The sequence below is a fragment of the Netta rufina genome (genome assembly GCF_964035555.1).
Source record: "Netta rufina genome assembly, chromosome: 24".
Lineage (NCBI taxonomy): Eukaryota > Metazoa > Chordata > Aves > Anseriformes > Anatidae > Netta > Netta rufina.
In genome coordinates this window covers 1,486,534-1,547,481 of record NC_140148.1, presented here as the reverse complement: position 1 = coordinate 1,547,481, position 60,948 = coordinate 1,486,534, and the positions used below count along the sequence as shown (strand labels likewise).

At 47.4% G+C, this 60,948-nt stretch overlaps 2 protein-coding genes across 6 annotated transcripts; one reads left to right on the top strand and one right to left on the bottom strand.

The window, feature by feature from the left end:
• The first annotated feature begins 5,625 nt into the window (after positions 1 to 5,625).
• SPOP (speckle type BTB/POZ protein) lies at positions 5,626 to 33,002 on the top strand. 5 transcript variants are annotated; one of them, XM_084301056.1, is made up of 10 exons: positions 5,626 to 5,713; positions 19,839 to 19,981; positions 20,346 to 20,467; positions 22,018 to 22,169; positions 22,275 to 22,402; positions 25,896 to 26,073; positions 26,704 to 26,759; positions 27,195 to 27,317; positions 30,918 to 31,060; positions 31,733 to 33,002. In XM_084301056.1, exons 2-10 carry the CDS (start codon positions 19,904 to 19,906, stop codon positions 31,875 to 31,877), a joined length of 1,125 nt encoding a protein of 374 aa, XP_084157182.1. In that variant the 5' UTR covers positions 5,626 to 5,713; positions 19,839 to 19,903; the 3' UTR covers positions 31,878 to 33,002. The 5 variants fall into 5 exon arrangements, with proteins under 5 accessions (XP_084157182.1, XP_084157179.1, XP_084157180.1 ...); XM_084301053.1 differs by lacking the exon at positions 5,626 to 5,713 and adding an exon at positions 5,756 to 5,839; XM_084301054.1 differs by lacking the exon at positions 5,626 to 5,713 and adding an exon at positions 5,947 to 6,036.
• A 15,804-nt stretch (positions 33,003 to 48,806) lies between these two features.
• NXPH3 (neurexophilin 3) lies at positions 48,807 to 50,872 on the bottom strand (the record flags this gene model as incomplete). The annotated part of the gene is made up of 2 exons (XM_084301352.1): positions 48,807 to 49,538; positions 50,816 to 50,872. The coding sequence occupies 2 exons, from the start codon at positions 50,870 to 50,872 to the stop codon at positions 48,807 to 48,809; spliced, it is 789 nt and encodes a 262-aa protein (XP_084157478.1).
• Between the last annotated feature and the right edge of the window lie 10,076 nt (positions 50,873 to 60,948).

Genomic DNA, 60,948 nt, shown 5'->3' with positions numbered 1-60,948 from the left:
GTGGTCTCCTTAGGAAATCAGGTTAAGGATAATGTGATCGTACAGTTAAAGACTAAAGTGTGCAGATGCATATGGGAGAAGCAAGATATAACAGAGAGAAAGTTACTTTTGTTTTTTGTGGCTTCTGAATGCTTGGTTTTGAAGCAACTTTTCTAGAAAAAATAATTCTATGTAGTAACTGTAATTTCTAATGAAATTAAACCATCCGAATCCACTTTGCTGCCATTTTGGTTGCAGTAACTTAATGGCATAACAGTCATTGCAGGACTTTGATAATGAGAAGGTGTACGTAAAGAACTGATTAGCTCTTCATCAAGCTGTTCGGCTCTGTAAGAATGTTCTAGACGACCATTGTTTAAGACACAATACTTGGTAGAATTTGTGGATAGTGACAATTAATAATAACCTTTATCACTGTGGTTGAAAACAAAAATGTAGAAAGCTCTCCTCTCTTTTACTAGCATAAAAAGTAAATAAAACAAGATGGCTTCAGGATTCATAAGTAGCTAGCTAAGTAATTGAAAAAATCTTAATTTGTGTAATCCTTAAAAATCCTAGCTTTTCCATACCTGTTATTTCCTGCAAGGTCCAGACTGCAAACGCACTTTTAGATTTTTCCTTTACTCCATCACTTCTCTTCATTGTTGCTTACTTTTTTTTTTTTTAGCTGATTCATTTCTCTTTCTTTCTCTTTTCTTTTTTTCCCAGCGATTTGAGTCCTTTATGCTCATTCATACTCTCATACTCTGTTATATGGAGCGAATCTTATCCTTGATTTTGAAGTCTTTTGTTCGATTATCTCTCTGTACCTGCAGAAGGGGAAAGCAGCCGTGATAAAAACTTTAAACTCTGTTCCATTGCATTCCCACCTCTCTGCTAAGGAAGATTGCTGTGATAATATTGAAGATTAATTTTTGTTTGTGGAGAAAAGCTGGTTTGAATAAATTGAAGGACTTTTGACAATGTTCTGAGGTCCTCCACTCTGCAGGTGCTAGCAGAGTTAACAGCGTCTTAGAGAAAGGAAAATAATTTCACAGACCATTAGGGCTGGTGGGAAGCAGCAGGATCAGGTTTTAATGAATACAGGATCAAAAGCATCTTAAAGCAAAACAGCACTGAAAACAAGAGCAGGCTCATCAGGGAAGACAGGAGATGCTTCTAACGAGAAACAAAGGACCAACTCAAAGACATTTGGGAGTCACTTTCTCACAATAGTGCATTTTAAAGTATAATTTCCTCTTCTAAAAAATTAACTTTGATACTTTTCCAATACGTGTAAAAATAGTACTACGAACAGATTCCCTGCAATTAAAATCTCCCAAGTCAGAATTTTTCCAAAGGAGGTCAAGACTTGTTAAACAATGTTTGTCTTCTCACAAATAAAACTCGTTCTGAATCACAGCAACAATGCTTAACTTAAGCTACTTTGCAGTATTTTTACGTCAGGAAAGCAAATTCTGACAAATACGTAACCAGATACTGGAGGGTTCTGACCTCTCAGGTCAGAAAGGGTGGTGCCTGAAGAATTTTGGTACCTGTTACATTATACGTTGGTTGCAAAAGGAATGTTTTCAGTCATCGTTTTTAATCTGGATGCCTAAAAAGTCACCTTGTTTCTCTACTCTTCTGCATCTCTGCTTTGAAACTGGAAGCAACCAGTTTCTAAAGTCGTCCTGGTTCCCAATGTTGTCATTTTTTATTATTACTTTAATAATTTTATTTTAGTATGAAGAAGCCGCTCAACTTCTCTACACTGTTAAAATTTTTTAAAGGACAGGTAATATTCAACTTGATTTTCTTATTCCATGCAATACTGAGGAGTTAGTTAATTTGTAAAACAGTTTGAAAAATGTCTTAATTAATATTTGACTTAAAGGAAAGGTTGGAATATCGGACTCTATCTAGCTCAGTACTTGCTATTCTGTTGCAAATTAAATTTTGAGGAAAAGGGATGCAGAAGAAAAAGCTCACCAGTTTCCTCTCCCTGGAGAATCCACAGACTGACTTGGTTCAAAGCAGCCTGTGTCTCAGAAGCTTTTCCTTTCATCACAAACCATATCAGCACTTACTGTTCTCTAGTGTGTTCTGCTAGTGCCAAAGCTTAGACTCCTTTGACAAGATAAATAATAATGTTGGCTTTGTACGGGGCTAGGTGAGAGCATGACATTTTCAAGAGGCTCGAGGAGATACCCTAGCAGAAGGCAGACTGGAGGGATAAAACCTATTTGATTTTCAAATGGCTAATATTATTTCACAATGAAACCATAGGAAGTCTGCAATACCGGGATTTTTTGTCTTAAATTTTAAACAAACAAACAAACAACACATTCTCAAGCCAAGAAATGATTCCACTACTGCTTGTGAATACGCCACAGCATTCCTTTTGCATTGCATACAGAAAATGTTTTTTATGGATTTCTCGTTGACATGAGGAGAGGTGAATCAAATAACTTGCAATATTTGTTTGACTGTTGCATATATAAAAGCCTCATTAAGTCTCCCCAATGATTGGAGACGGATTTTGTTTAGAATGATTTTGTTTGTTTTTGCAACAAAGACAGCGAAAACAGGAAATAATTAAATAACTGTTTTCATACTCTCCTGATCATCAGAAGCCTATATGAGATTTTAATTAGTGCTGCGTTTTCAATAACTCTGTAGCCGTACGTGTTGCAGATTCTTTCCTGGATAACAGGGAGATAATTATGAGAATCCTGTTTTTCAGTCTCTCACTAAAGGGATGGCTGATACATTTAATCATGGTGTGGAAATGCTGGCAGCTTTCTCTGAGTTCAGCCTCTCTCTAATTACATTTTTAGATTTTTTAGTAAATTGAAAGGGAAAACGTAGGAACAAAATAATTAAAACCAAAGGGGAAGTGAATATTAAAAAGCAGGAGCTATTTAAAATTCTTGCACACAACTCTTTTACGGACATCAGTTTAATCAGCTTTGCATAAAAATCAAACTTACATTTACACAAAAGTAACACTTGCAAACCTATATGTGCATTAGTATTTGCTGGTTCATTTTTGTGCAGAAAAAACAACCTGTCCTGCTTCAGTCAGGTGATACCAGGAATTATAACCCCAGTGAACGCATTTGAGGATTTGGTACTCTCACATGCACGTTGGTGTTGGAACACACCAGCGCACTCCCATGTGAATTTTCAAGGTGCAAGCACCTAGGAACTGTCCGGTAATTTTAATACAGAATTGGATTAAAGATAGACAATAGGGTTTGTGAAGTGTAAGTGACAGTATTTCACTTGGTATCTGCCACTGAGGAGGACAGAACTGACCCTAGATAACTTTTTCACATGGAGGAGGTGAGATTACACCTTCATTTTCATAGATATTTATCTCAAGTTATTTATCTAAATATCACCCAATTTAATTTTCCACTTCCTGGGAACAAGAGAACTTTGGTCAGAAGGATGTCATCAGCTGCAAAGGAGGCTGACCTCCCTCCTGCCATGTGACGCATGGACAGTCTTGAATTAATCGAGACATTTCTGTTTATTCTAAAAACAAACAACACCAACAACAAGCGGTATGAAAACTCCTCAACCTAAGCACTCTCATGCAGCGGGGGGTGAGGAGGATCTTTTGTTTCTCTAAAACTGGTCCTTTAAATTTCCTTCTGCATTTCAGCTATAGACTATAGAAGAATAAGTACATGAGTAAAAATGCAGAGTTTATGTTGGGAATCGGAAAGCCAGAGAAAAAGGAAAGGGTACAAAAATAAATTTCTAGGAGAAATGTGTATCCAGAATAGGAGTGGTACGACCATTTCTCTACTTCCCACGAGGCAGTTTTATAGCATTTCTTCATTACAATGCAGCATTACCTGCTGTTTTTTCACCATGGGCAGCAGTTTGTGAAATGAAGGAACAAAGCAGGGTCCAAAAATCAGTCATGACTTGGATAAGATGCTTGCCAAGAAAACCCAGGACACTGCAGAAAGTGTTAGCAATGAGAAGGGCAATATTGTCCGAGTCAGTAGTGGACAAAGGTAGAAGTCGAGTAAATAGGACCGGTTGTGCTATGAGAAGCTCCATTTTTCATCTGAGAATGAGGTCAGGAATAAAACGAGTGTGCATTTTTAGTTTAAGTAGTCATGATATGTATTATGCATTGTAAAATTAACTACAATGCCTTTCCAATTTCATTCACAGCTTTCACATCAGTTGTTACCCCATAAAAAGCCACTGAGTCTCTGACAAAGGACTGCTATTCTACGGTGCAGGATAAGCTTAGGAGAGTGAAAACATATTCGGAGTGGGAATATATTCATTACAAACTACAATTTCACAATCTGGTGTTGAATGCCTCAGAAGTTGTAATAGGCTACTATCAGTATGTAGGACAGGTAACACAGAACATGGTTTACCTTTGCTAAATCCACCAACATATATAGATATAGGTATGTATGTCTCCTACCCTCCTTTAAATTTACCTCCTACTGCATTGTTGGTAGCATTCTGTATTCCAGCTCAGCTCTATAGTGTCTTATAAATAGCTGGGTAACTTGGTTATAGGGGTGTTTATTTGTGCAGCTGGATTAATTCACTCCAACACGAGACAAACTCAGACAGGAAAGAAAGGCTATCTCGGGATAAACCTGTATAGGTGTTTAATTAAGGACTACTAGCACTGAGAATTGTGCCTCCTCTGGTTGCAAACCATTACAAATGAGAACAAGGGAAGGCACGTGTATAGAAGAGAAAAGGTTTACCAGTAATTTGGGCTGGAAGGAACTTCGGGAGGTCATCTGGTCCAGCCTCCTGTCCGAGCAGGGTCATCGGCGTGATCTGCCAAGGCTGCTCAGGGCTTTATCCAAACAGGCTTTGAAAACTGCCAAGGATGGAGACTACGAAGCCTCTCTAGGCAACCTGTCTGAATGCTTGACTCTCACCATGGTGAAAGCTCAATTTATAACAAGCCTTGGTCTCTCGTTTTGACTTTTGTTTCGCATCCCTCCTGCCACATATCACTGTGAAATGCCTGACTCAATTTCCTTCATAACCTCCTTGTAGGTACTCCTTTAAGCTTTGTATTAAAACCCCTTAATGGCGGCTATAAGACAGACTTGCTTTATAATCCCTTTTGCTTTTAAAAAGGTTTAAATAAAGGCTTTGCCTTGAGAAACCAATCTTCCCCAAACCTTGGCAAGAAATTCTCACTGCACGCAGTGGGGGAAAGCCTCTCTTTAAAAGCCCTGCTGCCCCAAGTGTTGTGGTGGTTTATGACCCTATGTTAGACGAATGATGAGAACTATTTGTGCATTTTCACTTCACGACACCAAGCCCACCCCTCAGAAGCACGAGGAAGGCAGGGCAAATGAAGAGGGGCAGATGAAGGCAGGCATCGCCACAGCTGCAAAAAGAACGGATACTAAACTAATAAAACCTAACGGAGCTCTAAACAGCCCTCAGACCCTAAAAAAAAACACTAAAAAATACCCCAGAGGAGGCTGAGGGAATGGCGGCTGCACGCACCGCCTCAGCTCGACGCCCTTCCCGCCTTTTTCCCCGCCCCCCTCCTCGCACCCCGCTCCCCCCCCCCCCGCCCCCTCACAAAAAACCTCGCGTGGCGCATGCGCGGTGCGGCCGCCGCTCGGCGGCTGCGGGGCGCTGTGGTGGGGGAGCGCGCGGCCGCGTGAGGGTTGGGCGGTGCGAGGAGGCCGCCCGGGGCCAGCGGGACCCTTCGCAGGTGAGGTGGGAGGGACCGTGCGGGGCCAGGAGCGGCAGGAAGCGGGGCGAGGACTGGAAACGAGGCCGCAGGGACCGGGGGGAAGGCGACGCCGTCCCCTCACGACCGCCGTCACCCGCTGTGGAGGTGTGTGTGTGAGGCGGCTCCCTCCCGGCCCTGCCGCCTGAGAGACCGGCACGAGCCAGCCCCCCCCCCTCGCTCCCCTCCTCCGCCGGCTGTTTAAATGGCACTGCGACAGGAGCGGCGCCTTGCCAAATAGTGAGATCCGTAAGCCCTAAGGGACTCCGAGGGCCACTGCGCATGCTCCGGAGCGCTGCCAGAAAGTGAGCCACCCGGCAGGCGGAGAGGGGAGGGGGGGAGGCAGCGCCTCGCGCGCGCATGCGCAGCGGAGAGGCGAGGGCGTGGCGGCGGGGCGCGCACGCGCGTCGCCAGGCGTGCTGGCGGAGGGCGCGTGCGCAGCAGGAAGCCGGGGGGCGGGGAGGTCTCGTGCCGGGTGCCGTGCGCGTGCGCGGCGGCGGCGGCGAGCGAGGAGCCGGGGGAGGCGGCGTGAGGCGGGCGGTGCGCATGCGCGGCCGGGGCTGGGGGGCGCCGGGAACGGGCGTTCTGGTGCGCGGCGCATGCGCAGTAGCGTGCTGCGGGGACCTGCGGAATAGTGAGCCGCGGCGTGCGGGCGGGGGGGGGGGAGCGGCGGAGGAAGACATGCTGCCAAATAGTGAGCCGCGGCCGCTGGGCTTCTCCTAAGGAAGGGGGGGGGGGGGGGGGGAGGCACGGTCCGGGGGGCGCCATCCCCAGCAGCCGCACCTGCCCTGGGCCCCGGCCGCTCGGCCTTCCCCCGCGGCGGAGCCGGCCTTCGTGGGGCCTCAAAGGTGCTCGGAGGGCCGGGAGGTAAGGGCTGGGGGGGGCAGGGAGGGCCTGGGGGGGTGAGGGAGGGCCTGAGGGGGGGGGTAGGGGGCGGCAGGGCCTGAGGGGGGCGAAGTGAGGGGGGTGCTGAGGGGGGTAGGGGCCGTGTGAGGGGGGCGGAGTGGCAGCAGGGCCGGGCTGGGGCTGCCAGGGCTGGGTTTGGCCTCGGAGCGCTCGAGGCAGGCTGCTGAACCGGGAGGGAGCCCCCCCCCCGGCGGCTGGGGTCGGGCCCCGTGTGCCTCCCGGCCCCTGGGGGTGGGTAAAGGAAGCGGTGCGGCACCAGGTAGGGTGGGAAGGGGGTGGGAAGCCGCCCCCTCATCCCCTCCCGTGTGTGGTGAACGTGACTCGGAAACGGTGGGCCGGTGTTCGCACCGGGCGCTGTGCTGCTGAGACGGGTGGATTAATGTTTTATCCTGGTAATGCCCCTAGTCTGTGCGAAGCTGCGCGTGGAATTGGTTGTGGAGAAGTGATTTGGAGGGGGAAATGTGGAATACGGTGTTACTTGTCGTTTTTTTTCTGTAACTCACCAGTATTAGACGTGTTTACGTTTTTGTAATTTTGAGCATCGTCGTGACATACGGAAAAGAACCCTTTTTTGTGGCGTTTTTGGCCCCTTTGCAGTTCCGAGTGGCTGTGCCTGGAGTGGCTTGGTGTGTAGCCCTGTAAAATTCGGAAGAATTTCACTGTTGTTTATGCTTTGGGAAACAGAACTCTATGGTTATGACAAAAACTGAAATTAGTTAAGTAAAACGTACAACTGTCTTCCTTCTTCCTCAGTGACTTTCTCTAAACAGAGGCCCAAAACGATACGGTTTCATTACGTCACTCGTTTCGTTGTGACCTGAATTACAAAGCCATTTTTTTTCTTAATGGCACTCTGTTGTGGATGTGTATCAAGATCAGGCCAACGTGATAGCAGAAGTGCATCCCGAGCTGTCATCCTGTCACTTTATCAGTAGAGGACAGTAACACAAAACTGTCCTGCTATCGGATCATAGAAACTGCCATCAAGCCTGATATCCTGATTAAAAAAAATCTCGAGTATCCTTGCCACTGTTGTAACTGTGCTTCCTCCCCAAAACCTTCTGGCTTTGCATGCAGGTGCAGATCATGAGCAGTGTTACAATGGCAATAGTTTTGGTTTGCCACGTGGTCTCAAGGAGCCCACGTTCGCAGGTCACAGTGCAGTGGTTCAAAAGGAATTTTATTTGTAATTGATATTCCTGTTCATTGATGCTTTAACACGAAGAAGGTACGAGCGCCGTCCCTCACGTTAGGTTTATTAGACCTGATAAGTGTTAAAAATAATTCCCTTCACCAGTCCTCTCCCGGTTTGTTTCCTTTGAGCCAGCTTGACCGGTGGGGTGGGTGTTGGGTTTATTTCTGAGCTCTGGCCAGACCTAGTGCTAGGTATTTACTGTGAAGTGAGTTTGTTGCCCTGTGTGATTTCTTCTAGATACCAATCCACTTTACAATAAGAGGGACTTACCAGCGTTATTCTTGGCACAGCCTTCTGGTCAGTGTTTTACCCGTGTGACTCGCTATTCCGCTGCCTAGGCTGACGCTGTGGACCCGTAAACTTGAAGCTGCCTGCTTCTTTTCTGCCTGGACGTTATTTCTGCAAAATCCAGCATAAAGCAGGCAAAGATATTTATTTCTTGTATGATCACGAGCTGTCGCTGTTTTATCAGCTACGTTCGTAGTTTCATATTTGGAGATATCTGCTGTAATTTTGTAAAATCCAAGCTCTCCTCCCAGTTTTGGCTCAGTTCTCTGCACAATTGGAGTATTATGTAAGATCTTGCTGTACAGCTCCGATCTCTGACTGCTGGCGTTTCCTACTCAGCACGCAGAGGAAATAAAACAAAAATGTGTTTAAAAAAAAAAAATCTTTATAGACAGAATTTTTAAGGTGTTACTTCTTGATTCTCAGATGATAGGCTGCTACCATGTTCTCTCCTGCACTGTGTACTTGAGAGACCTCTTAAATAAAGCATGTGTCCCAAGTTCTAGGAGCGCATGACAGTACAGGAAACCAACACAAGATTAAAATATTCATATGTTGTTTAAAATACTTCCCCCGAGGAGGCAAAGAAGCTGTTGTTTTTAAGAAACTATATTCAGAGATTAGAACTTACTTTCTTGGTTTCCTGTTGTCAAACGTCCCTTCACTGAACTCTGTGTTTTGGAAGGAAGGAGCTGAGCGATTCTGGAATTCTCTTCCTCTTTGCTGCTCTGCGTAGCTGAGTTTTTAAGAAAATACCTAGCACGTGTCAGATGTCATTTGTTTATTTTTATATTTTGTTTTTCCTCTACGTCTTTAGGACAAAAAAGATGCAGAACCACTGACTGTATAGCAAATGTCCGGAAAAGACTTGGGAGTTCATTTTTATCCTGTGAGTAAATTCTTTGGCTACAGGCAGGAGTGGCAGCGTTGTGTTCCGTGAGGCGGAGCTGGTCTTACAGCTCCGTGGATCTTGAGACATCGGTGGAGTTTCTAAAGTCAGGACCATGGGAGGGCTTAAACGCTCTAAATTCAGAACTGGAAGATACTTTTTGGCCGTTGATGTAGTGGCACAAGGCAGTAGGGTGGTGCTAACTTCAGGTACACCGCTACAGAACGTAATGTTAACGTTTTTGTGTCAGGATAACAGGTTCAGCTTTTTGGGGCCTCTTTCAGAGGTTTTATTCAATAGGTTACACGGTGTGGGGGTGGACTTAAAGTGGCTTTTGCTGGAACTGTGGCATGTGTGCTGTGAATTTTAACGTGTGCCTGATGGAAGGCTTAGGCAGCAGATCGTATAAAGTAATTTTGATGCCTCTAAAAAATCGAACCAACATCTGATAAGAATCATTTCCTAGCAAAGGAGAACGGCCTTCTTTACATCCTGAAGTGTCTTACATATTTGAACTTGGAAACACGCTGGTTTTTAACCACTTGTAATACTACAGAATCACAGAAGTACTTTGATATTGCTTGGAAGGTTTCGAACTCTGTACGTTTATGGTGATTAAATGTTGAGAAACGTTTCGTGTTGCAGGACGTGTGAATTTATTTAGGGTGTGTAGTTGGATGCTGGCACACTTACATTGGTGACTGATAGTTGAAGTTCCAGCGCATTGCTGCTCTTTCTTTGCAGTTATTGTGTCACCTTTCCCATTAATAAAGCTGGGATGCTTTTTGATATCAGATGTATGGGTGATGTCTATGCAGCATCAATCAGAAAAGACTGATGGAACCTGTCTTCAGATGTCAGGCAGAACTTAAAGAATTTCACTCTTTTAACTTTGAATATGCAGGAATGGTATTTGTAGAAGTTCTTAATATGATTTATTGGACTCAAACAGTGATGTAGAGCTGTTGAGTTTTTTTTCCTCCTTTCCATGAGGGCTAATCCCCATGCTTAGGTTTGGGAGATAGCTGTTTATTGACTGTATAAGGTGTGAATATCTCTGTCAGAGCTGTGTCAAGAACTGAGAGTTCAGCAGAACTGCCTGGGAAGAGGAAATGGTCTAGAAAAAGTTACTGATCTTAGAGCCAACCAAGAAGTTGAAGTTTGCTTACAGCACTTGATCAGGTGCAGAATTAATTCAGCTTGAGAATGTGTGTTTTTAAGTCTGGTTCTGTTTACTGTTCCGCGCTCGTTGTTTGCTCATTGCTGCAGACGTTTGTTCAACAAACCATAAATCAGATCATAATTGTGTAAAGCAATTTCTCCCTCATAGCAGCGGTTTATTTTAGTGGGGGACTTCACAAGATTAAGTTTCATTTCTTCAGCTTAGGCTTTAAAGCTAGCCAGGCTGTGCTTCTGTCTTCTTCTCTTAAGAAGCAATCCTTTTTAATTTTTATTTTTGGTCTAAAGCAGAGGATTTGCTTCTGTGTCTGAAAGAAGGGCTCGGATGACAGCCATGGTTTTAGACACATGCTTACAGCCATGAGACAGGAGAGCAGGTGGAGACAGATACACTAAGTCGTCTGGAGCTGCTGTATAGCAATGCAGAGAAGCTGCCTGGCTGCCTCCCAAGTGTTGCTGCATAAAGAGGCTAGAACAGACGCTGACTGCATTGATGTAAAAAGTTTTCAGTTAACTTGGCTAGAATCGTGCTTACAGATTAACTATTTTGTCTGTTGGAGAACGTTGCCACATTTATTTATTTTTAAACCCTGGAGAATCTATTATCATACGGTGAAAACATCACACAATGCCTTCCTCAGAGGCAGAGAAGGCAGGCTACTGCAGGCGGGGTATCCTGCCCTTATAAATCTCTCTTTGTAATTTCAAAATCATGTAAATGCTCAGCTGTGCCGGTGCCTTCATTTCCTCAGTTGCTTTTTTGTGGAAGTGTCCGACCTCAACGTTTGTGCTTAAAAACCACACGTATCAGTTTGATGAATTTCTTAGAAGCACTTGTGGCCGGTAAATGAAACTCAGGGAACAATCTTTCGCTGCTGCGTTTGAGGTGCAGACGGTTTTCTTCAGGCTTCCTGTTAGCCTGTGATTTTATGGATGCATCTTCCTCGAGAGGAAAATATTGTTTGTATAGGTGGTTGAGTCCGGAGTGGGGAAAACTGCCGTCGTGCTGAATTCTGCCTCCCAGCCTTCTGCTGCTCAGCAAGTAGGAGTACGGTGAAATGACCACAGTTTAAACTTTATATAACATAATTTCAATCAGGGAGCACGAGCACACGCCTTACAGAGGGTTATATTCAGATGTATCCTGGAAACCTCCTGCGACTTCTTTGTTTGAGGTGGGTGCCAACCTTGCCAAACCTGAAAAGAGAGAAAAGTCCTGCAGCTTCTTAGTAGCGATGATTTTTAACTTCTCTGTTTTAGATCTGGTTCTTGGCTAGCAGAGAACTGATATTTCTCTTCAGGTAATGTTGCTTAGTAGCTTATTGAGCTTTACTGTTGATAGCAATAATAGTAGGAAGACTTCTTACCGTGTTTGTTACCAGGATGGAAAGTGAAGCAGGAAGAAATCAAAAGCAACAGTCACTGTGGTTTCTTCTTTGAGGCTGGATTTTAAACAGTTGATGGAGCGTAAAAGGGGAAATAAATTTATGTATCTTCTGGGAATTTATTTTTGTGTACTTTTATATTCCCGTTTTGTTTTTTTTTAAAGATTCAGTAAATAGCCTATGCCAACAGCAGCCTAGAATGGATGCCTAAAATAAAAAGTCAGCAAATCAGCTCCCTGCGCCCAAGATACTTCCCTGGGGAGTTTTCACTTATCACACGAGTTACAGCATTAAAGCCAGCAGCAGTGAAAGGAATGCACCTTGCTGCCCTGTTTGCAGTGTCACTAATATAAACAGAAATCCAGGAATGCCTCTGGCCTTTTTTCCTCTTTACTGAAAACAAACTAAATGCAGAATTCTCTGAGCTACCAGAATTTGTCTTTGCTCTTTGTCTTACTAATTAGATAATCTTGGTCTGGACTCGTAAGGATATTCAAATAGGGGTGTAGGCGAGTGCCATGATTGTGTTATTTTCGGAGCGTGATTTACGGGAAGATGGGATTGTTTTGATGTTAATGCGAGTTAGATTATTAAAATTGCGCCAGCAAAACCACGGTGCCTTATTGAAGTAGGTGCGATGCGTTTGATGGAAAACACAGCTGCTGATCCTTGAGGAAAGTAAAGCTGGGTTGTGTCTGGAAGTTGGTTGGGATTTCATTCCCATCTCCTTCCTCTCCTCCTTCCTTCTCACGATGATGCCTGATGAGGTTACGGAAAAATTTAAACGAAGTAAAGAAAGAAAAGGAAGGACTCTTCCTGCCTATACAAACAGAGTCAGAGGAGCATTCCCTGATAGAACAGGCAAACGGGAGAACTTGAAATTGCATTTATTACCTGTTAATAGTATGTTTTGGAGAAGCTTCTGTTGGAACGAAGTACGCTGCTGCCTTCTTCTCACGTGTCTCTAACAAGCTGGGTTTACATGCTGATTTCTAAGGGTGCTTTTATTTGGCAATCAAATAATCTCTACATTTAGCAGGTTGAAGTAATTCTGATAACCATCCCGGAGTCCTGCTGCTGTTACAAGTAGGTGAAAGCATCCAGTAGGTTGACATCTCGTTTTTGCCATGCCTTGTAATCTCTCTATTTATTACTTGAAAGCTTAATTTCCAGAATAATAACAGCAGAAACGGTATTTCAGCTCAAGTTGGGTTTGATAAGCTCTTAAAAATATTAATGCAAGATGGCAAGTGGAGAATGTGCTGTGGGAGCTACCAGATGTTTGTGGCGCTGAAAAGTTGATATAAATAAAAGGCTCCAGAGGGGATTATGGTCTTGGTGGTTTGCAGGGGATCAGATCTGCAATCCCATTTGAGTGCTGCAGCAGTGTTTGGCGTCCCCAGTCTCAGCAGTCGATTGACAAATTCGGTCCCGCTTAATTTTCTGCTTTTGCTTGTTCTCTGATTAGGCGTCGTACCACTTAGGCATTTTTCTTTCAGTTATTTTCAACTCCTCAGGATTCTGCTGGGATTTTAGAGGTGTGAGGTATTTCTAACAGCGTGTCACTCGTACAAGAGAAGAACAACCTACAGAGGGGAGAAAAACCATGCTGCTGCCAGCCTGTTCTCAGAATGAGAGGCTTCCCAGGGATCTTAGGGAGTGTGCTGGGAAAGAGTAGTTTTCCTGAGCAGCTTTATCTTTTAATGTGGAAGGTGAATTTGGATGATGTGGAAGTGCAAATGTTGTACTCTTAAGAAACCAACCAACCATACCAACAAAAACCAACTGTTAAATTGGCAACTGAGTTACTTGACAAGTGACAGGTAACAATTTACAAGTAGAAGCCAAAGCTGTAAAATACTTTGTACAATTTGCCCATGAGGGAGAATCTAAAATAAAGAGTTCATGGGCCATAACAAGTCCTTTTGAAAACAATCGGATTTCTTATTGAAGAAAAGTGTGCTCAGGCCAGTTGTTCCTCCAAGTCCTAAGTTCAAATAATGTTTTTCCTTGCAAGAGGAGAGAAATGAGGTAGAATGGATCAGCAGGAGGGAAAAGAGAAGAGGTGAAGAGCAGAATTTCAGGAAGTAGTAAGATTTATTCCTTTTTAATGTAGGCATGGTCTAAACTAAAAAAAAAAAAAATGTGTGAGGAAGGTTAACATCAGAGGAAAATAGTTGTGATTTAAGATTTAAGCTGCACATATCTTGGGACATACCTCAAAAGGATTAAAAATGGAAATAAAAAGAGTGAAAGATGGGGCGGACATCTACTGAAAACAGGAGCGATGACTTAAACACAATAGTGCTCGAAAATCCCTCCCAAAAGTTTGATTTTGCTTTTAAGAATTTGTTTACTTTTCCTATTTGTTAGCATGGACGTGATTGTAAGATACGTTGGGTGACTTACGGTTAGGGTTAGGTGGCGTTTGAGGGGATAAAGATTTCTGCATCTGGTCAAACGACAGCGTGAAGCAGTCTTAGAAGAACATCTAAAATACAACTTGCTTTAATGCCTGAAGATCAGAAATTTTCAGCGGAGGATTTGTTTATAAAAGGAGAAGGTTATTTGGAGAACCTTTGGCTGCTTTGTACCGCCAGCTTCCTCTGTCTTTCCTTTACTTTTAGCTCTTTGTGATTTATCTGGAGGTATTTGGAAGGAGAAGGGGTGGTAGATGGTCTTCAGCTAAATAATGCTGGGTTTTCTTTCCTTTCTTATGAAATGTGTGTAAAAATTGTTATTCTCCTTACAATGTTGACATTTCACTGGCAGTGTTCCCCTGTTTCGTTTCCTCTTTCCTTCCTATCCCGTAAGAGTTTCGTAGACATTGTCATTTCTGTAGATGACAGCATTTTTTCCTTTTCCTCCCTTGTTTTGCAACAGGAGAATTGGTTTAAGGGGGGAAAAAATGGAAAGAATGGACAAGATCCCTTATTGTTGGAATCTTTCTTGAAGTGGAATTTTAGGAACTAAATTTAGGAACTGGGTTGACCTGCCAATGTTCAGTGCATTGTGAGCATTTTATTAATTGCGTTGAAAATATTGTTTCCTAGATAACTCTTTACATTTTCATTATGTCGTATCCACCAGCCCACCACCTCCAAAAAAAGCTGGGAGGAGGCTAATTCTGGGTGTTCTGACTTACGATGAATTATCTGGAATAAAGCGAATTAAGGTGTGTGTGTCTGCATCAGATCCTCAGTTAAAATCTTCCTTTTATGCAGCCTCCAGAGGGCCCTGTTGTGACCTGGGGACTTTGGCCTTCTCTTATGGGCCTGGCAGCTTCAGGTGGAATAAAAGGGAGTGAGATGAATGAGATGTGAGGGCTGTGTTTTAAATAACACAAGGTGCCCATCGAAACTCTGGGTGTCGCTTTGAGTCTTGATGGCACTTACCAGGGTCGATAGCATCTTTTAATCTGGAGAGCACAGAAAATAGAGGACACGGTGCACGTCCTGCTGGCTTTCCAGTGGAATGCACCAACCACCGTATGGGCAGGAGTTATTCTTCCCTCAAGCTCAGTTATGGTTAAACCTCTGCGTCTCCTCCTCACGTTTGTCCTTTCCAGCTTGCTTCTTTTTTTCCAGGCGGCGATTGGCTTCTTGTTCTTGAAGAATTACTCACCTTACTTTGTTCCGGAAGGATAAGCCTCTCGCTTTTGTAAACCAGCTTCCTTTCAAACGTAGATTCTTGATACGGGTCACTTTCATCTTTGGAAAGCGTTCATTTCTAATCTAATCTATTTTTATTACTGCAGGTCGTTTGCTACGACGGTGCAGTTTCTTCTACAGCAGCACGTTAATAATTAGGGGATTTTGTGCAACCTCTGGAGCTCGCTGGGCCTGCCTTCAGCCTGCGTTTGGAACGAGGCGAGATTTCCTGCCACAGGCGAGGTAATGGTTGCAATCAGTATCGCCTGGCAGCCGGGGTGAAAGCTTTGCTGAGCCCATCATCGCTTCCTTCTCTGGTATTCCAAGCAGGAAAAGTGGCGTGATGTCCTCTTTAGCATATACATTAAAATCTGAAAACTTACTCATCACGGTTAGGTAGGATTGCATACCCATTTGCTTCTTCACTTAACTTGCCTTTTTTTTTTTCTTCTTTATGGCAGCAGACTCAGGCCTTCCATTGTCACTTTCAAGGCTGTGAAGAATGCGGGAAGATAATGGCCTTTTCCTGTGCTTCCATTTCTCATCCCCCTTGTTTTATTGCTCCTCTTATCTTTGTCCCTCTCCTTTTCTCTGCATATCGTGCTGTTCTTGGGTAGTCTTTGCTCTGTGCTTGGGCGCTCTTCGATACCGTCGCTTGTCCAAGAAGTAACCACCCCAGCTTTTGAAACACGTAGTTGAAGCACGTTCATTTCACAGATGTCAGTAAACTCACTTCCAGTGAATAATGCTCGCAGAAGATGAATATACTTGAAATTTTCTATTGTAAACAACTGGTTTCTTAAAAGGTAGTTCGTTTATCATGAGAGGAAGTAGAAATCAATGGGCTGTTCAGCACAATTGAGTCATTCTGAGGCCTGTTCTAGAACAATTGCTTGAGCTGATGCTCCCCACCTCTCTCAGACCAAGTCTTTGCTGCTCACAGAACACTTCAGAGGGTTGATTCCCACAGTGGGTGGAGTTTTGAGCTGAGATGTCTTGGTACGGCTGCTATGCCAGGAGGTAATTGTTAGGACAGGGTAGCAAGGGAACATTTCCTGTGCTTCAAAAAAGGCTGATCTGACTCCGATTCCTAGAGAAATTTTCTTCATCTGGAAGTGGTTGTGAGTGAGGTGAGAATTATTCTTATTTTTTTAACTGTAATCTTACATATGTCCAGAGACAAGTGCTCTTTGTTGCTTATATCCAAGAAAGTCGGAGACTTGGATCTTGTACATGGGCTTTTTGGGATCCGTAAGATAACATTTTGTCTTTTCATTTCCTGTGCCTTGGTATCTATGCTTGTACCTTCACACTTGTCCCTGCCTTTTCTGGCCAGAACAAATTTTGATATCTATACTATTTATAAAATGTCTTCAAAATCTGCCTGCAGCGCTTTGGAATTCACTCCTAGTTCAGAGATGCCAGCGCTGTTCCTAAAGATGTGTGAACTGGTAAAATATTAAGTGCTCGTGAGCAAATAAACACCAGGGGGACCCTGCTGATTTCAGAAACTTAATCTATGGAGCACGATAAATCAGCCGTGGTACTTAAAATGTGTTTAATATTGGTCCGTACCAGGAGAGCCCCTCGGTGCTTGAGGGTGGAGCAGCACATGGCAGTTGTAAGGATGTGTTTCAGTGGATTTCTGTGTGTTTGGGAAGCAAGGCAAGTGGCAAAACCTCCCTTGTATTTATTTTTTTTAACAAATATTTACCAAAAAAAAAACTAATGAATATTACATTTTTATTACTATTTTCTGTAGCATTAGAAGTGTTCATGCTCTCATTTAATACAGGTAAGACAGTTGGTTGCCATATTGAGCAAGGACTATGATACAGTTTAGCATCTTTTTTCTTAACTGTATTTAATTGCCTCACAAAGCATCTGCAGAAAGCTTTGATGTACTAAACTCTGAAAGTATTTTCCAAATAGTAGAAAATCTCTAAAATCTAGAACCTGTGTCCCCTTTGGGCCCTTTTAAAAGGGTAACGAATGACGTGCTGGCATGCAGCAATTCTATTAGCATGCTGTCACAACTTTTATTACCATCTGCCTATCCAAGCCATCTGGGAGGAAAGGATATAAGATAGGAAAGTGACAGTTACTCAAAGGAAATTAAATAGGCCCGTGGATCTCTAGCTCATGCGTTTTTGTAGCCTTCAGAGCACAGGAGCTTTCTCAAACTTCCTTCCATAAGGAAGGTGGAGGTGATGTTTAGATGCGTCTGACAGAGAAACTCCAGCTGAAACACAGAAAGTAAAAGTTGGGATTTTTCTTTAAAAAGTTTCGAAGTCTGTAGACTTCCCCAGTTATGTGATCAGTGGTCGTGGACTTTTGGTGTTTGCTTCTGGAAGACCATGGGATTTTGGGGTCCTACGAGCCCTGCAGACCGGGAAGTCATGGAAATTCAGTGTCTCCTTGGGAATTCAGGGTCTGCTCTCCAGCCAGGAAAGCTCTCAGCTTCTCAGGGTGTTAAAACAGCCCTTGGTGAATGAATGTGCTGTTATGACATAAAAATACGTTGTTGTCTCCTCTTTCCCTCCTCGTTAATCCCTCATTTTTGTAAAGGGAGGTGTTAGCACTGAATTTACCGCGTCCTGGGGAAGGAGCCACTGGAATCTTTGAACTCTGCAATCTCCTTTCGTGTCATTTTACCAGAAAGCTGGGTAAAATTTTACCTTCAGCTGTCTGGTAAACTGAAGTCTTCCTGCAGAAAACTGCCTGTTGTTGATAAATGCCTTGTGTGGGAGCACACGGGAGGGTAAATCCCAAAGTTGAAGAGTGGTTCCTCTCCTAGGCCTTGTCACTTCACTCGGAAGCCAGCCCAGGAGAGCAGCATTGTGACCTCACAGCGTCACCGGGGGGATGCTGAGCAGGCGTTGCAGTTGGCTCACCGACTGTTCTTCGGGGCGTCTCGCAGCGAGGAGCTGTGCCCAAAATCCCTGGGAAGAGGAGAACCAAATAGGATTTTAGCTCTGGGATTTCATTCTGAGCACTCTTTTGACCAGGTATATCAGGAGATGCATCCCTGGAACTATGTTTTTACAAAAAAATCCGTATCGCGTCTTACTCTGGAGTTCTCTGTACTTGTTGTGCTTTCTTCTCATCAAACCTTCCTACTTGTCACTTTTCTTAGGCTTAGCATCTTGTTGCTCTGTGTGCAAAGTTGCTGTCAGTGAGCTTAGGAAGCTTTGTCCTCTCCCTGGCTGCTTGTTCTCTGGAGATCAAGTTTTGATCACGTTTTGTGCCTGGGTGTTTTGGGAAACCTGTGCTACGTAACAGTCAGGAGATTAAATGTATGATGTAGATTAAAAATAGCAGCGAACAGAGCAATAAAACAGCCCGGCTGGACTTGAGCAGTGCTGCTGTGAGCCCTAAAGAGAAAGAAAAAGCTTGGGTCTCTCCTGCCAATAGACTAAAACCAGCAAAAAGGCATCGTTTCCCCAGCCACGATCAGGATGAGGTAGGGTTCGTTGGGGTTTTTTTTGCTACTTGTGCTGGAATGACAACTTTTATCCACCCCCCAAACACACGTGGCTGGGGACAGTGAAGAAATTATGCCCTTGGAGACAAGACTGATTGTTGCACATGGAAGGGCAGTTTAGCTAAGTGTTCAGAACTAATGTCTGCTAATTTTGGCTTAATTTGAGTGACACAGAGCGATTTAATTGAGTTTCATTGGAGGAATGGTGGTAATTTTAAGTTTAATGTAATAAAACCTGCAGCAAGTACCTAAAGTGAATATTGATGTCCCTTTCTTTTTTAAAGTGCTGAGTTGTTTAACCCCGTTCCTCATTGCACACGCGCAGCACAGACTGCAAACGCAGGAAGGTTGTGAAGCGTGCAGTCGGGTGGGCACTCGGTTTTACGGCAGCGTGGGTCTTCAGGAGTTGGTTGTTTGGCCCTGAGCTTCGTTCCAGGAGATGAATTTCCATTGCTTAAGTAGGCATCTCTGCAGGGTTAAGTATTTCTCAGCTGCTAAAAGCCAGTATCTCTTTTTCAGTGATTACATGGACTCATTTGTGCTTTTTTAAAGGCAATTAAACTTTAGGGGGAAAAAAAAAACACAACACGCTCGTTTTATGACTAGATAATACCTGTGTGCCAGGATTGCCAGCTGCTTTCTGAAGGTGAATATGACTCAAAACCCAAGTAAACAGCTGTAAACTGAAGTGGAGACTGGTGGGAGCCTTGCTTGAGAGAGGTCTGGTCTCTGATGATGTGAGAGTCTCCAAATGAAAGTGGGGAGCAGTAGTGAGCTCAAGCGGGGGCCTGAGGGTGAAGCAGTAAATCCCAAATCAAGCGGGGGGTCTGCTGCTTAAGTCATGAACTCCTTGAAGGAGTTTATATGCCGGGTTTCTTCCCATAAAGAGCTGGCATATTGAAAGAATAAGTGGAGGTGGTATATTCCCTCCTCAGAAAACATATGGTAACACTTCAAACCGCTGAAATGGAACAACATATTTTGAAGGTGTTGTGGGGAGGGAGAAAGCATAGAAAGCACGATTGCCTTAACTTGTGTGCCACGGGTTTTAACGGCGCTCCTGAAGTTTTCTCTCTTGTCCTTAGCTTTGGTTTTGTTTGTTTTTCTTCGTCTCTTTATGGGGACTTCCAGGGTGAAGATCTAGTATAACTTTCTTCCACTGAGTTGTGAAATTCTGTTTAATCTTCAAACTGGCGATGTCAAGGGTGCCGAGTCCTCCTCCTCCGGCAGAAATGTCGAGTGGACCTGTAGCAGAGAGCTGGTGCTACACTCAGGTAAGCCCGCGCTGCGTGGGGATGCTCCAAGGTAACCACCCCATTAGAACCTGTGGCAAGAAATGGATTCCAAACAAATTTAGGTTCCAGATTTTCAGAGGGCGTCAGACTTGCTAGCAATGAGCATTCACTGAGGCAACTGCAGAATGTTGCTCTCTGCCCTTGTTGGACCATGGCGGTGTTGGAGGAGCTGCAGTGGTCCAGCCACCTCTGCCAGCCGTGTCCAAACTCTGTTGTCCTGTGCCTGCAATTTATTCGTGACACGAGTGACTCAGTAAAACTTGAAGAATTTCAATTTTTGTCTTTTAAGATGATTTGCATGAATGCAAATGACCCTAAACTGCCTATTATCTTCTCTTTTAAGATTAAAGTGGTGAAGTTTTCCTACATGTGGACCATAAACAACTTCAGCTTCTGCCGAGAGGAAATGGGTGAGGTCATCAAAAGCTCAACCTTTTCATCTGGAGCCAATGATAAACTCAAATGGTAAGTAAGAAGCACAGAAGTGAGGTTCGCCCTGCTTGTACAGCTGTGTGAAGGAGCTTGGGGCTCTGTAACAAGGATATTTTGCTGTCCTTCTCTGTGCTGCATAGAAATGCTTGCTTCCTTGGATGCACAACGTTCACACAGGGAGAAAGTACTGTTGCTTTAGCATAATGTTTGGACCCAGAACAAATGTGAGGATGTGGCCATTAGAAATGTTCTCTGCTAATGGAAAACAGCAGAAGTAGTAGTGGAAGGTAGAGCTGGAAGGGAGACCGTATCCTGCCTTGAAACAGAGGCATGGCATGGAACATTATTAATCTGTCTTATTTTTTTTCTGTCATAAATAACTGATGTTTATCTTAGTAAGCTCTTAGAAGCCAGTGAGAGTTTACAGCCAGGGTATTCAAGCTCCACTTCTGCCTTCCAGCTTCAACCCCTAATACTCCAGGTTGTTAAAAAGATCATTTTTGCCTGCACTCTAAATTTTCTTTCCTGCAATTTTAGACTATTGCTACTGTATTACCTTTCTCTTCATAGCAGCTTTTTATATATTCAGAGACTTCCATAGTTATTTCCATCATCCCTGTCCCTGCGTTTTTAGTTTCTGCTTTTTAAAGATGACTTTTTTTATTTTTTATTTTTTTTTACCCTTTTCTGGTCCTTCACAACCTTTCTCATCTTCCCTGAGGAAGTGTTTTGGCGTTTTTTCTTTAAACCTCCTTAGTCTCGATTGCAGCAAGTTAGCCACTAAATTATTTAATTTAGGGATGTGTATGTGCGATATAATTTGTGTTCCCTTCCTTCGGGTGGCAGACCTGTGCTTTCGTTGGACTGCTTCTTGTTATTAAATTACTTACCTTTATAACCTTTGCTAGTCAGATCTCATTCTCATGCCTTGGTCTTCGTGATTTTTGTCCCTGTGTGTTTGAGCTATTAGTCATTCAGCATGGTTTTTGCTGCTTGTTACACGATGTGTCAAGTTTCCGGTCATGGAAGTGCTTATGAGTTACCTTTTTCTTGCACTTATGCTACTTTTCCTTCACCCAGGAGTAGTTTTCTCTTTTTTGCCCTAGTATTAAGCTTTTGAGAAGCTTTCAGCCTTCCAGAAATCCGTGTTTTGCCTTTGAGCTGTTTCCTGTGGAACTTTACCTCTCGTTTCTCTAATATTTTTCAATTCTTTGAATCCACTGCCTCTATTCTGCTGCTTCTTTCGCTTCCCTTCTGTGAAGGTTGTCACGCATGGTGCTTTTCAATATTCAAAACTACACCCCCTTGGATACCCCTTCTGCACCATGGTTTTTGAACTGGTTTGCCCATATTACTGCTTATGGGTCATTACCTTTCTTGAAGATGTAGCATGAGGCTGACTGTAATGCACAGTTCCAGTCTCTTTAGCTATCTGTTTTTTTTCCTTGTGGTTCAGCGGTTGTTAAGCAGAACTTGTTTGCTGTACTTTTTAGTGTGAAAATGCTACTGCCCTTTCTTTGAAAGCTCTGAATGACCTTCCAAAAACTGTTCCTGACATCTCATTCAGATGCCTGCTTCTACAGGTGTTTACGCGTGAACCCTAAAGGCTTGGATGAAGAGAGTAAAGATTATCTATCCCTCTATCTGCTGCTGGTGAGCTGTCCAAAAAGTGAAGTTCGAGCAAAGTTCAAATTCTCCATCCTGAATGCTAAAGGAGAAGAAACAAAAGCAATGGGTGTGTAAAAACGCTTTCTATCTGTAGGGGTCAGTTGTTTGTCTTTTGCTGTTTGATCAAGCAAGTCATTCAGCTGTTGTTTGAAGCACCGTGTCTTTCTTTCAGAGAGCCAGCGAGCGTATCGATTTGTACAAGGCAAGGACTGGGGATTCAAAAAATTTATTAGAAGAGACTTTCTTCTGGATGAAGCCAATGGACTTCTTCCAGATGACAAACTCACTCTCTTCTGTGAGGTAAGTCTTCCTGTGCAGCTGAAAGAATAGCAGTTCCATTAGCTTCAGGTAGATGTGACCTTATTTCTCATCATTGCTTTTAAGGAGTCAGAGGTGTCAGGAGAAATAGTGGCTGTTTATGTAGCACTTAGATTTTATCTGTGTGCGTGCGTGCCTCTGTGTGCGGTGGCTCTTTCTGCGTGTGATTCATTCTATTTCACTTCCATTTATTTTTTGCTACTTTATATTTGTCTCTTACCTGTGATGGTGGTAGGAATTAAGCATGTTTGATTATCATTTCAGTTCTGATTTAATATTACCAACCATCTGTTTGTACTCCGTAATTTGAAATTCACTTGGGATGAGAACCAGTGCTAGCTCTGTAGTGAAAACTGTCATGCCTGTTACTTCCCTACTGAGTAAAAAAGGCTACTTCTGTCTTTTGAGTGTTTCTGTACATCTAACAGAAACAAAAAGGTAAGATAAACGAATTCTGCAGTAACCATAGGTTTTGTTTGTTGTGTTGTTTTTCTGCAACTGCTTACAAAATTCTTACTTCACTAATACTAATTTCAGATGAAGATGCAGACAGTAATTTCTAAAGCTAGATGTTTAAGTCTAGGAAACTTAATGGGCAAATATAATCTCTAATTTAGTGTCTCCAGAGCCTCTGTTGTCTATTTCTATCATTTTGTTAACTGCAAAATAACTCTTCATAGCTGTGATTTTTGCTAGAATACAGGTAGAAAAAGTTGTCCTCTCTTCAGGTCTCCCGCACTATGTTTTTGTGGGAGTTATCTTTTCTTTTGCTGCATTTTCTTCCAGGATTAAAAGGGATGCTTCAGTCCAAGTTTGACAGCTGTTTGGTTGTGATGTTGGATTTCGGGTTTTGTAGCTTGGTCTGGCCATCATAAACATTCCCGTCCATAAATTAGCCAACATCTCCTGAAGGATTTGTGCTCAATCATTGCTTAAACCACTGCTGTCATGGAGGGAGCCCTTCCTTCAACACTTCTAGCAATGTGGGGGAAGAAGAGAGCGATGTCTTGGGTGACACCTCCATATGTCTGGCAATTACTCTTTCCTTCATAATAAATGAGCCAGAGAACTCAAGAATTGTGGAGTAAAACTCAAAAAAATGATGTCAGAGAAGGGAATTTGCGATTTGTGATGTAGGGAAAGCTGAGATCCACCAGTAGGCTTAGCAACCAGTACCAAGGCAATCAGTCCACTTTTTACTGAAATACTCCCTTCAAAAGCATCTGTTCAATGTTTTTCTTTCTGCTGGATGAAAACTTGCTGCTGGCTTCACCTGCCCTTGCTAGCTTCTGTTTTCTCTTTCAGTTTGTTCCACAGTCTATTATATAAGAAACCTGAAGTTTATAGTTCTGTTAAGGGAAGAAAGTTACGCTGCATGGAAACAGTTTGGAGAGAACTTTCAACAGCTTGCCTTTTTTTTTTTTCCCTTCCTTCCCTGAGCTTATAAGTCTCCTAGCATGTAAACAGGTGTGCCGTATGCTCTCCTAACACTTCCCTGCTGGTCACAGGTGCCAAGTGATACTGCTCACATCTGTACTTTCAACAAGCATGTTTTGTATGTAGAAACCCCCTAAAGAGTTAGCAATACTTGATGTTGAGACACTTGTTATGTGGAGATACCTTGGGGTTTTCTGTAGACCAAAAGGTTGCTGAGTGTCTCTGCTGTGCCTTCTCATTGCTTTATTAAACTTAAAAGAAAAAAGCCTTTTGCTCTCTGCTCATGGCCAGCGCTGAACTTGGATATTATCTCCCTGAAAATGCTATTAAGGCAGAGAATGATGATTCTTGTCAAGCATTTCAAATCTGACCTCGTTTACTTGTCAGTTTGGGGATTCTTCAGCCTCTGTTTTGCAGATGGGGTTGATTGTTCCTATCCCAACTGGATTATTTTTTGCTGTTTAAATTATATTCCAACATCATAGGTAAATGCATTATGGCAAATCTCCAAAAAGAACAGTGTTCCCAAAGTTACGGCAGTAGTTCCCTTCTGAGCTAGGTAGTGTTTAGTTCCCTTGCTAAGATGTTGAAAATAGCTTAAGCAAAACTTTAACTATTTTGACATCTGAGGCTGGTTACCGCTGTGAGTCTACCAGTCTGAACTCATTACGTGAAAAAACATGTTTTATATTTTTTTAATGTGAGTAACTGAATTTCTTTCACGTATGAAGAGGATTGACTTGTTGATTTAACTGGAGACACAGATTGATCACAGACCAGTCAAAAATACTTGTAGTGTTGGACTCCAGCAGGGGACCTGCATCTTAGAATTTCTTCTTAATGAGTCTGAGTCCGTGTTACTGGTCTGGAAGTCACAGGGCAAAAAGATGTAGCAGTCAAATTAATGATGAAGAGTATTGCCTTCCTCACATTTGCTGTGGCAAATCATTATTAGTGCTTTTTTGGCAAGCAACATCTGGTATTTGTTCATTTCTGAGTGTTGTATAGTTTATGCAAGATGAACTGGAATACCCAAGAGTGCCTGCCATCAGAAACCCACTGGGGGTTTGTCAAGAGTTGGGGTATGTGCTGTCAGCAGATTTGCCTTAACAAGGTGCTTCTGTCATCTCTCTCACTTCGTAATTTACAACTTTTACTTTACTGGGAAGCTTCCTTGGCTGTCCATTGTTCTCCTTTGGCCATTGCTTATTAATAGAACTGAAATTTAACCTGGATTTGACAGCAAATCCAGCAACTAGTTTCCCATATGCTTCCTTGTCAATCATCTTGTTCCTTTATTCTTTGTTATAGCAGGGTAGCATTAGTCACTCTGATCTCTTCTAATTGGAGTCTGCTACAGAAGGCATACGATTTACTGTGTTTAACAATAATGCTTTGGTACTGAAGACACTCTTAACTGTTCCCTTTGTGTAGGTTATTCATCAGCCAGGATGGTTGCATATGGTCTCTGCCTAACCATGTCTGGTTTGGAGTAGGTGGTCAGGAATCTTATCTACCTTCTCCAAAAATTCTTAATTATTTGGCATAAAGTTCCTTTTTAAACCCACTTGTACTCTTTGATATATATATTTTTTTCTTTTTAATGCGATGGAAACATTGAACTCTCCGCAAATGCAACTCTGGTGCTGAACCAAAAGCAGCAAACTATTTGAGGTGCTCAGAATGTCCTGCGCTGCCCTGACACTGCTTTTGTATGCATGTGTGGCTGAAGTGCTCACTTGTAGAAGTGCTCTGTATACTTCATTTTCATTTGTACTTCTGTCTGTATTGCATTATTGATTTGGGAGGGTTTCAGAGTGTTGATAGAAGGAAAAAAGTAGGTCAGGAATGATGTCTATAAAAGCAGAACATTTAAAGTTCTGCTTCTTGGAAAGCCATATAATAAAACTTGTTAATTCGCATGGAAGTGTCATTAATTTATGCACACAACTTAAAAAATTGATGTAGGGAGATTGGTTTTCCAGTGTGGATTTATGACTTTTTGGTTTGTTTTTTTTTTTTTTTCCATTCCCCCCAGGTGAGTGTGGTACAAGACTCTGTAAATATCTCCGGCCAAAATACTATGAACATGGTGAAGGTTCCAGAGTGCCGCTTGGCAGATGAGCTGGGAGGGCTCTGGGAGAACTCGCGCTTCACGGACTGCTGCCTGTGTGTTGCAGGCCAGGAGTTCCAGGCTCACAAAGCCATCCTAGCAGGTAAGTATTGAGCTGGTTGAGCCTTAGTGGGATGGGAGACGACAGCGCAATGACAAGTGAAATACTCTGATACGGTTGTTTTATGGTTGTTTTGGTGGGTTTTATTTTTTATTTTTTTGAGTTACTTTTTTAAAGGAGGCTTCTGCAGCTTTTTTATCTGCAGAGCTGTAGTAAAAGGCTTTTTGTGAACCGTTACAGGGAAGGAAGAAATATCTACTCCATTTTTAATTGCCTGCCTCCCCCGCAAAGAGAGGATGGTAGGAGGATTCCTTTGTGGCTGTAGTCTACTATAATGTATTCCTAAAACATTTGTAAGAAACAGTTACCAGAGGAATACTTTGTTGTAAAGTCAAGAAACATACCTTACTGCCTCTGTGCTCTTCAGCCTTGTTTGAAAGGACTCAAGAAATTCCTGCAAACTCATTCTCCCACTTTCAAGCTGCATTGGCCACATTACATCACAACCTGTGTGCTTCACCTGTTCTACTCAACTTGCTCTGTCTGGAGATACATTATTTTTTTTCCTTCATTATGTATCATGATGGGGTTGATGTTGGCAGGCTACACTTAGCTCATCCTGAAGAGCAAGGGAGCATCTCTAACCATGTTTTATTTTTCCCTCTGCTGTAGCACGTTCCCCGGTTTTCAGCGCCATGTTTGAGCATGAGATGGAAGAGAGTAAAAAGGTAAGGTCCTGCAAGACGGAGAACTCTTCCAGCTAGGCAAATAACTCTCTGGTCAACTCTTAATATCACTGCTCAGTTAATTTCTTAGGTGGTGTTTGTGACTACTGTCCCCTTTTAACTGTTTTTCTCGCATTAGATGCAGATCTCTGCTTCAGCTGTCCTGAAGGGTGGAAGAAAGGGATCAAGGAGGCAATTGTTACCTTTCTAACTCTAGGGGAAAGAGTTTGGGGTGGGATAGGGAGAAGTAGAGGCTGTGCAATACTACTCAGAATCTTTCTTTTTCCATCTGCTTATTTTTTCCTTTCTTGTTTTCTCTCCAAGCAATACACGTTCTGAATAGTTTGTAGCAAATCTGAGAATACTTAAAGAGCTTGGGTAGAAGGAAGCCTTTAGCATCTTATCAGGATCTTAATAAGCTTCATTTCTCTGCTACAGAATCGGGTTGAAATCAATGATGTGGAGCCCGAAGTTTTTAAGGAAATGATGTGCTTTATTTACACGGGGAAGGCACCAAATCTTGACAAAATGGCTGATGACTTGCTGGCAGCTGCTGACAAGGTACAGTTGGGATTTATGGCTATTTAGAGAACCAGCAATGACGTGTGCCTTGCTTTACAGAGCTCCTTGGATATTCCTGCAGTAAGCTTTTTGTGTGATGATAGTGGTTGGGCAGTTTCTTTGAATTGTTTTATCGAATGGCTGTGGCTTGTAGGTAAACTTGGATCTAGTATAGATACATATACTTAGAGCTGCGCGTCTTAACATATAATGATCAGGAATGTCTGTCTACTGCTCATTTGTAAGACTTTTAAAATTTCAGAGGACGTTTCTATTCAACTTAATCTACCATAAGAGCTTGGGGTGAGAAGAAAAAATCAAGATGGACCTGGCTATATATATATATATATTATATTATTTTTTTTTAGTATGGTTACTACTAAATCTGAAAAGTAGCGTTCTGTCTTGGCAAACAGGGCCTGCTTCTCCTTCTGGTCTGGCTGGTATCAGCAGCTTCAAGAAATGCTCTAAACTGATGGATAGCCAAGAGTGGGAAGGTCCTGTTATTTATTTTCTTTTTGCAGTGGCAGTCCCTGCTGCTTGAGGAGAGAAGGGGTGCACTGGAGGAAGCCCTGTTGCCTAACCCTGCGGTGGTTTTGCAGGGTCCTTGCCAGGGAGGTGCCGGGGATGCTCTGACTGGAAGGCTGCTGGTAGTCCCCGTGTAGCAGGCACAGCGCTGTGGCCTTGCCAGCCAGCCAGCCTCTGCCTCCTTCCTTTTGCAGCACCAAGGACAGAAGAGCGTGCTCTGCTGGCCAGTGAGCCGTATTAACCAGTGAAAATTCGTAATATATAACCAAAATTTTATTTCCTTTTTTCTTTTTTTTCTCTTAAAAGTGAACTTAGTGCTGGTGAAAGATGCCAGTTTGACAGCACTGGAGACTAAGCCCTGAATTTATCCATCGAACAGGTTCAGCACGGGTAGCAGCAGTGCAAGATTCTCCACACTGCCCTGCCAATGTGCCTCAACTCTGACCTGGAGGGACCACCTCTAGGGGTGAGAGCGTAGTTCAGTCTCCATGCTTCTTCAGTCCTTGGATTCTCTTGTGGGTGCCAGATAGGGTGGTGGATTTGTAGATGTGGATGCATGTAACCTTGTTCCACGCAAACCACCACACAGCCATCGAGTCCCCTGTCACTGCAGACCTGGGCTTAAGCAAAAATGCTGATTTAGAGGTGAAATGCTCCATACGCCATTAGTAGTCCACTGCAACTAGAATTAAAATGGGAAATAAATGCAAGCAGATTCTTGGCCTGATTATAATCATTGCCACATATTTTATTCAATATTTAAAGAGTATTGATTGAGAGCACACATAGCATCTTTAACTGAGACAAGTGTAAGCAAGAAGCAGTACATTAAGGACAGAGTAGGCTTTAACTTCGAATTTCTTGGCTTTTAATGCAGGTTTTTTTCCTTTTAAACTCATTGTGTGTCTTTTAAAAGCAGAAATAAAAAATCTTTCAAGAAAGCACATAAAACATCTATTATTTACTCAAGAGACTGAAACAGCTTCTTCTGAGTTCCTCCCATCTCTTGGGGAAAATATGTAATTAGACCAAAACCAAAACAAAACACGTCTTCTGAGCCCAGGAGATACTATTTCAGCCTCTTGGGTAAGAATGCTATTAGGTAGGGCTTTTTTTCTTTTTTTCTGTTCTTTTTTTTAAAGTGTAATTAAGAAAGGGGGGAAGGGGAAATCTTGGTACCTGAGAGACCAGAATGGCTACTTTTGCCCAACTATGTAATTAGAAGCTGAGCTATTCGTAGTGAAAATCGAAATAAAAATTGTACATGCATGGAGGAGAATATTCAATTTACAAAGGGAATAATTTTAAGCTTCGTTTGCTGCATTTTAAGTTACTGACAGACAATAACATAAACTAATGGTTTGCCCCTCATTTGAAACTGTTTTAGTTATTGATACAGATTAAGCAAGTAAATTTGATTTGCCTTCTCAGATGTTCTGATGGGAGAAAACTGTCCTGGTTATGAGTGCCATGCCTCAATTGAAGTAATTACTGTCGCTGAGTCTTAAGTGAAAAAATGTTTCTATAATTTAAAATTATTCATCTAAATGTAATCATAACGCAACACAAAACTCGATCAGAATATAAAATCAATTTATAGCAATAGTGCTTATCATATGGTGAGCACTCCAGCTGTCCTGCAGATGAGCTGGTTACCAGCTCTCTGTTGAGGTTGACAGAGCAGCCCTTATACATCCCGTATCTTTTCTGAACGTGGCTATACACAGTGAAGAACTGGTGTTTGTATACCATGCCATCTTGAAGTTGTCTAAAAAAGCCTTATAAACAGCATGAAGGATACCCTCAAATGCAGTTCTCTCTCAGATAAAAAATAAAATAATGATCTTAAAGATTATTTTTCTAGAAATGTCACTCAGTTTAAGTCATAACGTGAGGGAGACTTACAGTGTTCAATCTTTAGAAAACTTATGTAGAGCCAACGTTACTACTTATGTAAGAACTGCATCAAATTAGCTACTCTCCTAATCCCTGTGAATTGTAATTACAGGATCTAGAATATTCAGAAATACTCTGTGTGTTTCATCCAAAGAGCAACAAAACCCTACAACCACTTCACACATACCAAGATTTTCAGAAGTATCTCAGTCTTAGTGTGCAGCTGTGGTATTCTAAAAGACTGAGGTTTGGCGTATGGGTTTTGTTTCTTGATAACAAGTGACTTACAGTTTTCTGAGCATTGACCTTTCTGAAGCCTGCCCAAGACTGCTGTGTTGCTTTTGAAAATCTTGGCTGACTCTGCATGTTTCAATACCGACTGAAGTGCTGCAGAAAGTAGAGTGTGAAATTTTATTAGAAGGCACTCTGCTAAGCATGTCCTTTGAATTTCTCAAACCATTGACACAGCCAAACCCTGCGGATCTAAAAAATGTTGAGGTAAATGCATGATAGAATGGTGGAAATAGCTTGAGAATGTGAAGTTAGAGTAGGGCTTTTGCTAGGGCTTTACAGACAAGCTGTGATGTTTTCTTTCCAGCTGGATAGCTGCAAGAAACGGGCTATTTATTTAGCATTTCAGTATTAAACTAGTAGCATGTACTTGACCAAGGCTAATTGTAAATTACAGGTCATTAATGGCAAAGAAATTGAGTGAAAGCTGCCTAAACATCCCTGGAACACCTATGGAGCATTCACTGTTAGATAGGTCTCCCCACTGAACCTGGGTAATACTATCATGCAGTAATAAAGTGAGAATAAGGATTTGGCTTTAGCATTCAGTACCTTGAAGTCACTGAGGTAGTGGTAAAGGTGAGCTGAAATTCTCATTTCAAAGCACGAACACAGCACCAGTAAGACGAGAAGCCTGGGATGAGAGTTATGGTGGGTATGCTTCCTCTCCATTGCTTTCCTCAGGGTGGGCACTCAATGATTCTCCTTTTTCGCTGGTCACCACTTCTTTCAGTACAGTTCAGATCCATGTAGCAAAGTGAAGAGGTCTGTTCAGCACAATAGAGTAGTTTTGTTACTGAAGAGTAAAGGAGCACAAGTAAGACTTCACTTCAGGCTAACTCAGGCTTTCTTTGTTGTAACTGTACTTTGGTTTGTATTTTGCAGTACGCTCTGGAGCGTCTGAAGGTGATGTGTGAGGATGCACTGTGCAGTAACCTGTCTGTGGAAAACGCGGCGGAGATCCTCATTCTGGCTGACCTACATAGTGCTGATCAACTGAAAACTCAAGCAGTGGACTTCATTAATTAGTGAGTTTACTCTTGTTCCGGGATGCAGCATCTCATGAGCAGTCACATGCAGAGTAGATTCTCCTCTGCGTTGTGCTTGGTTTTTTCCATTCTTCCATTGTGGTCCTTCCTTTATCTGGCATCCCAGAAGTGGCATTGCCGTAAGGGATGGTTATCCTTGTCCTGCTGGGACTGTGTTCAGTGTACAGCAGAGCTGTTCTGGATTTCTTTCTAAGATCATGAGAACTTCTAGCATGTACTCCCAGATACTGAGGGACTATTTGCAACTACTAGTACAACAGACCTTTCCGTAGATACAAAATGATGACCAACTACTTTGTCCAGAAACATTTTTTAGTCCTATCTGTTAGTTAACGCAGTTTTTCTCACTATTTTTTATATTGATAGAAAATGCTCCTATGCTTGGGGGGTCGGGGTAGATGAGCACTGTGCTGCTGCTGTCATCCACTTGGGATTGTGGATGTTTGAGGTGTTTCATCCTTAGGGTGAAGGACTGTCCAGCATACAGTTGCACCAGCAGAGCCAAAGCTTCTGATCTTTGCTAAGCATGCATCTAGAGTGATCCTAAAATAGTATGCTGAAAATGTCAGGTTCCTTAAGCATGTGGGAGGTACCTGTTAATCCTTGTTATCCCCAGACAATAACTTCAGATTTATTTTCTCTTATTTCTAGTCATGCTTCTGACGTCATGGAGACATCAGGCTGGAAGTCTATGGTAGTATCACATCCCCATTTGGTGGCTGAGGCGTATCGCTCTTTGGCCTCTGCACAGTGTCCCTTTCTGGGACCTCCACGTAAGCGACTGAAGCAATCCTAAAGTCCTGTCTATCACAACACCCCGTGTTTTTCTGGAAGCAGCATCAGCTGTTGCTGCTCTAACCTTGACCACCAGGTAGACAGCGAAATCTGTGGAGCTTATACTCTGTTGTTGGGGGGAAGAGACTGCTTCGTGACACCCAGACTTTTTAAAACAGCACCAAGTAACTTGGGGAGAGGGGGGAGGGTGGGCCTGGGGCTCTGGGGCTGTTCAACCTAACGAATCCCTGTCGCTGCATCGTCTGTGTGTTCCCTTCGACTTGGCTGAGTCAATTAAGTACAGGGTTCGGTTTAGGCACCGACCCATGTCAGAAAAACCCAGCAGTGGTACTGGGGGAAAACAACATCTCTGCGTCTGGCAGCACAGAACAAACCGTCAGATGCCTGGAGCGAGAGGACATTTTAGTTTTGGAGAGAGCATTGGGGGGTTAAAAAGAATTTCCAGTGAGGTTCTGGAAAGGAAGTACCTGATGGGAGCTCCAGTAGTATTTATATCAAAAAAGAGAATTTAAGTCCTTCCAGCTGAGCTAAAAACTGGACGTTTGTGTAACTCCTTATTGCCATCCAGCAACAAGAAGATCAGTTTCTCTGTTAGTAGCACTTGTATGTTAATTGCAAAAAAAAAAAAAAAGAAAAAAAAAAAGAAAAAAAAAAGAAAAAAAACACCTTTTATAAAATGACAGGTTGAAGTGAAAGGGGACAGTGAGAGGCTGTGTGTTCTGGAGGGTGTGAATAGACTGAAGGCAGCCTTTGGCAAGTCTGTATTGGTTTTGAAAGGACTAGAAAAATCCTTGATCTGGAGCGTGCCGTCTGATAAGAACAACAGTTACTGTTTTTAGATATTGTGGAAAATGTTTTTGGCATTTTTCCCTGCTTTATTTCCCTCCTCCCCCTTTTTTAAGAAAAAAAAAAAAGGAGAAATTTTATTGTTCATGAACGCTGCGTCAAAAGTCCCTGTCCTGAGTTGCTAAATGATTCTTAACAACTGTTTGTATCTGACTTGCTGACTGTATAGGAGCCAGTCCTGTTCCTTTCTATTAGTCACTCTTCTTACAGGGAAGAAGTTTCAAAATAGCTGGTAACTTTTTTTTTTTTTTTTGAAAATATAAATAATTACTATTTTGTACTGTGTGGTATCTGTTGTCTTTTTTTGTTCCAAAATGTGAAGACTCTCGAGTTTAAGACCAGCTCCCAAAAGGTTTGGTTTCAGTCTGCTGCCATGTCATGATAGTGTCATGCTGTTCCTGGAACTCAAGTGGGATTTAGTGAGGAATATTGTGCACAAAACTGCAGCACGAAATGGTTTTATTTCTCATGGTGTGTATTACTGCAATACTAGACAACGCTGGTTTTAACAGGAGCTCTGAAGCTGACCCATAGCCCTGTGTTTTACCCGGCCTTAAGTTTAAACGTGGGAAGGGAGAAGGGTATAATAAGCCATCTGGTTTATAAAATTAAGGTGCAATGCAGGATGTCTCGGCAGGAGAGACACCATCCATTTATGTCATCATTAGCCCCAGATACCCAGGGAGGTTAGATTGAAATACGCAGTGCCACGGCAGTGGCAAATTGATCTGACCTTAAGATGGTCAGGTAGGGCACATAATGGATTAGAGAGAATAACTCTGTTTTGTCTAGAAAATAGATTAGGTATCTGTTGCCTCTGACTTTTCATTCTGTTATCATACTTCTCTTACAGCCTTTTGTCCCTCGTGTGAAGGAGAACTCCATTCATACGTTCACGTGCTTAATCTATCTGCTGTCTATTTTTATCAGATGGTGACTCATGAGAGGGTCCCTGCCCTTTTTTTGTGTTCCCCCACCGAGGCTCTCATCATAAACACACACAGCCGCCTGTATAGTAAAGCCTTCCTTCTGCTTGGTTCACAAATTCCCATATTACATCTATTGCTTCAACTCTGCTAATTCCTTTTATATTGGATTTAGCATGCATTTCCTTTTAGGTAAGCAAAGCACTTAGTCATTAGGAGATTTTCCCCACTACGGTGTCAGAACTCAGACCCAGCATTTCTAGCCTATAATTGCATACAGACATGAAAAGTTCATTGCCAGGTAATTACAGAAGTTGTCTGTGTGGCTCAGTGATGTCTAATTATGCTGCAGTAACTGCATTGTTTACTGAAATGTTCAAACCTGAACGAGACCTTTTATCCTTGTCATGTTAGAGTGACCAACTGTTCGAGGAGCATCCCTGGCTCTGCCTTTCCCTGGGAAGCAGACGTGCCTGGAAGAAAGTAAACGGGTGTTGACATCGCATATCCTCAGCCTTTTTGGGGAGGTATTTATGGGAAGGCGATACAGCTTTGGCAGCCTCCTTCCCTGGAGGATGGAGAGATACCTGCAGGAAAATAATCTGTTCTGTGGCTTGTCTGTCCCAGCGCTTCCTGCAGAGCCAGGTGCATTTTCAGAATACACTGACATGGAAGGTCTGAAATAAGATATGTGAAGGATGCGCCTTGTTCAGATTGTTCCAGTTGCAGGTGAATTAATGATTTATTTGTCACTTCACTTCTTTTTGTTTATTTTTTATTTTTTTATTGTAAATGATACAGCTGAAGCCATCTGGTTATAACAACATCAGAGCTAGGGCATACTGTTCATAAACCTCCCACTGACATCCTCCCCTCCCCAGATCTGAAATGTAATTCAAGTTAACTCACAATCTGTGGCATGTGTTGTTACTGCAGAGATGTCCATGCCAGTTGAACAGTTGGAGATTTGAATTCCACAAGGAGATGGCATATTTATCAAAACAGTATTTCAGAGAGAGTGTTTTGCCATGTCTTCTGAACCGCAGTAGAGGTACCATGGGTTCAGATTCAGAATTCAGGTTGAGCCCTCCACTTGGGCTTTTAATTCCTCCTCTTCCCCCTTCTCCAGGGTGTTACAGAGAAACATTTCATCCCCGTGTGCAGTCTTTCATGTGCTTCCTTCTCCCTATTATCTCCTTGCTCCTGCTTCCTCCACTTGCTTTTGTGCTGACCTACGAGGGCTGCAGCCTTCATCTGGGTGTGGGGAGGAGAGACAAGAAGAAGAAATACCTCAATGAATCCACTGACCTCTTCCAGCAGCAGTAGGATGTACGGATGCCCTACACCCAGAAGCAGTCGGTGCTCTCTGAGGATCCAAACACCAAATATTTTTTACTTGCCAAAAGATTTCTTTCTGGCTGCCCCTTGGGCTTTGTTATTACAGAGTCAGATTCTATTGAGGTATTTTTCTTATTGTGTGAGTTTTTCCAGATGAAAGGAAACAGCTTGTCTGCTTATGAGCAGAACAAACAGCGGAGTGGGGAGAGCTGCTGTGCTTTGAAACTCTCTCTGGCTTTGTTCTGGTTCTCAAACTGCTGTTAAGGACACAATACCATCTCTTTTTTTTTTTTTTCATTTCTCCCACTTCCTTTAAGGAGCCAAAAAAAAAAAATTTTAAACTTCATTTCAGAAGGTTCTTCAACTTCCGTGCAATTTATTTTGCAAAAGGTTTTGCTGAAATAATTATCTTGTTCAGTCAGCTTGGGCCATGCAGTTTTTCTCTCTCATGACTGCAATTTAACTTGTGTTGTGGAATTACTTAACTCATTTATTTCTAATGACTTCTTTTTGTTAATCTAATACGAAGACATTTAATTATACAAGGTGTATTTTTTCCTGACCTGCTGGCCGCCCGGATATTTGGCTGCGATTTCAGACACATGCTGCAGCAAATAGAGCCTTGGCAATCCCGGTGCTGTGTGCGTCTTACGTTTCTGTGGGTGAGGTTAACCTGAAGGCTGCTGTTGGCATTGCTGATGTGTGCACAACAAGAGGGGTTGCAGCGTGCGAGTGCCAGCACGGATTGTGCAGGCAGGCAATGGGCAAATGAAACGGTGAGGCAGCAGGGAAAAAAAGCCATGACAGCCCATGAAATTATTGGGGAAATGAATTAAAAGTCACCTGCAAGGCTTTTAGAAAATATGTATAATAAAGCAGGGATGGTTCAGCATCAGAGTTGGCCTTTTAACCTGGTTGATGTTTTTTAGGCAAGGTGCAGTCAAGGAAGATCATTTGAGCTTTGGGTCAAGTTTAGCTTTGGATTTTGCATCTTGCTCCTACTTAGTGCATTAGACTTTGTCTCCCGGACTAAATTATTAAAATCACTTGAGGAACTGTGTTAATTGATGGGGTAAATTGGGAAGGGATAGAGAGAAGATAGCAATTATTCCATCAAATTATGAAAAATCACAGACAGGAGCGGTATAAAATGTAGGCCTCCTCTTTGAATAATTGAAAAGCATCAATGGCCAAAAAAAAAAAAGTTAATAGATGTGGTGGATGGTGAACTAGATGGGAACGGGATCATTCCCCCAGCCCTTCAGGAACGAAATGATGTCCTGTGTTATACTGGGATGGTTTCTCTAATTCTAATGCAGGAACGTTAACTTTGAGCTCCGCCATCAGGAAACAGAGCAAGGATTGGAAATTGTTGGCTCGTGCCACTGGGGAGCAGTGTTGAGGACGAGAACTCTTCGGATGACTGTACCAAGCTTCTAATGAAGCTTCCTGAGCCTTGAAATAGCCAGAGGTTGCGCGTTGAGAAGCGATGGGATGAGAAGGAGCAAATGAAGCCGTTTTCAAGCTGTGGTTCCAGTTCTGGAAGTCTCGTAGCAGATGTGGGGTTAACCCCGAGCGTTTTGAGTCATTTAAACGTTAGCAGAGAAGCTTTCCATCAGGCTGAGGGATCGTGTTATAGGGAGAGGTGGGTGTGCTGGTCCTCACTGTGTCATAGCAGGTCCTGCTGGAGAGCGAAGCCCTTCCAGGGCTGTCTGCAGATCTTGCTGCCACCTCTGATGTGATGCCTGGAGGGAGGACTTTTATCTGGAGCACCACCCTTAGCATGGTAACATGAAGCAGTATAAATGAGAACTGTTTTGGTTGTGTGTCATCGCTGGGATGGAGCCTTTTCTCCCATGTCTTTTCTCCTCCGTATTTTAAATTTACGGCAGGGCTACAAGGTTTTGGTTGCTTTTTTTGTTTTGTGTTCCGAGGAGAGATCCCCACTGTTGATTCTGGTTGCTGCTGCATTGCAGTTTGTGCCCTCGCTGCCTTTCTTTCCTACGAAGTTTTCTCACTCCTCTAGGCAGGTGGTGCTGGCAAAATTATTGCTTATTATTGAATTTTTGCCAAACAACAAAACACTCGACAAAAATAGCTAAACAGGATGTGGAGTTTTTAGTCTGTGGGAGCGCTGTGGCTGCCTTGCAGCTCGCAGCCAGCTCCATCATCTGTCAGACACTCGCCGGGTCTCTCAGCCCTTCGCAAGGACAACCGGCCTGTGCTCTGCGTGGCTGGTGGTCAGGGCGTGAGCAGACCCGCAATTTTTTCCTCTCTGTAGCCTGTGTTTGTAGACTGGGGAGACTGGAATCTCTCCTGCACCTCGTACAGCAAGGAGACAGCAAACCCGGACGAGATCTTAGCGTGACTCACTGTCTCGGTGTGCCGAATTGAAACAATGGTGTTCTGTAATGGTGCCTTCACCCGGCAGCCACCTCTGAGCTCGTACGTGCTATCTCCGTGCAGCTGAGTTAGGGTTTCATTGCATGCACGCTTCTCATCCACCACAAACGCGTGTGGGCTGCCAGGAAACCTGCTCACGTGCTGAACTTGCCCCGTGCAGTGGTTCTGCACAGAGGCAGGCAGCGACTGAACCGCTCGTGGTCGTTGCTTGCAACTGGAGAACATTCAGAGAGGAGCGAGCTGGGGATCCTCTTACAGATTGCACCGACCTCTGTCTCTAGGGGATGTGAAATTAAACCACTGTCCCCTTATTCCGCTCTGCCCAGCGTGATGGCGCTGCCTAACTTGGATTCTCCTGCATTTAAAAAAAAAAGAAAAAAAGCACAAATAAAGCACCTTGCAGATTTGATTTCTCATGTGATGTGGCAGATGGCAGAACCTGAATTGGGTAGCAGGCATTACTTATCTGGGGCCTGTAAACAAAGCTGAACCACGAAGCGTTTCTTAATGAGCGAGATTTATTTCTAGGTGCTGAAGCCTCAAAAGACGAGGGAAAAGAGAGGTGGTTCGCATACGGTAAATGTTTAAATAAGCCTTTTCCTACGTTTCAGCACTTCAGCAATCATTCCATCCCATTCCAGGGCTGCTGGGACTTCTAAACCTTGTAATTCTGTGAGCTCATCCTCCTTGTGGGCGCTTCAGCATGGCGTGGAGCTGGGCTGTGGGACATAAGCGGTGGTTTTGTTACACTGCTGAGCACAACAGCTCCTTTTACCTGCTGCCTGTGAACAAGCACTGGTGCTCTTCGGAGCTCCTCTGCCGGCTGTGATGATGCCGAATGAAAGGTACGGGTAGATGTTTGCTGTGTCACTTAAGCTCTGGCTGATGGGCAGGCGAAATGCTGCGGGTTTAAAAGCTGCAGCTGTTTTGCTGGGTAGCTCTGTGCTTCCCCACCAGCAGCCTGCAGCACGTGGCAAGGAGCTTCTCAGCTTTTTTGCTCTCGGAAGACGTTTCCTGCTGCACAGTCACCGGTTATTTAAAACGTGGCTTGTTAACCTGCCCCTAATGCTTGGAACCTTTGGCTGTAGGTTGGTGTTATTCAAAGAGCACGGGGGTGGATGTTTCTCTAAAGCAGCAAGGTAAGGAGGAGAGAATAAGCTTTTAGAAATAGTGGGAGGAGAGCATGATACCTTGGAAAATAGGTAGGCTGCGTTGAAGTATCAGTAACATCCAATAATGCTTTATTTTTTTAACTCCAGCTGCTTAAGACAACGAACCAGCCCCGAAACTCAAACCTTTGCTATGTTGTAGCTCTCACCATCTTACCAGAAATGCTTTTTTTTTTCCCCCAATAGGCAAGTCTCAGAGCACAGCTTTGCCACTCAAAGGTCTCATCGTTGGCAGTCTCAGCAGAAGCCATGCCCAGAGTTGGGTCTTCGTGCGTATTCCCCGTTTGTCAGCATGGGAGGCTTGGGGACGCTTGCGTTGCCACTCCCTCTGCTCATCCTGTTCTTGGCAGTGGACACGTAGCTCGAGAGCTGCCAAGAAAAAATTGGGCCGGTACCTTGTTTACAGAGGTTTATTGGATGTTGCAAGCGTGCCGTAATGTCACATCTTGTGGTCAAAGAGTTTTAAGCCATTGGAAGCTCAGCTTCCACCTGTTTTTCCAAGCTTTGGTCCCAAAATAGAAATTATATTAAAAAAAAATCACAAGAATGCCAAACCCGCCCTTTTGCTCATAAAAATTTAAATGGGGAATCGTCTCCCGAGGGCTGCTTTCGCTCTTGCGGCGCTTTGGGGGTGAAATAGCCCTTTTCCAGCCAGATGAGGAGGGATGTTTTTCCAAAATCTAGTTCCATCCCTGGGCACAAACAACCCTGTGTGATCGAAACAGACCTCGAAAGGAGCACTTCTCACAAAATAGCAGCTCTGGGGAGAGTTCCTTCCTCAGCACCTATTAATCAGGAGTTTATCCCTGTTGTCCCAGATCGACCACAGAGGTAGCCTCCTGATAATCGCCCCCAACTATTGTTTTAGTCTTCTGTGGTTTATTTATGGAGGGCTTTTGTTAGAGACAAATTTTGATAGGGACTAGAATAAATCTGGCACATCCTTGTGTCCTAAGACAAGATTAATTCTTTTTAAATCAAGTTCAGGCTTCTTTACTGGCATTCGCTCATCCGCATGTGGAAAGCAGGTTACAGTCTGTAAAGCAAAAATACATTTTTATTTTTTTTTTAGGTTGCTTGCTGTAGGTCGAGATGGCAGGAGGACAGGGGTTAACACCCAGGCATCCCGTTTTCCAGATGATTTATGTGTGTGTTGCCACTTTGGCTTCTTTTCAATTCATAAGGAGAGAAGAGGCAGCGTTTCCAAAACTAGCTGAAACTCATCCTTTTTTTAGGGCTGAGGAAGAGGAGGGGTAGAAAGGGGACTGCAGAACAGCGTTGAGCACGTGCTGTTTATGACTGTGTGATACAATTGATTGCTGCTCAGAAAACCTTTCGCTTGTGTCCATCTTTTTTTTAAGGTCCTATTATAATAGGTAATTAAAGGATACTAATTGAATTAAGATTCCATCTGTCTGAGTTCAGCAAGCCAACAAGTCCCTTAATTAAGATATCATGTTTGCTGTAACAGAGGCTGCAAACACAGAGCTGGCCACCGATGGTATAAGCAAATATCTGGCTTCCCGTGACAAAATGCCAGAGCAACCAGTGGGCTGAGGAGATCAAAATAAAATCTGCAAGGTAAGCAACGCTTGCTTGGGGGATAACAATAAATGCAGTGATAGTTAGGCTTCTCCTTATAGCTGGGGGAAAAAAAAAAAGTGCCAATTTGAGCTGGGTGCAAACATTTTTAAGCACTCAGAGGAAGAGAGCAGCGTACAAGAGGCTGTGGATCGGGTATCTCGGCACCCGACCGCCGTCTCGGTGGGGCGATGTCTAATATCAGAGACAAGAAGAGAACACAGCAGTTGAAATTGCAGCCTTAAGACACTCATTTTAAGGAAGTTTATAAAGCACCGGTGTATCCTCAAGCCGCCGTGTAGACGCAGACGGCTCCTGGGCTGCTCCGCCGTGCGCCGTCTTCGCTTCTTTATTAACTGCCAGTCCCGCGCGCGGAGCCCGTTGAGGCTCTCCTTTTAGACGCCGTCTGTTCGTTGTTTCTCTTGTTGGGATTGTAGTTTCCTGAACAAGACATAAAATTTAAGAGCCTCTGTGCCTGAAACGAAGGATTTCCTTCTTGTTAGGGCCGCTGTGCCCGTAGCACGGGTCTCTGAGCAGAACCTTCCCAGGAGATGGTTTCAGCCAAGGCACCTGCCTCAATTCTTCGATTTATAGTTGCCTTCCTCAGTTTCCTCCACTACCTTCACCCTAGTGAAATATCCTGTGCTAGGCTAATATTTTGGAGGAAAACTCCATTTAGTAAGTAGCTCACAGGAGAATGTGCCCGGATGGATGGATGTGGTTTGGATGGAGCCAGAGGGAGGTGGGCGCTTCTGGAGCACGACAGTTTTGGGGACTGGGGTGGCCAAGCCACCTGCAGCCCACCCGTGGGGATCTCTGGCAGAGCCCCTTGGGCTCCGTCCTTTCCTCCAGGCTGTTTTCCAGCAGGAAAAGTTGATCAGCTGCTCGTGGAGGAATTTTCCTTCACGGAGGGATTGGGAAATAACGTGGGAAGTAGGATCGTGTCCCTGCTGAGCACGTGTGGGGCTTTCAGGAGGCACGTGCACCAGCAGGGTCACCCCACGGCCCTTCCAGTGAATGCAGTGGGGGGACTGGGGTGGGCAACAGCCCCTTGGTTTTCAGAAGGATTGGCAGAAACGGGGGGAGCAGGGCAGCACCGATCCGGGATAAAGCCCCGCAGGGATGCGGCGAAGATCCCAGGCATGTGTCCTTGCCGGTGCGACGCTCGGAGTCGACTGCAGAAATTCATTTTTATTTTTTCCCCTTCTGGGAAAATTTCCCAACGAGGAGGCTAGATGAAAGCGGACACTTCTTGATGCGGTTTGAAAGCGGAGAGACATCTGCCACAGATCAGAAAAGCCTGGCAGGTGGAAAACGCGCCAGCCCCCCTTCCTTCCCTGCCTTTATCCTGTCCCTGGCACATCTCCCTTCCCCGTGTGCTGCCGACACAGGCTCCGGAGCTGCCCTCCTGTCCCGTGTGGGGCAGGGGACAGGCGAACCTGCCCTCCCTCGCTCCCAGCCGGGTGCTATTTCCCCCCCTAAAACCGCACAAATCTCCGGGAGCCAGGAGGATTCTGCAGTTCGTAGAGCACACAAGTAGCAACTGAATTATTTAGCATTTTTTTTTAGTGCAAGCAGGTGTGGGGGTTTGAAACGGTCTGAGCTGGGAATTCTCTGCAGAGGAGTTAGGGTCTGGAGGGATTTGAGTGAGCCGGACAAGTTTTCCATTCCTGTCCTCTTCTCGCCGCCTCTTGACAGCGTTTTTTTTTTTGTTTTCCTGTGCATGTCTGAATTCTCGCTTTCCCGTGTTTGATTCCTCTCCTCTCTCTGTGTTTCAACGCTTCACCTGCTGAAGCGCCATGGTGGCGGCTGCGCCGGCCTCGCCAGCGGTGACAGCGGCACCAGCGCCGTGGCCCCGAGTCCCCAGGGGAGCCCTGCAGGCACTGACAGCCCCGCTCAGCCCCTCGCAGGCAGCCGGCTGCTCGCTCAGCTGGAAACAGCCACCGAGGCTCAGCAGCAGGAGAAGGCTTGGAGGTGGTGGTGCTAAGTCAATTTTTTTGGCTTCTTTTTTTTTTTTTTTTTTTTTTTTTTTTGGTCGTTATTGGATGCTATTTGTTGTTTTGGTTTTGGTTGGTTTGTGTGTGTGTTTTTGTTTTTTTTTTTTAAATTATTTTTTATTTGGTGCATTTTTTATTCGATGCATTTTCTTCAGGTCGTTTTTTTTTTTCATATTTGTTATTTTTCAGAGGGTGGGGTTTGGTCCAAGCAACCTGAGGTTTGCCGAGCCCTGAGCACTCAGAGCCTTTCCACAACGTGGAGGCGACTCGAGATCATCTCAGATATTTAACATATCCCCCTAAAATCCTTTTTTTTCCCCCCACCCATGCTTTGTTCATCCATTTGGGGGCCGTGTGAGCGTGCATCAGACCCTGTTCTCTGCGATCTGCTCAGCTCCATCTCTCCCAGACCTCTCCTGCAGCCCTTGGTGCTGGCTCAGCCCCGCTCTGCTCGCAGGGTTTGCTTCGGGAGCTGAGACCCCAGCTGGTCCCGCTGGGATGTTTGGGCAGCAAAGGCAGATTCGACGCTGCCTCCTGTGCACGCAGAAGCTGTGACTGCAGCGGCCCTCGCACCCCAACACTTGGGGATAATTTTGTACAACCCCGGTAAGGCTGGATTTATCCATATGGTGCTGAAACTGGAATATTGCTATTTAAAAAAAAAAAAAAAAACATAAAAAAAAATCAGTGCTTCTCCTCAGCCCTTTTTGACTGTGTTTGCAATATAACAAGACCCAAGAGGAAGCCCTCACTCTGGTCCTGCTGCGAGTGGCCCCACAAGCAGCGACCTTACGGGACCGGGGGAGAAGGGCTTACTGCACCGCATCTCCCTCCTCCTCCTCTTTGGGAAGAAGACATTTGGGGAGCAGATGGGTGCTCTGGTAGGTCTGGAAACCTCTCAGGCAAAAGTAAATCCTGCCTTCCCACCAGGAGGTTCGGGCCTTGTTCTGCAGAACAGCATGTACGCGCCGAGCTCCCCCAAGGGAGCAGATTGCCCGATTCCTCCGGCGCTTGGCTGTGTGCCCTCGTGCCACCAGTGCTCTGAGCAGCAGAGCAGCCCGGCTGCTTAACCCTCCAGCCCCATCCCTCTAAGCCGATGCTGTGTCTGCTGCTCTCAGGTAGGCTGAGAGCCGCTGTAGGATTTTTTTTTTTGTTTTTTTTTTTAAGGGGGGTGACGGGGTGCTTTGCTCAGCTCTTGGGGCAGGAAAAAAGCCACCGAGGGGCGAGCGGTGGTTTTGGCGACGTGGCGTGGCACGTTGCGGCTCCTTTCTCGGAGAGCTGTGAGCTCTGCCATTAATTGGAGGGAAAACAATCAGAGACCCGCTGCTTTTGGAGTTTGTTGAAAGCGCAGGAAGATGGGGAAGCGGCGGTGTTTATGAGCCGGCAGCTGGTGCTAAGCTCTGGCAGGGGAGCGGGAGGAGGAGGAGGAGGGAAGCGGTTGTATTTGGGTTCTGGGTCTAATTGGCAAAACTGTAATAATTCTTAGATCAAATAGACGCTGCATTCAGCCCACTTGCATTTTTAGTCTTCCGCGTGTAATAACGAGTCATAACACTGGGGATTTCATGAATAATCATTTCTGCTCGCCTCCCCTTTCAGTGGAGGATTTCCAAAGTGCTTGATGATCGTGCAGTCTTTCTCCATCCCCAGAAGGCAAATGAATATTATCTTTATAGAGAGAGAGATAAGGCAGACTAGACAAAGGCCTGGAATAACTTGGTTAAGTTTATCAGAAAAGCCAATAGCGCGACCAGGATTTATGCCCAGGAATTAAGCTTCTCGAGCCACTTGGCCGCGCCGCCCGGGGAATGAGATGCTGCTCCTTAGCTCTGGCACTGCAAAATGACCCCGAGCCACGACGAAGAGACTTCAAGAGGGCTCCAAAGGCGCAGGGAACATCGGCTGGAGTGGGACCAGGACCCCTGCGCTGCCCTGACCCCGCTGCTTCTCCCACATCTGATCCCGGGGACATCTCGCTGGCTGCGTCCTCGTGCCTGGTGTGACGCTGGCCTGGCACTGGTGGCAATGACAATAGCAAGAGCGGTGCTTTTATGCACGGAGAGGAGTGTGGCAGGAGAACCAGCGGTATTAATGCATCCAGGAGCTGCTGTGGCTATTGAAATGGGGGATTACGAGCATAAAGGCTTGGCTGACTCACTAGACCTCATTAAAGTCTAATCATCCCCATAAAGATGCAGCATTGGACATATGCAGCCCTGGCTCGTAGGAGCTGAGGCTCGGTGAAGATGCTAATAGCCACTTGATAGTTTGGGCATGAAACTGTAGAATTTGTTTATTTGCGTAGTAAAAGCACTCAGGGTTCCCTCTGCCAGGCAGAACCTCAGCAGTTTTATTTAGGAACAAAAGGGCCAGGAAGCCCGCAGCATTACGGGAGCCGCGGTGCCGCCGATGATGCCACACAGGAGAGGTGGGGAGGCACCGAAACCAAAAGCAACAGCTTATTCCTGGAAATCTTTTACATTTTGCTAGCAAAAGCTGGAAGTAAGGGATTATATTTTGGAATGGCCACCCCATGCCCACCAAGCAAAGCGTTACGTGCTCGCCGAGCTGCAGCAGCCTTGGTATCAACAGCCCAAACCCTTCCTAAAAGAAAACTGGGACAGGCTGTGATAGGAGCTTGATGTAGAAACCATAAAATCTGCCACAAATTGACACAAATATTTGTGAATTGACGTCTAAGCCGATAGAAATCCTTTTTTTTTTTTTTTTTTTCCTAAGTTTTTGTTATAAGCCATTTCTTTCCCTCTGGAAGCTGAAGTTCTCAAGTATCCGAGTGGCTCAGCCCCTGCTGAGGGAACTCCTCCAAATCTTGGTGAAAATCCCAAAAGGCTGGCAACTCTGTGATTGTCGTGCCTGGAAGGGAGTTCTCACGTTAAGGAAGATTCTTCTGGCAATAACCTTTTGTGGCTTGTCCATGAAAAGCCCCCGTACAAATTAACAAACTTCTTTCTTGGTTGAGATCTCGGCATCTGGCTGGGTTGTGCTTAAAAAGGTTTATTATTGGAAAAAAACCTGGCTGACCCTGAGTTGAGAAAATTGATGCCTTGAAGCCGTCGTAGCGGTGAGAGGGATCTGGTTGGGCCATCCTTGCATTAAATTGTGCCTTCCTGCGAGATTTGTCCTTTTCTGAAATCCTGGAGTAATGCATTAGCACATTTTGAAGGTGATAGCTGGCAACGAGAGTCTAATTTGAATCAGAGGCCACCGCTGGTTTTTGGATATGGTAAATAGGAAACGGCAGAGAGACAAAGTCTGATTGACTGGCAGATTACAAAAGGCGAAGAGGACTCAAAACCCGTGAAGAGATGGATTTGAGGTTGATTACTGCTAATTATTTTTCAAGATACAGGGCAAAATTAACAAAGGAGCGCTTGGACTGCGAGCACAATTGTGGCAAACAGCCCTCGCAGGAGAATTACCCAAATGGGAAGCGGTTGAGGAAGATGGTGGCAGCCTCATCTTCAGCCCTGAAAGCTGGGGGAGGCCAAAACGACAGGAGCCACCCCCTGGGAGCACCCTTGGGTGCTCAGAGGGTGCCCAGAACCGGGATGCTTGGGTGCTCGTGTCCCTGCAGCATCACAGCAGCCCCTGGTTTCGCCCTGCCCCGTCTCATCCTGGTGCTGAGCAGCCTGGCCACAACGATCCCCACCAGGAAGCCCTAATGAGTGCAATTAACGGCCGGGGGCCGCTGATTGCCTTTGGTGGGAGGGAGGAGTGGGCTCTTTTGGGCAGCCCGGTTGGAAATGTGCAGCAGCCCGGGTTAGCTGGGCTGGGAGAGCGATGAAATTTAAATGAGGAGGATTTGGTGGGGAAGAGGAAAACCGAATTAACGAAGTAAAGCGAGCTAATTACTGGAGATGGAGAGCGGTCACCGCGTCGCTGGAGATGACAGCGGCGAGTAGTCCCCATCAGGGCTTTTCCTGCTTTGGAGACAAAGAGATCAGCCGTCCGCCGCGTTATCAGAGGCGATAAGGAGCTGCATTTTATAAATGGAGATAGGCTCTAATTGCCAAGCTGCCTGTGAATACTTCGGCGGCACTTTGCTGAACTCTGGTGTCACGGAGGATTTTTGAAGTCTGCTTCCCACCGTCATTACACGCTGCCTCGTTTGTAGTGAAGTTTGCAGCTCGCGGAACTTCATTTGGACAAATCTCCGCTCTTCCCCCAAACCTGTTTCATCTTCATCTGCTAATGGGGAAAGAAATTAAGCCTCGGCTCCTTGCGTAACGTTGCAGCAGAGGCAGCGGCAGGGCTTTAACTCCTCCGTTCGAGAAGCAGAAGCGGCTCCGTGGCCAAGCTGGCAGGGGGAGCAGGGCCCCACAAAGCTGGGGATGGGGAGCTGTGACCGAATGCACCCCACCAAACCCCGAGCCGGCCTCTAACGAGGGAAATTTCCCCAAAGGAGCTGGCGCAGAGGCTCTGCCGGGCACCCTGAGCGTGGGGGCACTGGGGCCATGGGGATTTGGGGTGTGGGGATTTTTCCCTTCTATTGTTTGCCCTCCAGCTCAGCGAAATCCTTCTTTTCTCGAGGTTGTGACTTTGCTAGCAGGAATCCTCTTCTCCCAAGCCCGAATAATGGCCCGTCCTGGTCTCCTAGTAACTGCGGCTGCCACATCACTTTTGACAATGGTGCATCCTTTGTAGCCTGGTTTTCTTCTCTTCCCGGCTGCCTGCTCTGTTTCTTCAAATGGCAATTGTCTGAAATTTCTCCAAATGAGCAACTTTTGTGTGGGGTGGTTTTGTTTGTTTTGTCTGTGCGGGCAGAAAGGGCTTGAACCGGGCTTTTTGTGTCCCTTCCTTGCTTTTTGTGTCCCTTCCTTGCAGCGAGCACGAAACCTCGCTCGGGGACGTGGGGTTGAGCGATGGCTCCCTCCCACCACCACCACATACCGGTCCTGTTATTCCCTGAAAATGTGCTCTCTGTGCGTTTGAAACTTTTTTTTTTTTTTTTTTTTTTTCTCCCAGTAAAAGTCATCTCATTGATTATTGCACTAAAAGGCTTTCTTTGCTCGATGTATTTTGGACCTGGCTTCTGCCTGGCTCTAAAAGTGCACGCAAGGAAACTTGGCGGCTGCGCACCAGCACCCAGCAAACCTGGCCGCGGTCTGTAGCGAAGGAAGGAATTGGACTTGTCAAGGCTGAGGCATAAAACCTGCCCTGGAGGTAATAGCCAGCTAATAAACGGGCTGGGGTTTTGTTGGATTAAGGGGATTTGTTGCCTTAAGCTGGCCTGGTGCGCTGGATAGGGAGAATCTGGGGGCAAAAGGCACAGTAGGGAGGGGGAAGCTGCTTTTTTTTTTTTTTTTTTTCCTCCTCCCTTTGTAGGAGCCAATGTGCCCCCAGGCAAAGCAGGAGCCGGGCGTTTGGATGCCCAGGGAAGGTTGGGAACACCCAGTGGGGGCACAGACCTGGTCCTAGCCCCAGCAACAGCAATCGAGCGTGCTGCTGGAAGTGGCACAGGCAGGGGGCTGTGTCCCAGCAGCCCCCCACCGCTCATTTTTGGGGAGAAGGAGTCCAGATAAATCTGAGCAGAGCTGAGTGCAGGCACAGGGAGAAGCCAAGCCGGGTCACGGCCCTGCCCTGTGCCTCGTTCCCTCCTGTCCCCTCTTGTTTTCCTCCTCCTACCCCGCAGCGAGGCTGAGCTAGCTCGCAGGAAAAAACACTTGACCTGCCTTAGTGCCACCGTAAAAACTTTATTCTTTTCCCAAGGACAATGCTATCATTATTATTATTTTTTTTTCCTCCTTCAAAATAAATGAAATGCTACAGCCAGGGCTCGAGTGCCCGTGTGCTCCTGGCCACCCGGGCGCTGCAGACCCCGCAGGCGAGGGGGGGAGCGGGCGCTGGGGGAGCCGGGCGGCGCGCTGGGAAGCACGGATGAGATGAAGGGGAAACGCATGAATCACACGGTGTCAGGGGAAACACATGAATCATATATTGTGTCAGCAGATTTGACAGATCCGACCAGGATTTCTCGAGCCGCTGGAGCCAGCGGGACCCGGTCCCCGAAAGCCGGGAGCTGCGGTGGGGTGGCACCCGGGAAGGGACCCCCCTGCCCCGCTGTCGTCCCCGCGGCCCTTTGCACCCCGAGGGCTGTCCCACGTGTGGGGAAAACCCAGCTCTGGTTCCTCCTGGCACCCAAACGAGGGGGCTGCCCACGGTTGGCTTCCAGCCCCCGGAGTGCGTCGGGTGCCCTTGTCCCTGCTGGGGTCTTCTCCCAGCTCCAGGCCCTACAAGCCCGTTCCTGGAGGTGACCTTTCCCTGGCCGCCGACCTTTCAGGACCACGCAGCCTAGATCCAGGCAAATCCATTATTGCACTGAGAAAACGCAAGTCCTGATTGTGGTTTACGTCCTTTTGTTTTGTTTTGTTTTGTTTTATCCCAGTTTCAGACCCCGTCTCCAAAGACCACGGATCCACGCCAGCTTTAGCAACGCCGTTACCCCATCGCCTACGGCTCCTCCTCTTGACGTTGGAGCTTTTGGGGTAAACCAGAAATCCCTTCCTCTTCCTTCCTCGCTTCTGCTTTTTTTTTTTTTTTTTTAGGGACCGCTGCGCTCCCACCCCGCTTAAAAACCATCCCCCAGCCCTCCCCCCGCCCCCCCCAGCGCCCCCTCGTCACCGGGGGATCCTGAGCTGGGCAGAGCTCCTCATCCCGAGGGGTAGTAGGGCACGTCGCTGTGGTAGTTGTAGTCGGGGCACACCTTCTGCACCAGCCGGTAGTCTATGCTGTAGAAGGTGATGTAGATGCAGATGACTTTGAAGGGCTTGGAGCAGACCCAGGAGACGTGGCTTTGGGTGTGCTCGTGGGAGCAGGTCTTGGAGGGGTCGTAGGTGCAGAGCGTGGTCTTCTTGGCGCGGTCCACCTTCTCGTACTCCACGCGGCAGTTGAAGATTTTGGATTCTTTGGCCTCGATGAAGATCTGTTGCTCCAGGTCAAACTCCACCGCCTTGGTGGGGGGGACGAGGCTGACGGAGATGTTCCCCTGCCCCGTCGAGTTGTGGCGGAAGAAGACGTTGACCGTGCCGTTGCCGTGATCCACCACCTTCCCCGTGATCAACAGGTTCAGCTTCACCGTCTTGATGTTGGAATAGAAATCTCCCCAGCCAAAAATTTTTTTCAGTTTGCCCGAGGCTGGCCCCAAATCCCTCCGGTCTCTGGGATGAGGAGCATGGTCCCGCTCCGAGAGGTTATCCAGGATATCCCACAGCTCCCGCGAGCTGCTCGCCAGCTCCACCAGGGTCACGTTCTGCAGCACGGCTGGAGCCAGGAGGGTCTCTGGGGAGAGCAGCCCCCTCGCCTTCTGCGCTCGGGCTCTCTCCTGGGGCTCGGGCTCGTGCTGCTCTGCACCTTCCCCTGGCTCTTCTTGGCCGCAGCTCACCTGAAGGCAGCAAGGGTGGAGAGTGAAAGCCGGGCGGTGGGTGCCTGCCCCTGGCCCAGCCTCGTTCCCTGCTCACCCCGTGTCTCCAGGCGTGACCCAGCCATCCTCTTTCCTTATCCATACCCTCCTTCTTTCCCTTTTCTCCCGTCTTCCCATTCTGCTTCTCTCTATAACCCCCGTTGCCCTTCTGGCAGCATTTTTTCCCTTCCTTTTTTTTCCCCCCTTTGGGGTGAGAGGCGCTGGGGCAGGTGAATTTCACAGCCCCGTGGGGACACCTTCCTCGGCACCCGGGGGCTCGCTGCTGGGGACACGGGGTGCTACGGGGGAGGATGCCCAGGTACACCCGTGGCGAAGGTGCCCTGGTGGCTTTTACACCAGTTCTGCTGCTGCCAGCACCTCCCGTGGACCCCTCTCCTGACCTCCAAACCTTGCTGCGGCCAGGAGCAGCAGAGGTGAGTTCCCCATCCCGGGGAGATGCCAGCGCCCGACCGGCCACACACGGGCTCCCCGCAAACTCCTCTCTCCTCCCTTCCCTGCTGGCTTGGGGGCTCTGTTTGGTACCAGCCACGGCCCCCCCAAAAAAAAAAAGCGTTGGCAGGGGCTGCCCTGCTGGCATCCTGGGGGTGCTGGCAGAGCGGGCACCCAGTGGGCACCCAGTGAGCACCCAGTGGGCACCCAGTGGGCACCCAGCACCACATCTGTCCTGGCAGGAGGCAGATGCTGCAGCCCCCTCGTGCTGGGGAGAAGCACCAGGGGTTTGGGGATCCCAGCAAGGGCTCGGTGAGGAGCTGGGGGTGCTGAGCAGCCGGGCAGATGCTCGCTGCCATCCCCGGGGTGCAAAGAGCTCGGCGAGGAAGCCGAGGGTGGCCTCGTGGGTGGCAGCCTGTGCCGGTGTCCCCCAGCCCGGGGGTGCCCAGGGGCTGCCCCCAGCAGCCGTGCCAAGGCTGCGGTGCACAGGGACGGGGGGGAGGCTACAGCTTTTTGGGGTGATCGGGGTGGGGACACGACGCTTCCATCTCCAGCCCCATCCGTGAGCCCACCCTGCCCTCTGCCCACCCGCTGCAAAACAGCAGAAGTTTTGGGATGCTTTTTTTTTTTTTTTGGGGGGGGAGTGGGGGAATTGGGATGGTGGTGGGGGGGGGGGGGGGGGAAGAGGATAAAACGATTTGGGAAATGATCCCGGCTCTAAGGCTGCCCGGTCCCTTCGGCTGCCCGACACCCCCTCCCCGTCCCCTGCAGCCCCCCCTTTTCGCTCTCCCCTTCCCCCAGCCGCTCACCAGCAGCGCGATGCTCCCCTGGATGAGGAGGACGATGCAGCTCCGAGGGAGATGCATTTTCCAGCCGATGCCGCCCGCCTTCGCTCTTCCCTCAATTTTAGAGCGGCTTTGGGTGGGTTTTGCTTTTTTTTTTTTTTTTTTTTTTTTCCTTTCCCTTTTTCCCTCCCTTCTCTTTGAGCGAGGGGGACGTCAGCCAGGGGAAGGGGAAGGGGGGGGGGGTGTCCCCCTTTTTATAAGCCGCTTCCTAGGGCCCCCCCCCGACCCATGGTGGCAGCCGAACGGGACCGGGCGGCGGTGGCGGCTCCCCCCGTGGCTTCACCTGCTGCCGCCGCGCTCCTGCCCGCTCCTGCTCGCTCCTCGCTGCCTTCTTGGAGCCTCGACGAAAACTCCTCTCCATCCATCCCTCCCTCCCTCCCCTCCAGGTGCCTGGAGCGCAGAGCGGCACCTCCGAGCGTAACCCTTTGGTGCCTGCAAGGCAGCCAACCCCCAGAGCAGCCCCCCCTAGGAGAGAATGGGGGGGGTCCCAAAGGGCTCTATGGGGTGTGCGGGGTGCCCGAGGACGAGGTCGGGCAGCCGTCGGGTGAAGGAGTCTCCCTTGGGACCCCAGAGGAGCATCCCCGGCTGGTGGGGGGCAAGCGGAGCAAAGGGAGCGCATCGGGGTGGGAAACGGTCAGGGGTGCCCCAACCTGTCCTTGGGGAGCTTGGTCTGGCACCAAGGGGACGAGGGGATTGTGGAGGATGCTCTGCCTCCGGGCTTGGCTCTTCCCCGTCCTGGGCATCAGGAAAAAGCAGAAGGCTCCTTCTCCATGGGAGGACAGGGCACAGGGAGGCTCTCTCTCGTGTTGTGCCCTTTTGGAGGTGTTGGCCGAGTCGTGGGGCCTCGATTTATTGGGGAGGGATTCATTTGGGGTTCATAAATACTGGGCTGCTGCAGCAGTGCTTCCTCCCCCCGCCACGTGGCTGCGCACTCTGCTTTCTCTCCCCGTCCTTAAAACCATGAAAAAGAGAGAATTAAATATTTCTGGGGCCTTTTGATCCGGAGAGAGAGGGGACGAGTCCGTAGCTGGCCCCTTCTAAAGGGCTGCGGAACATTTCCTTCCTCCCCCGAGGGTCTCGCACCTCTGCAAGGTGTGGGCTGGCTAGGAAGTTTATTTCCAGTTTAGCTGTGACTTTGTTTCTCTAGACGGTGCCGTTCCTGCCTCCCTTCTGCATGGCACCGGGGAGGTGACGAATTGTGGCAGTGCCGGGCACCGCTCCTTAGACTTGGGAAATTAAAAAAAGGAACAAGAAAACGCAGATTCTGTTCCCCCGACCAAGCCAGGCGGGTTGATTCCTTCTTTATTCCAGCAGTAAAGGCATGGCAGGCTGCATGGCGCTTAAAAAGGAAACAGAACTCATCGGCTGGCTTTGCTGTACCAGACCGACAGAGCCTTGCTCGTTTGGGTTTGTTTCACGGAGGGGAACAGTTGTCCTTTTCCCATCTTTCAGCGGGAGAAGTTGCAGTACAGGAGTAACTTGCCAGGGACAGGACTTGAATTACGCCCAGGATTTTCTCAAACCCCGGGCAACGATTCCTCTCCTTTGCAGCCCCGTTACCTTCCTTCCCGCATCCTTGCCACATTTCCCCCTTTTCCTGAGCCCCTTTGGGAAGCCAGATCCCGCAGCGCTGCTAAAAATGAACAAACTACGGGGAAAAGAGCACGTTTTGGCTGGCAGGATGCTGTCACCGAGTGCCCTGCTAGCACTCCCATCTGCACAGCAAACCGCTCCAGCTTTCGACTGTGCTCGTGATGCTGGGACCTGGACAGGGAGGGCTTCTCTCACAGTTTTGGGGTGGGGAGGGAGGGAGGAAGGTGGGCGATGAGGCTGCGTGGTGGTTGCTGCCTGCTCCCTGCATCGTTTGGGCATCAGAAGCGGGCTGGGATTACGGTCTCAGATGGATTTGTATCGATGGCGCTCGCTCCCGTGGAGAGGTGGCATTTTGGGGCATGGAAGACAAGACCCAGCCTCAATGCTCACGGAAGGACAGGAGCCAGACAAGCCCAGTTCCCCATCCAACATGTGCCAAAGGGAGCAAACGGGTGGCGAATCCTACCCCAAAGCTCCCAGGGCTGTTGAGCTGCAGAATATTCATCCAGGAGTGGTGCTGGAAGGACCCTGGGGCCTCCTAAAACCAGCAGGAACACGGCAGTGGAGGATATACGGGAGCACTAACGCTGTCCTGGCCCCAGCGGCGTGCTGGCCACCTTTAATAGGCTGCACGGCTCTAACTACAGTGATTTCGAGAAAAGATCTTCACAAAACTTCCAAATGCCCGAGCCACCACCTGCTTTTAAATCACCCCAAGCACTGCAGCTCCTGCCCAGCCTGCCTGGAGTCACCAGCACCGCATGGTCCGCGTCCCCCCCGTGGTGCTGGATGTGTCCCACCCGTTCATGGCACTGCTTTGGGGGGGGGTGAGGGTTTTTGGGGGAGCATCTGGGCAGCTCTGATTTGGCTGCGAGGCCAGGCTGACGGCAGGGCGGCTCAGGACGAGGAGGAAGAACAGGGGATAAAAGCGAGGATAAAAGTGATTTAATGCGACTTTCTGGGTTTTCTGGTGTTCAGAGGGAGCTGGGAACTGGAGCGGCATAAAGAAGGGCTGATTTAGGAGCTGCTCCAGCTCGTCTGGTGCCACGATGGCTCCCTCCGGAGCTGCTTAAACAGCCCCTGCATGGTGAGCACGGAGCTGGCGCTGCCACCTCTCTGGGGTGGTGGCGGGGACATGTCCCCTGCTCCAGCCAGGGGACACCACCCATCCGATGGGCTCGTGCAGTAGAAGTGGGCTCCTGCACCTCCCGTGCAGAAATGGGACCTCCTCAGTGGAAACGAACCCATCTGGGGGAGCCCTGGGCCAGCATTTGGGGACGGGTTTCCTTGAAAAGCCCGGTGAAAATATTCCCAGTGGGAGGAGGGAATGGAAAGGCCGGGTGCTGCTTTTAGCACTGGTAAAGGAAACTCCTTTCCCTGTTGCTTTTTTCCCCAGGAGGGTCACAGGAGGGGTTGGAAGGGGCATCCTGGCCTCTTGCAGGTGGCTGATGAGGATGGGGTTAATTGGTGATGAGGTTAATTGGTGCCAGTTATTTTTTATTTTTTGCCTTTGGCTTGGCTGGGCAGCTCCAAAGCTGCAGTTCCAGCTGGTGCTGCCAGAGTGGGGTCTGCTGGAAAAAAGAAGATCCAAAGCGATCAAAATTGCTCCTTCTTCGTTGTCGGGGCCGTGATGGGGCTCCTCCAGCTTCCTTCCTTCGGGCAGCACCGAGCACGAGGCTTTGGCCACCCCAGCCGGGGCTCCAGAGACTGCTGTAAAAGCATCCCCTCGGCTCGCACGTATTTCCAAAAATCAAGCATCTCCTGCTTGTTCCCTGGGCTTGGGGAAACTTCTTTTTCTGCGTGCAGGGAGGGGCTGACATTCAGGGAAAGATGCTCCTGCGACGGCAGGGAGCAGGGGCAGATTTTGGGGGAGAAGGAGGACGCCCCATAGGACGCAGCCTCTTGCGATGCCCTTGCGCATCCCGGCTGGGGAGGGAGCAGCTGCGATTTTTAGGCGTGATTTGGCTGAAAGCTGAATTAAGGAAGCCTTGGCCGTGCCGCAAGGCCCTTCCTCCCCTCTGCTGCTGCTCAGCCCGGCTCCGCGGCTCCTTTCCTGGGTTTCTGTTGCCCTCTAGTGGGACCTGAGCTGGCAGCTGGGCTCGGCCTTGGGGCTGGGGTGGGGGGGGGGCTCAGCAAAAAATCAGAAAGGAGAAGGGGAGAGGCTCCTAAAAAGCACCTCCCGCTTCCCAAGGCAGCTTTCCATGAACGGAGCTTTTTTTTTTTTTTTTCTGGAAGCATTTTTAACCAGGCGCTATCGACCTCAGCAGAACAAAGATAGAAGGAAATGGGGAAAAAAAAAAAAAAAAAAAAAGGCCGGGGGTGGTGGTGGTGGGGGATATTTTTAAGCAGCAAGGGCGCAGTGCCCTGAGATGTGATGGGAGGAGAAGCTGGCTGCTGGTGACAGCGGTGACAGCAGGTAAGGGAGGGCTTTGCAGGTACCCGTGGCAGGGTGCTGCTGGGCACCTTCCTCCGGTAATGCCCGGGGGGCTGCAGGCACCCAGGGGTAACGGGGATGGGGTCTGCTGCCCCTGCCAGCCACCCAGCTGCTCTTCTACAAGCAGAGCTGCTGCACGGAAAGCAGCGCTGTCAAGAACGTGAGGGCCAAAGAACAAAAAAAAAATAAAATGAAAATAGAAAACACACGGCGAGGGAAGAGGCTGCGGGAGAGACAGCAAAAAGCGCGAGGTCAGAGAGCGGCTTGTGCAAAGACTTGAAAGAAGCAAGGGAGCGTAGCGAGAGTGGGAACCCCAGCCTTCAACAGCCTGACAGCTGCTGGGGGAGGCAGAGAAATGAATTCAGGTGTTGATTAAGAGGCAGACACAGCCCACGATGAATTTGGGTGTTGATTAAGAGGCAGACACAGCCTACGATGCTGCGCATCCCCCCTGTGCCACCCTTTCCCCTTCCAGATGCTCTGGGCAGGAGCCTGCCATCCTTACTTTTATTTCGCAGCCCAGCACCCCAAGGTTATTTGGCCACAGCAGTGAGATTTCAGCCAAGCTTTTCCGAGACACGGTTGGGTTCCCTGCCTCCTCCCTGGGAGCTGCTGCCTGCAGCAGGTGGGCACAAGGGGAGCAGGTGGGGGCCGTTAGCACCCAGAAATAAAAGGAGGGTGGTTAAAGTGCCTTTTTCTCTCACCAAGCCTTTTGTTAGGAGGTGGTAAAGCACATCTCTAGGCTGGTAGCTAGTTATTTTGCATCATTTTGAGCTCAGGAGCCCAGTGGTGAAGTCAGGGAGGAGGGCAGGTTCCTCAGGGTGTGCCCAAGGTGAGATTTCCCCTGGGAAGCTGCTGCCATTCCTGTCCGTAAAGCAGCTCTGCTATTTTGTGTGCAAGGGATGCTGGTGCTCCGGGCTCTGGCACTGTCCTGAGGAAAGGTCTCCTAAGCTCCTCGCCTGAATTCAGCTGCCTGAGGAGGGGTTTTGAGCTGCTGCCCCCTCTCTGGCTGCGCTCAGCCCTTGCATGGATCCAGCTGAAGCCTCCCGACCAGGTATGATCCAACCAGCTGGGGCTCATCAACCGGGTGCCTCCAAACACCAGTTGTTATTTTTTTGCAGCTGGATGCAAAACATTGAATACTAAAACATAAAATTACATCGCTCCTGAGAAATCCTGCTCCAGCAACCCCCCCTCGCCTTCTTGCACCACCTCGGCTCCATTCCCTGTTGTGCACGTGGGTGTTTCCCCTCCCTTCCCCGGGATCGAGGAAGAGCCCTTTCCAAAACGTGTCCTTGAATTGCAGAGTGTTTGCCAAATGCTGAGACCTCTTGGCAAAGGCTGCGAGAGCCTGTTTGGATGTCGGAGTGGGAAAACAAATTAAAAGGTTCCTCCCCGCTTCCTTTTCGCCGCGCTACCTGCAGGCAGCGGGATTTTCCTAAAGAGCAGGGAGGAGGCTGCTTGGCGAGGCTTTTGCTTAAAATAAAAACCTGGGGGGTTGTGCAAAGCCAGAGCCAGCTCTGGGGATGTGGAGCCGTGGTGGGGATGCTGGCCCCGAGGTGTGTTTGGGGTGATGCCAAGTGGGGTAGGGCCCAGCCTGCAGCGGGAGCGTGGGCAGGGGAAGGACTGGGACAGATCCTGCCTTTGGGGGAGGCAGAGGAGGCTGCGAGCCAAGCGAGCCCTTCTGCCTTGTGACTGCAGAGGGAAGCAGGGAGCTGCTCTGGGTGCTGGGACCCGGTGAGCAGGGCCAGATCCCCCCCCAAAACCCCTTGAGCTGGGACAAGGCAGCTGCTGCCCAAACCCCCCTCCAAAGCCTGGTGTTTTTCATGACCCGCGTCATGTGTGGGGCTTAAATAACCTAGAGAACTTCTAAAATTCCAGTCTGCAAGCAAAAATCATGGTTAGCCTCATAAACCAGCCGAACCCCAAAGCTGGGGATGTGGGGGTGTGTGTGCTGGGTCCCTCATCCTGTTCTGCTGTGCCACGGAGGGTTTGGATGTCTTTTTATCCCTGTCTCCTGGGGGTTTCTCTGTGTTGGCTTGTTTAGTTTTTTACAGGCCAAGCAAACTGGGGAGAAGAGAAATGTGCTTTGGCTCTAGGAGGATTTGGAGATGACAGTCCCCGTTCGCCTGGTGCTCTGGGAAAACCCACGGTACAGCTCCCTGCTGGGGGCTGCTCAGCTCCGGCGCGAGCAACCGGTGGCTCTAATTTCCCTTGCTGCCCTCTGAGGCTGAACAGCATTTCATAAAAATAACAGGAGAGACAACTAGACTCTCTCTGGGAAAAGAAATAATCCTGGGGAAAACAAAAGGGGCGCCGAGGGAGATTTTTCTGGAGAAATGGGGCTTGGCGAGGGGCTCCCCTGCGTATTGATTTCCCTGCACGGTGCCACCCGACATGGGGCATTTCCCAAGCACCAGGAGGCTTCGGTGCTTCTGGTTTTCTCAAGCGTTTCCCAAGGTTTCTCTCTTCCAACCTTGTTTTTTGAGAGGTTGAGGGTTGCTTTGTTTCTGTTGCTAATTCTCGAGCCCACCTCTTGACCTACTCCTGCCACGAGCAGCCCTTCCCTGCGTTTTGGCTGCAGAGCGCGTGGTTTTTCTCAGAGCAAAGCTTTCATTTGTACCTGCAAATCCTCCTGTAGGAAAGCAGAGCACGCGCAGGCTGTCGATGCAACCCCGGTGCCTCGTAACCCCAAAGCCGAGGGTAGGAAGTCATCGCTGCCCGCTCGGGCGATGCCGGTGGATGCATCCCCCATGGAGGGGCTGGTTTGTGTTGTGCAGCTCCTTCCTTCAGAGCAGGACAGAGATTAACAGCTCCTTTCTGCTGGGCTCAGCAGAAGGCTGCTGAAGGGCAATGACACCGCTTTGCCAGGGCAGATCTGAAATGATAAATTGGAGATGAAAGGGTTCGCGGCCCGGCAACGTTTTAGTGGGTCGTGCCCCGTGTTTATGTCTCGTCCCTCTCGTTGGAAAAAGGCAATACAAACATGCTGCGATTTATTGGCACGAAAGCTGCGGGGTTTGCAGCCATCAGGGTTTCTTGCCCGGCTATCAGAGCGGGGCAGTGCTGAATGAAATTAAAGCGATCAGTAAAATGCTGCAATGCCTCTGGCTGGGGCTGAGATTTTTGCATTCCTTTGAAAAGGATGGGAAAAAAAAAAAAAAATCTGAGTGCAAAAGGCCCTCAGTGCTATTTTAGTCTGGACAGAGGAGAGGCTGAAATCTTTACAGCTTGCTGCTTGGAAATTCAAGCTGTAAGAAGAGGAAAAAACCTCTTAGCAGTGAGCCTCAGAGGTTCAAAGCCTTGGCTTGGCCCTGAAAGAGCAGCTCCACGTGCGCTCCATGGGCTGCCTTGTTGCGATGGGGATCTCAGGGGTGGACTCTGAGCTGGGGTTGTTGGAGGCAAGAACCTGAAGCATGAAATCAGCTGGAAGCAAGGCCGTGCTTTGCTTTCAGGGATGTGTTCCCACTTGTGCCCTTTCCAGCTCCATCCCCAGGGATTTCTCCCTCCTGAGTGTTTCCCGACGCCCGGCTCGCTGCCTCGTGCGCCGAGCATCCAGCAACTGCCAGGAGCCCATTGTCTGGGAGGAAACCTTGCAGTTATCCTTCATCGCCTCGGCCTTCATTTCATGTTTCTACTCCATCAGTTGATGAATGAGATCAGGCAACAGCGGCCGTCATCAGCCCAGCTGTGCAAAATGGGCGACGTGGGGTGGTTTTGGGTTGCTTTTCCCCATCTCTCATGTCAGCTGGTGTTTAAGTCGCAGTGGCCGCCGTCAAGAGATTGATGCAGAAATTTTTCTTTGTCTCTTAAACACGCTGGAAATGCCTGATGTTAGCAGGGAGAAAAGGTGACCTGTGTGTGTCCGATGGCAGAGGAAGGAGCTGTCCCCAGCCAGCCCTTAAATCAACACTGAATGCACCGGGTGAACTTGCGAGGCAGGTGGCTCAATTTCTCAGCTGCTTCTTTTGAAGGAGGAGTTTTATGTTTCTTTGGCCAGCGGTGGCCTCCAAAATCTCTTCTTCAGGTCCTTGGCTCTTCTCTAGGTCAAAGCTGAGCCCTCCCAGCTCCTGTCCGGGCTCTCGTGCCTTTGTGCGTTCCCAGGCTGGTTGCAGAGGGGAGCTGAGCCCTGCTGGGAGCTGTGGGGTGATGTCGGTGGTGAATATTTCCTAATGCTGGAGTGGGCTGGACGAGTGCTTCCCCTGCCCTGAAAATTTTGCCTTCCACAAAAAATAGAATAAGGAAAAGGGGGAGAGTGCATTGGGGTGAGAACTGGTGAAAAAAAGGAGGGGGGTGGAAAAAGTTTTCCTCTGAAAAACCTGGGGAAAAGGACAAAGCTCTTCTTGGCTTCCTCTGAGCAGCCCAGCGGGCAGGGCTCCTGTGCTGGCCCCTGTTTTCCGTGCTGCCCTCTGGTTTTCAGAGCTCCTCGCCTGCAGGCTGGGCTGTGACCCCCACCCAGGGCATCACCAGCCACGTCTCCAAACACCCCAGATCCCCCCCTTGCTGTCCCCATGCCCTCGGGCAGGACGGAGACCCTCGGCCACCCCCTAGCTCGAAGGCTGCAGCTTCGCCTCGCGTCGGAGCGTGATGAAAATCAAGGCGAGGGGCCCTGGCGCTAATGTTTTACATCTGCCCAAACGCTCAGAGCGCAGCGGGGTTGCTTGCGAGAGGTAATTTCTTCTACGAGACCGGCAGACTCTGCTCCTAGAAAAGGCTCTAAAGCTGATCTGATTTATTTTTTTCTTCAGTCGCATTGGCCTCTCCAGGAAGTAATATCCCAAATTTAGGGCTCCCCTCTGCTGCCTGGCATCACCCAGCCACCGGCTGAGATTTAACAGATTTTTCTAACCCGGTTATTACACGGAAAGGCGGTTTGGGGGGGGCACGGCAGCAGCTGATGGTGCCAGCTGTGCTCTTGCAGATTTCTCTAACAACAACCCCAAATTTCTTTATAATGAAAAAATTATATATATATATTTTTAGAAGCCTGCTTGGAGGGGAGCGAGGTGGAGGCAGGTATCTCGTGGTCTGCTTCCAGCGCTCGCACTCCATCAGGAGCTTGGGTCGTGGCCAAGGCGGGGGCGGCCGGCGCAGCCTCCCCGACCTCCGTGGGGTGGGAGTGCGGCCGCTTCCGTCCCGCAGCTTGGGTTGCCCGCCCTGGGATGCCTCAGCCAGGTGCTTTGGGGCAGAAAAAGGGGATTTGGCCACGGGGCTGGGGGTGTGCAGGATGTGGGGGGGAGTGGGGCACGTGCTCAGTGCTTTTTTTTTTTTTTTTTTTTAAATAAGGAGACTTTTGTGCACAGTCATTTGTCTTTGTGACATCTCCGAGTTGCTCTCCGTGCTGTGGGGTCGGTCCATCATTGGGTGTTCAGCTGGGATCTGGTGTTGGGGGGACCCTGGGGGGTTCAGCCTGCACCTCTGGGTGCTTTTGGGTCAAACCTTGGGGTCCTTTGGTCCCATTCCTGTGGGGGACGTGGGCTCGGAGCAGCCGGATGGGTTCAAATGGGTACATTGAACCCAGACCTCTGTGCTGCTGTGTAGCCTGGGGTTGTGCTTGGTTTATTCCCCAGAAATAAGGCATCATAAGGAGCCACGAGTAAAAACATGGCCAAAATTACACGTGCCCCCAGCACCCCCAGGCTGTGGCTGGTCCCCGGGCGCACGGGGCTGGATGTGGCTGTGATTGATGAGCGGGGCCATGGCTGCAGCTTTGCTTGTTCAAGGGCTTTGGGGGAATTTCTGTCTGCCTTTAGGCTCTGCCTTTTGGATTTTTAAGCCTTCCTGTTCTGCGTGAGAAGGCCAGAGGGTCAGTGTGGGGAAATGAGGCTTTCCTTAATGAGCAAAGAGGCCTTAAGGCTTTTAACCCCCCTTCTTGTCTAAGATTCAGCTGCGATGTGGTGCAGCTCGGTCCCCTGTGTCCTCAGCAGAGCTTTTTTTTTGGTGTGTTCAGGCTGATAGCTCCCATTTTACCCCCCCCAAAACCCTTCTGTTGGCTCTTGCCAAGCCCCCTTTCCCGCAGCCAGCGGGAGGCTGGGGCTCGGCGAGCGCGTGGTGACAACGGTGACAAGCT

Excerpts from the sequence above, each read along its gene's own strand:
- SPOP (XM_084301056.1), top strand. The coding sequence starts at position 19,904 with ATGTCAAGGGTGCCGAGTCCTCCTCCTCCGGCAGAAATGTCGAGTGGA. Across the intron at positions 27,318-30,917 it reads TGCTGGCAGCTGCTGACAAG|TACGCTCTGGAGCGTCTGAA; the intron begins GTACAGTTGGGA and ends TGTATTTTGCAG. Across the intron at positions 31,061-31,732 it reads GCAGTGGACTTCATTAATTA|TCATGCTTCTGACGTCATGG; the intron begins GTGAGTTTACTC and ends TCTTATTTCTAG.